We start from the raw sequence: 63,649 nt of genomic DNA on the forward strand, positions 1-63,649 counted from the left end.
CTTTAGAAATTACAAGAAAATTCTAGAAACTCTAGAAACAACCTATAATAAATCAAATTTATTATTTCAACACCCCCCCTTAAACTTGATTTGTGACTCCAAGAATACCTTGTAACTTGGTAAAAACTTCTCTCTTGAGTGGCTTGATAAAGATGTTGTTACTTGATCTTGAGATTTCACGAACTCCAACCTTACTTCCTTTCTTCCAATATATTCTCGTATGTAATGATAACGAGTGTCTATATGCTTACTTCTTTCATGAAAGACGGGATTCTTTGCTAGTGCGAGTGTTGACTTGTTGTCAACACGAATCTCGACAGGCTTTTCTTGTGGTAAATTCAATTCTTTCAACAAGTTTCTTAGCCAGATAGTATGACAAACACATGATGTTGGAGTAACATATTCGGCTTCACAAGTTGATAGTGTGACGATTGGTTGCTTCTTTGACATCCAAGTGAAAGCAGTGTTTCCCATAAAGATCATAAATCCGGTGGTGCTCTTTCTATCATCCAAGTCTCCACCCCAATCGCTATCACTATATCCAACTATCTCATAATTGTTAGAAGATGAATAAAACAAGCCATAGTTGGTTGTACCTTTGATGTACCGAAGTATTCTCTTTGCAGTCTTGCTTCCAAGTAGCAACTAATGATTCCAACGGCATAGAGAATATCCGGCCTAGTACAAGTTAGGTAGCGCAAACTTCCAATAAGGCTTTTATAGAGAGTTGGGTCCACCTTTTCTCCTTCATCATGCTTTGACAACTTGATTCCACATTCTATCGGCGTGCCAACTGGATTAGAGTCATTCATCTTGAACTTCTTAAGCACTTCTTTATCATAGCCTTCTTGAGTAATGAAGATGCCTTTGTTTTTTTGCTTTACTTCAATGCCGAGGTAGTAAGACATGAGCCCAAGGTCTGTCATCTCGAACTCTTTTGCCATTTCTTTCTTAAACTCCTCAAACATACTCGGGTTGCTACCTGTGAAGATCAAGTAATCTACATACAAGTATACAATCAAAATATCTCCATTTTTAACTTTGATATATAGTGCATGCTCATATGGACACTTGGTGAAATTCTTATTTTGAAAGTACTTGTCAATTTGAGTATTCCAAGCTCTCGACGCTTGCTTTAGGCCATATAAAGTCTTTTTCAACCTCAAAACTTTATCTTCATGTCCTTTTACTTCATAGCCCAATGGTTGCTCGATGTAGACTTCTTCTTCAAGGAAATCATTTAAGAAGGCGGACTTTACATCCATTTGGTAGATCTTCCATCTATTTTGGGCTGCCAAAGAAATTATTAATCTAACGGTTTCAAGACGAGCAACAGGAGCAAATACCTCATCATAGTCAATGCCTTCTCTTTGACTATAGCCTTTAGCCACCAATCTTGCTTTGTATCTCTCCACGTCTCCTTTAACATTCTTTTTTGTCTTGTACACCCATTTTACTCCGATCGCTTTGTGTCCTTGTGGAAGTATAGCTAACTCCCATGTGTTGTTCTTTGTGATTGAATTGATTTCTCATCCATAGCGTCTCTCCATTTCTTGTTTTCTACCGCTTCTTAGTAGCTTAGAGGTTCACAATCACCAAAGAGACACAAAAGAGTGATATTATTTTGATTTTCGGTTACGTCATAAAGTTCTTGTAAGCTTCTTAAGCATGGCGTCTTTTCATTAGAACTTTCACTTGATGACGAATCTTCATGCAGGTTTCCGGTTGGTGAGATTGGTAGAGTAGTAGGCTCTTGAAGTTCTTGTCTTGTCTCTTCCATCCTTGGTTGCTCCATTTCTTCTTCTTCTTCAAAGTAAGGAAGAAAATCATACTCGTCTTCTTGTGTGTTCCAATCCCAAGAATCTTCTTCATTGAACTCTACATCACGACTAATGAGAATTTTATCGGTAATTGGGTTGTACAACTTGTAGCCTTTGGATCTTGAGTCATAGCCAATGAATACGTACTTTTCACTTTTGTCGTCGAGCTTGGTTATCTTTTCATCAGGCACATGAACATAAGCAACGCTTCCAAAGACTTTGAGGTGAGAAATTCCGGGCTTTCTTCCACTCCATACTTCTTGTGGTATCTTCTCATACACACTTCTTGTTGGAGAGCGATTTGCCAAGTAGACTGTACAAGCCACCGCTTCGGCCCAAAACTCCTTGGACATTCTTTTGCTCTTCAACATGCTGCGAGCCATGTTGAGTATGGTTCGATTATTCCTATCCGCCACTCCATTTTGTTGGGGGGATCTCGGCACCGTTAAGGGACGACGAATTCCATGATCTTCGCAGTACTTTTGGAACTCGTTTGATGTGAATTCTCCTCCTCGGTCAGATCTCATTGCCTTAATAGCAAGACTACTTTCTTTTTCAACAAGGGCTTTGAACTTCTTGAAATTCTCGAACGCCTCCGACTTCTCCTTTAGGAAATAGCCCACGTTTTCCTTGAAAAATCATCAATGAAAAGGATAAAGTATTTGCTCTTACCAAAAGAGTTTGGTTTAATTGGTCCACAAACATCGGTGTGTACGAGCTCGAGCGACTTTGTAGCTCTTGATGATGATTCCTTCGGAAAGCTTCTCCGGGATTGCTTCCCAAGCAAACATCCTTCGCAAAGTTGATCAGGTTGGTTGATGCATGGTAGACCTCTCACCATCTCCTTCTTTTCCAAAAGTTCGAGCCCGTCAAAATTGAGGTGTCCAAAGCGTAAATGCCATAGCCATGATGAATCATTATAGCAAGCCTTTAGACACATTGGAACATCGTATTGGATGCTCAAGAGGAACATTCTATTTTTTGACATGGGCACCTTGGCAATCAAATTACTTTTATTGTCTCTTAAGAAAAGGTTTTTTTTTAAGTGAATATCGTACCCTTTCTCTAGCAATTGACCCAAACTCAAAATATTATTCTTCATGTTGGGTACAAAATAGACATTTGAGATGAATTGATGGCCTCCATTTTTTAAGCGTATGAGAATTTTACCTTTGCCTTCCACGGGTATTTTTGATTCATCTCCAAAGGAGACATTTCCTCTTACCACATCATTGAGCTCCACGAACATTTTTCTTTGTCCACACATGTGATTGCTAGCGCCGGTGTCAAGATACCATCTATTTTCTTGGCCTTCATCTTTGTTTTTGCAAGCTAGCAGCAACATACCTTCTTCTTTACCTTTATCTTCGATGAAATTGACATTTTCTTCGACCTTGCTTGGCGATCTACACTCAGAGGCATACTGACCGAACGTATTGTAATTATAGCTTTTGATGTGAGATTTATCGTTCCTTGACCATGAGTTGCTTCTTCTATGCCCTCTTGTTGCTTGTGGATTTCGACTTCTTTCTCCGTTGTTGAAGTTATTAGAGTTGTTGGAATTGTTGAAGTTATTGTTGAAGCAGCCCCTTCCTTCTCTTCCTCGTCCACGTCCATGTCCTTGGCCACGTCCTCTTCTTCTTTGATTTCTATTATTTCCAAAAAAAATTTCCTTCAAGTTGAGTTGTAGTAGTTGTTCTATAGTCTCTTTTTGCTTCTTTTTCCTCTTTTGTTTTTCCTCATAGGCTTGTAAAGAACCCATAAGTTGTTCAACGATCATGGTTTCTAAATTTTTATTTTCTTCAATGTTCATAGTAATGAATTCAAAATTTGGATTCAGAGTACGAAGAATTTTCTCCTTAACTTTCACTTCACTAATATCTTCACCATTTCTTCTTAATTGATTAACAATGGCCAATACTCTAACAAAATAATTAGAAATTAATTCAGATTCCTCCATGAATAAAAGTTCAAAGTCACCTCTAAGAGTTTGAAGACTAATCTTTTTAACTTGTTCGACTCCTTTGTTGCAAGTTTGAAGCTTCTCCCACGCTTCTTTGGTCGTAGTTGCATTTGAGATCTTCTCGAATGTATCTTCATCTACTACTTGATAGATGAGATAGAGAGCTTTCTTGTCTTTCTTTCTTGAATCCCTTAAGGCTTCCCGCTGGATTTGGGAAAGAGCAACATCGTCTTGCTCCTTATGGCCTTTCTCAACAACTTCCCACACATCTTGAGCTCCTAGTAACGCCTTCATCTTAATACTCCAATTGTCATAGTTGCTCTTGGTGAGCATTGGAACTTTGAAGGGGACCATTCCTCCACTTGCTATTTTTCTTCTCGAACCTGGTTGCTCTGATACTACTTTGTTGAGAATTAAAGAGAAGATTGGAGAGAATATTTTTGGATGGAAGAGGTTTTTATTATTGAACTCAACTTGATTTTTTTTTTTTGATACCAAATGATGGGAGAACATCTCTATTTATAGGACTTTATAGACAATTCTAGATACACCATTAAATGACTTAGATTATTCTAGATACTTCCTATATACCAATTAATAAATGAGTGTTCTAGAAAATACAAGAGTATTTCTAGAGACTCTAGTAAATAAATGAAAATTCTAGAAACTTTAGCAATTACAAGAAAATTCTAGAAACTTTAGAGACAACCTATAATAAATCAAGTTTATTATTTCAACAATATATAATTAGCTTTAGGAAGTTTAAGCAATGTTATGAAATAAACCAATTATTAAGGAAAACTCCCCTATTGAGTGAGTTAATTCGATTTAGTTGCCGATTATTTTTTTTTTCATTTTTATAGGTGAAGAAGTATAGGTTCAAGTGGGTTTGAACCAAGGATGTTGGAACAACTTTCCACATATCTTACCACTTAGCTAAGTGACACTTCTTTTATTTGCCGATTTGATTTTTGTCCCTATCAATATTACTTTGTTTCAGTGATTTCCATGCTCTCAAACAACCTTGTAATTGATCAGCTAGTAGAATTACTGATTCATTTAGTGGGTAACTTGGATTATGGTTGAATACAAAATTTCTTATTTCTATTGACTTTCTATTAATCAGCCATTCATCAATAATTCACATCACAAGATCAAGGATTAATATTACATTTAAACAATTGTATTTTCCTTTTTTCAAAGGTCCATTCAATTGTGGGATGGTAATGAGTATATATAGGATGCAATATAATATGAAAGATGAGATACACTGAATCATATTTGGTGTATATCTCATCTCATTTATGGTTCAAATCATCAGAATGTGAAAGATTGAATGTTTGGTGAATGTATAAGATTGTAAAGGAATGTTTTGGAATGTAATAGCTGATAGGGTATCAATTTTTTCCTTAACCAAAACATTACCATGATCTCATCACAAGTGGCAAGTGTGATGCATGAGAGGTTGTGGTATATATTAGGAAATGTATTTATAAAGTTAGGATTATCTTGTCTAAATTAGGAAAATTAAGGTTAGGTATGGTTTTCTTTTATTTTCTACTATTGTAATTTTCTATATAAACTCACCAAAGATTCTTGTAATGACATTTCTTCAGCATAACTTCTATTAGATTAGTTGATCATTACATGAGCCCTAATGGGATTTTTATAGTGGGTTACATCAACCCGAAATACAGAAAGGTTCTTTAATTAGAAAGATTCTAAGTACCTAGTTAATTAATATTTCTAGTTATAAGATAATCTTAAATAGTCTCATAGACCATAAGATACAATTTTCCTATTTCGATTATATACAATAAAATTGATTTGGTGTATCTCATGCACATTTTTTTAATAGACCGCTTTAATATAATAGACAACAGAGTATGAGTTATAATTAGGCAAAACAATCTAAAATATCCAGCACAAAGCTAAATTAGATTGATGCATGTTAAATGTACTTTCCATGTTTTTAAGTTTGTCATTCCTCTTAACACTTACTAATGTAATAGACTAAATGATTGTAATCAATCCAAACTCCTCTTGAGCTGTTCTTAGAATTGGTTCTATAGTTACATATCTTCCCTTCTCTTATGAAGGATTTACACTTTGAATTTTATTTCCTGATTGTTAATTTATTGATGGGTGAATGCCTAGAAGTAGCTGGAGCCGAAGAGCATGTTCACTAATTGACTTGCCATTTACATGAGTAGTAAAAAATTCATATATACTTAGAAATATTAAAAATTGGTCAACTTTCTAATTTCAATAGAAGTATCACTTGTTAGAAATGAACTGCAGAATTTGGATTTTTTATTTATTTTTTACTGAATAAGCAAGGATTGTATTACTATTATGCAGAGTGTACAGGAAGAGGAAATACCATTAGATTACATCTCAAATTAACAGAAGAGCGAGTCTATCCCCCTTAACACAACTCTTTGCTATCAAAGAGAGTTACAAACTATACAAAGCTATCAAAATTACATGATTAGAGTAACGAATTATTAAGATAGTTCAAGTCTAATGGAGTGCTTGAGTTACCCATGAAATAGTAAGTTCTATTGAGTCTTAATTGAGTTAGATTTAGGTTTGAATCATTTTTCAAGGTGTATGGAGCCAATGGTTTGAAGAGGATTTGATGTGGTAAAGAAGGTGGGATTCAATATTGTAATAAAGTCTCATCTTTTACTCTTATTTTGGTCTCCATGTGCTTCTTTTTCTACTTGATCTTTTTTGATGATTTTATATAGTTCTTAGTTTTATCACATGGTATAAGTGCATGTCTCATTATTTGGTTAAGTAAAAGAATCAACACCTCTTTGTGAAGGATTACAGTCCTTGTGAGAGAGAAATTTTCACATTGAAAGGTTCCCACACATGCATGAATATTGTTTATCAGAACTTCCTATTTTTATCAGTTGGGATAGTTCATTTGTTGTAAGTTTCACATTATTGCACCCCTCAATGCACCTGTACACCCCTTATATCCATATAATGCTGGATATTGTGGACAAAGCTTTGAATGTGTAATTTTTTTCTTTTTAGTGTATATTTATTTGATAATGACATTTTGCAAGTAGTAGTTAAAGCTAACATGAACACAATTGAGGTAACATAAAAGATGGCTTTAGACAAAATTGAATGCTCGGAACAGGATTCATTCAGCCAATCAACCATATTTTTGGATCAAGGGTTTAGCGTTGATGAACAACTGCAAGCTAAGATATTACTTCTGTAATTGTTGGACTCATGGATTTTCTTATTGCAAGATGATTTTGGCAGTTATGATTCAGTATGAAATTTACTAAGTTTCTTGTGATTGATAAATTGCTTAAGCTAAGGAGACTAGTAACCTTGTGGGCCTGGTGAGCACCCAAGTGTACTGTATTACTAGCAAACCTCATCCCCTCTTAGGCAACCTACATGTTTGAAGTGAATACTCCCCACTTCTCCTCTTGCAGAAGACTTGTTCTAGGGTTTAGTTCTAGATCTAAAGATTATAGTGTATGATGGCTTTCGAAAACGTCATGAAATGATGACTTGTACAGAATCTTAACTGTCCAATTTAAACTATTACTTCATCTAAACTTTTCAAGAGATCACTTAAATAAAGTTGCTTCTGGTGATGACGAGCAATGTAGTTGTCATGCTTGCTTTTGTTGTTCTGCTTTTCCTTTGTTTTATGTTGCTTGTTAGGTAGGTTCCTTGTCCTCCATTTGATTTTTTTTCTCCCTCTTTTTGTTAAGAGTCATGATAATATGATTTGCCAGGTGGCATACTCAATCGACTCCCTAACGTGACAAGTTTGGGAACCATAGATCTGTACGCCTCAGGATACATGATTTCACATCACCATAAAAAAGTGTATCCTGAGGGAACTGTGTATCTCATGGCATACAGATCTACGGTTCCTGAACTTGTCCACGTCAGAGAGTCAATTGAGTATGCCACCTGACTGAGTCATATTATCAGGACTCTTTTGTTAATTTATGTATACTGATAAAGAAAAATTAGAACTCGTTATTTACTACATTATCATTGTCTAGTGTATTTATTGGTCCTAGCTACATACGTACTATTGTGTGCGTGTCTGTGTGTTTTGTGTGTATGTTTTGGAAAGTCCAATGCCACATTATACCTTCATAGTATTAAACCGTTTTACTTCTTAAAATTATTTGGATCCTTGTGGATGGTTTTGATTTGTTATTTTCATCCATTATGGGATTGTATGTTTTGTGATATAGTTATTCAATTTGAATATGTCTAGCTATCAAAAATATGTAGTTATACTTATGATATTGGTAAAAACTACGAGTTCCTGGCCCCTAGAGGTATGACCTTCAATCAACCTCATTCTATTGCTAGTTATTCCATTAATTAATTACAGGAGGTGGAAAAGCCAGTAGGACATATAGAGCTATTACATTAATTTTGATCTAACCTGAAACTAAGAATGACATTCTAGAGCTTGTTGGTACCTCTGATAACATTAATTAAGGACAATAAGAGTCTCCTGATGGTTGTACCAAGAAACATCTTTGAAAGACGTATGTGTTGGGAATTAAAGAGAAAATTGGAGAGAATAATTTTGGATGGAAGAGGTTTTTTATTATTGAACTCAACTTGATCTTTTTTGGATGATACAAAATGGTGGGAGAACATCTCTATTTATAGGACTCTATGGACAATTCTAGATACACCATAAAATAACTTAGATTATTCTAGATACTTCCTATATACCAATTAATAAATGAGTGTTTCTAGAAAATACAAGAGTATTTCTAGTGACTCTAGTAAATAAAAGAAAATTCTAGAAACTCTAGCAATTACAAGATAATTCTAGAAACTCTAGCAATTACAAGAAAATTCTAGAAACTCTAGAGACAAACTATGATAAATCAAGTTTATTATTTCAACACCCCCCCTTAAACTTGATTTGTGACTCCAAGAATACCTTGTAATTTGGTAAAAGCTTCTCTCTTGAGTGGCTTGGTAAATATGTCTGCTACTTGATCTTGAGATTTTACGAATTCCAACCTTACTTCCTTTCTTCCAATGCATTCTCGTATATAATGATAACGAGTGTCGATATGCTTACTTCTTTCATGAAAGACAGGATTCTTTGCTAGTGCGAGTGCTGACTTGTTGTCAACACGAATCTCGACAGGCTTTTCTTGTGGTAAATTCAATTCTTTCAACAAGTTTCTTAGCCAGATAGCATGACAAACACATGATGTTGCAGCAACATATTCGGCTTCACAAGTTGATAGTGTGACGATTGGTTGCTTCTTTGACATCCAAGTGAAAGCAGTGTTTCCCATAAAGAACACAAATCCGGTGGTGCTCTTTCTATCATCCAAGTCTCCACCCCAATCGCTATCACTATATCCAACTATCTCATAATTGTTAGAAGATGAATAAAACAAGCCATAGTTGGTTGTACCTTTGATGTACCGAAGTATTCTCTTTGCAGTCTTGAAATGGGTTGTTGTTGGAGCTTCCAGGTAGCGACTAACGATTCCAACGGCATAGAGAATATCCGGCCTAGTACAAGTTAGGTAGCGCAAACTTCCAATAAGACTTTTATAGAGAGTTGGGTCCACCTTTTCTCCTTCATCATGCTTTGACAACTTGATTCCACATTCCATCGGCGTGCCAACTGGATTAGAGTCATTCATCTTGAACTTCTTAAGCACTTCCTTAGCATAGCCTTCTTGAGTAATGAAGATGCCTTTGTCCTTTTGCTTTACTTCAATGCCGAGGTAGTAAGACATGAGCCCAAGGTCTGTCATCTCGAACTCTTTCGCCATTTCTTTCTTGAACTCCTCAAACATACTCGGGTTGCTACCTGTGAAGATCAAGTCATCCACATACAAGCATACAATCAAAATATCTCCATTTTTAACTTTGATATAGAGTGCATGCTCATATGGACACTTGGTGAAATTCTTATCTTGAAAGTACTTGTCAATTCGAGTATTCCAAGCTCTCGGCGCTTGCTTTAGGCCATATAAAGCCTTCTTCAACCTCAAAACTTTATCTTCATGTCCTTTTACTTCATAGCCCAATGGTTGCTCGATGTAGACTTCTTCTTCAAGGAAACCATTTAAGAAGGCGGACTTTACATCCATTTGGTAGATCTTCCATCTATTTTGGGCTGCCAAAGAAATTATTAATCTAACGGTTTCAAGACGAGCAACAGGAGCAAATACCTCATCATAGTCAATGCCTTCTCTTTGACTATAGCCTTTAGCCACTAATCTTGCTTTGTATCTCTCCACGTCTCCTTTAGCATTCTTCTTCGTCTTGTACACCCATTTTACTCCGATCGCTTTGTGTCCTTGTGGAAGTGTAGCTAGCTCCCATGTGTTGTTCTTTGTGATTGAATTGATTTCTTCATCCATAGCGTCTTTCCATTTCTTGTTTTCTACCGCTTCTTGGTAGCTTAGAGGTTCACAATCACCAAAGAGACACAAAAGAGTGATATCATTTTGATTTTCGGTTACCTCATAAAGTTCTTGTAAGCTTCTTAAGCGTGGCGTCTTCTCATTAGAACTTTCACTTGATGACGAATCTTCATGCAGGTTTCCGGTTGGTGAGATCGGTGGAGTAGTAGGCTCTCGAAGTTCTTGTCTTGTCTCTTCCATCCTTGGTTGCTCCATTTCTTCTTCTTCTTCAAAGTAAGGAAGAAAATCATACTCGTCTTCTTGTGTGTTCCAATCCCAAGAATCTTCTTCATTGAACTCTACATCACGACTAATGAGAATTTTGCCGGTAATTGGGTTGTACAACTTGTAGCCTTTGGATCTTGAGTCATAGCCAATGAATACGTACTTCTCACTTTTGTCGTCGAGCTTGGTTCTCTTTTCATCAGGCACATGAACATAAGCAACACTTCCAAAGACTTTGAGGTGAGAAATTCCGGGCTTTCTTCCACTCCATGCTTCTTGTGGTGTCTTCTCATACACACTTCTTGTTGGAGAGCGATTTGCCAAGTAGACTGCACAAGCCACCGCTTCGGCCCAAAACTCCTTGGGCATTCTTTTGCTTTTGAGCATGCTACGAGCCATGTTGAGTATGGTTCGATTCTTCCTCTCCGCCACTCCATTTTGTTGGGGGGATCTCGGCACCGTTAAGGGACGACGAATTCCATGATCTTCGCAGTACTTTTGAAACTCGTTTGATGTGAATTCTCCTCCTCGATCAGATCTCATGGCCTTAATCGCAAGACCGCTTTCTTTCTCAACAAGGGCTTTGAACTTCTTGAAATTCTCGAACACCTCCGACTTCTCCTTTAGGAAATAAGCCCACGTTTTCCTTGAAAAATCATCAATGAAAAGGAGAAAGTATTTGCTCTTACCAAAAGAGTTTGGTTTAATTGGTCCACAAACATCGGTGTGTACGAGCTCGAGCGGCTTTGTAGCTCTTGATGATGACTCCTTCGGAAAGCTTCTCCGGGATTGCTTCCCAAGCAAACATCCTTCGCAAAGCTGATCGGGTTGGTTGATGCATGGTAGACCTCTCACCATCTCCTTCTTTTCCAAAAGTTCGAGCCCGCCAAAATTGAGGTGTCCAAAGCGTAAATGCCATAGCCATGATGAGTCATTATAGCAAGCTTTTAGACACATTGGAACATCGTATTGAATGTTCAAGAGGAACATTCTATTTTTTGACATGGGCACCTTGGCAATCAAATTACTTTTACTGTCTCTTAAGAAAAGGTTATTTTCTTTTAAGTGAATATCATACCCTTTCTCTAGCAATTGACCCAAACTCAAAATATTATTCTTCATGTTGGGCACAAAATAAACATTTGAGATGAATTGATGGCCTCCATTTTTTAAGCGTATGAGAATTTTACCTTTGCCTTCCACGGGTATTTTTGATTCATCTCCAAAGGAGACATTCCCTCTTACCGCTTCATTGAGCTCCACGAACATTTTTCTTTGTCCACACATGTGATTGCTAGCGCCGGTGTCAAGATACCATCTATTTTCTTGGCCTTCATCTTTGTCTTTGCAAGCTAGCAGCAACGTACCTTCTTCTCTACCTTTATCTTCGATGAAATTGGCCTTTTCTTCGACCTTGCTTGGCAATCTACACTCGGAGGCATAGTGACCGAACTTATTGCAATTATAGCATTTGATGTGAGATTTGTCGTTCCTTGACCATGAGTTGTTTCTTCTTCCGTGCCCTCTTGTTGCTTGTGGATTTCGACTTCTTTCTCCGTTGTTGAAGTAATTAGAGTTGTTGGAATTGTTGAAGTTGTTGTTGAAGCCGCCCCTTCCTTCTCTTCCTCGTCCACGTCCACGTCCTTGGCCACGTCCTCTTCCTCTTTGATTTCTATTATTTCCAAAATTTTCTTCCTTCAAGTTGAGTTGTAGTAGTTGCTCTATAGTCTCCTTTTGCTTCTTTTTTCTTTTTTGTTTTTCCTCATAGGCTTGTAAAGAACCCATGAGTTGCTCAACGGTCATGGTTTCTAAATTTTTATTTTCTTCAATGTTCGTAGCAATGAATTCAAAATTTGGATTCAAAGTACGAAGAATTTTCTCCATAACTTTCACTTCACTAATATCTTCACCATTTCTTCTTAGTTGATTAACAATGGCCAATACTCTAGCAAAATAATCAGAAATTAATTCAGATTCCTCCATGAATAAAAGTTCAAACTCACCTCTAAGAGTTTGAAGACGAATCTTTTTAACTTGCTCGACTCCTTTGTTGCAAGTTTGAAGCTTCTCCCACGCTTCTTTGGCCGTAGTTGCATTTGAGATCTTCTCGAATGCATCTTCATCTACTGCTTGATAGATGAGATAGAGAGCTTTCTTGTCTCTCTTTCTTGAATCCCTCAAGGCTTCCCGTTGGGTTTGGGAAAGAGCAACATCGTCTTGCTCCTTATGGCCTTTCTCGACAACTTCCCACACATCTTGAGCTCCTAGTAGCGCCTTCATCTTGATACTCCAATTGTCATAGTTGCTCTTGGTGAGCATTGGAACTTGGAAGGGGACCATTCCTCCACTTGCCATTTTTCTTCACGAACCTGGCTGCTCTGATACCACTTTGTTGGGAATTAAAGAGAAAATTGGAGAGAATAATTTTGGATGGAAGAGGTTTTTTTATTATTGAACTCAACTTGATCTTTTTGGATTATACAAAATGGTGGGAGAACATCTCTATTTATAGGACTCTATGGACAATTCTAGATACACCATAAAATAACTTAGATTATTCTAGATACTTCCTATATACCAATTAATAAATGAGTGTTTCTAGAAAATACAAGAGTATTTCTAGTGACTCTAGTAAATAAAAGAAAATTCTAGAAACTCTAGCAATTACAAGATAATTCTAGAAACTCTAGCAATTACAAGAAAATTCTAGAAACTCTAGAGACAAACTATGATAAATCAAGTTTATTATTTCAACAGTATGCTGTAAAAGAAAATTTGTAAGATTGCTAATTATACCTAAAGATATGTGCCTGATCACTATTACAAGTCGAAATACTTGAAAGAAAGATAGTCCAAAATTGATTTGAAGTTACAAAAGAAGAAAAAAAATGACATAGACTCTTCAGTTATCTTTGTGAGAAAATTAACAATTATGTACCCACTAACATATATGATGGGTTAATCTCCAAAAGGGCATATAATCAGAAAATTCAATTGGAAAGGTCTAGTGGGTCTTAGCATTATCAAGCTTAATATAAGAGAATTTGATAAACTTGGGGGTTTGGGGGTTCAACTCAAAACTAATTAGCCATGAGTGGAGAGGCCCATGAGCTTATAAAAGGAGAGACGAGGCAATGAGTGTCCAAAGTGGGACTAAACTCGACAGAATTATTATAACTACTAAACACTTCATGTTATTCTAAGGAATTTCGGGAACTATGCAATCGGTTATTCAGGTTGAGATTAGATGGATTATCAGGTCAACCGAATAACTGGTTTAGTATACTGGTGCCATTTCTTGAAAAATCTTGAAGCGGTCATGGAGATCATGATCTACTATGGAAGCAGAATATATAATTTGTTTTGAAGTTGCTAAACAAACTATGTTGCTAAGCAGATGCTCATACTTTTCTAAAAGGCTGTGAAAATTGATTCAGTGTCTAATGTCCATACATAGAAGCTGAGGATCAGACAAGCCCTCGTCTGGCATCATAGACATTCATTTTGTTTGCTCTCGAAATAAAATGGCAAGTATACGCTTTTTTTTTTATCGGTAAGCTGGGGTTAGAGGGGTCCTCCCTTTTTATTAATTCTTCTCTTTCTTACATAATTACAAGTCAAGTCTTCGAGAAGAATTTTCTCAAGTTTACGCAATTTATACGTGTGAACTTCTATTTTACATATTCTATTAAATTTTTAACTGACTAAAATATTATTACGAAATTAATTCATTTCCAAAACTATCTGAAATAAGCATTAAAGTCAAAATTTGATAACTTGCGTTGGACTGGGACATATATTAATTTGTTACAGTATTCTCCCTCTAAGAAGACATGGTCTTAGTAACCAGAGCAGTTGGGGGAATGGGACCATGGGTGCACCAAGTTCAAAATATTATAGGGCTTGGAGTGTCTTTGGAGCATTGTCTACATGTTTATTGTGCATCAACTTTATACAATCCTTCTAATCCATTTCAAATATGAACTTGATTATTTTATAGATGGCCTCAGCAATTATTCAAAAAATGAGCTACACACGAGTGTAATTACAAGAAACATATCAAATATAATACATGCAAGCTCATGAGAGATATATCATGCCTCAACAATAATTAAAAAATTTCCAGTAGAAGAAAATTCTTTTGCCCTACATTATAAACAATACAGTTTTATCTTTCACAATTGATTTTCTTATATTAGTTCTTGAAAAGGACAATTATGATTCCATTTTTTTTCAATGGCTGAGTTACATTTCTACTCATCCCCTCTCCAATATTGCTTGGTTGCAATTCTTTTATAATTGCTGTGGTTTGACTAGTATCACCAATGTTGCTCTTCTAATGATATTTTACAACCCACAATTAGCTAGCACCAAACAGCCCTTCATAGATATCTTTAAATGGATATCTAATGTGTTTTTAACCTTTTTTTTTTTTTTTTTTGGTATTTTTAATGTTTCAGATAGATTTTGTAATTTTGTCTTATAACAATATTGCCTGTCCTGTAAATAATAATACACAATATTTAATTATATTAATTGCCTATGAATACATAAGAGAAATAAGATTTTTATGTAATTTGTTAACATAATCTCAAACATCATAATATGGAGACTTGGTGGGTAAAGAAATGATTATTAAAATGTGAATGCTTGCAATCATGCAATGAGGTCAAATGATGGTCTACTAAGTGTGAACGCAGTTCAAGTTCCCATCTTGTATAAAATGTACAGTATTAGAAAAAGTGCAGATCCTGCACTCCAGGGAGTTGGAAGCCACCAACCTCCAGGTCACCTCTAATTTCTACGTGGCACAGTCTCTTGATCTTACATTCTTACTCATCAATGAATTTTTCTAATCTCTTGTTCGATCTAAACACCAAAAATTAGCCTGATTGAAGAATTCAATCATATACAAGCATTTTTTATCACATGTTTGAAAGCCACTTAATAGGTATATATATGTTCATAAAACCCATGAGAATAAGAAGATTCAACATACAGAAATAGAGTGGCAAAGAAGACAATAAATGGCTACCCTTTACTCCTCACTTCGATCTATCCTCCCTCTTGAATATCGTAAGGTTTACACCATCTTTTATGCACTTTTTGATGTTTTAATCAACTGAATTTTGTTAGATCTGTAAGTTTAGGCTTATCTTATGAACGGTTTGATCATATAGACGAAGCGCTTACTTATATAAGGTTCTTACAGAAGAATATCAGAGTTGGATAACAAAAGAGATCAGATGAAGAGATTGTCAAATTCCAGCATTTCTGATCTTGTTTATGTTCTTCTGACTTTGTGATGGTTCAGCCATGCCGGTCCAATGTAAAGGTTGTGATAAGTAGCAGCTTCATGAGGGATGGGGTGGTGGTGCCTCTCTCAAGATTGCTGGAAGTATTGGTAGAAGGAGGACTTGGTGTAGTCAACTGTGTTTCAACTAAAGTCAATACAAGGTCATTTTACACTATTCAGTCTGATGTTACTATAATTCTATCAATGGGCTCTTCCCTGTTTTCTAGGGTTAGGGTTTCATGTAACTTCTACAGCTAATAATAGCTCCTAATTTTTGCAAGATTACATACAGTTCAGCAATTTGGCAAGCATCATGCATCTGCACTACAACACAAATTGATGGATTTAGTCCAAGCAACGAGTCAGATTCTGTTAATAAGAATTAATTAGTTCCTTTCTATAAAATAAGAAGGAAGTGCAAATTTCTTCATAATTTCTAATCCTTTTCCTCATCAATTGTTGAGTTAGCACCTCTACTCATTACGGATCAACTTTACCAAATTTTTTTCTTTTTTGCTAAGCAAGCAAGGTATTGTATTAAGAACAGAAAGAAGAGAAACTTACAAACGCCTGGGGTTCGGGAGACCCAATTGATCACCAGCAAACGCCTTTCAGGCTAACAAAGGGAAATCAAGAACATTATGAAAAATAAAAGTGGAAAACGTTGAAGAGGTGAAGGTGGCTAGAGCATCAGCTGTGTTATTAGCTTCTCTGAAGACATGTCTGATGTCCCACCCTATTTGATTCAAAATAGTCAAGGTCTTGTTAAAAAGAAACTCAAGGTTTCATGGCAACCCTTGCGCTTACTGTTTGCTTTACTAAGATGGCGATGACACCCGAAAAAAATCTCATCTAATTTGATTGTCTGTTTAGACTGGAACATGATAAGCTTATGATGTTTTGAGCTTATAATGACAGTGCCCCTTCATGGATCATGATTTTCCTTTGTTTGTCTCTACAGTCTTGTTGTACTGTATATTAATTTGTTTTAGTGATTTCCATTCTCCAATTGTTCCTTAATTTCTACACTCTCAAACTAAATTGATGAGAAATAGATGCACCAGTGCTCAAACAAGAGATAGCCTCCTTGTAATTCGGCTAGTAAACCTTGCTTTGGTGATTCACTTAATGGGTAAGTTTGATTGTTGTTGAGTATAGTTTCTGTTTGTGTGAGTTTGCTAAGTAATTAAAACGAAAAAGCTTCTGAAAATTACGTTCCTTGTGAGAGAACTTTCTACATTGAGAGTGGGAAATTACCGTACAACTTTGGGCCTCAGCCCTTCAAGTCGAGCCCCATCTGCTTGGGAAAAGGTCCCCTTTGGTTTTACTTTTTGAAGCCCAAGCCCAAGTAAGATAAATAGAAATATCCTACAAAAACAGGTACATATTTTAGAGACAACCTAAGCCACGATTCGCTTGTTTGTAGGATGCCAAGTAATTGAGTGGTGGTCGTGCTTACAATTGTTTTGCTCATCCTTTGTCTTTTGTTTTCATTTAGGTAGGTGGCCTCCACCTCATTTTTCTGGCCCTTTTGTTATTATATATGCAAACACCGAAGTTCGCTTGGTAATTTGATCAAACACCTTTTTAATATTCTATCAAATATCTCTTATGCCAATGAAGGATAAATTTCAAAAAGAAAAAAAATCCAAGAAGTCACCTATATCACTTTCTTCTTCTAGATCTCAATTTTCCCAACATTTCAAACTCTCCTCTAGAGTTTTCTCTTTTTGGTTTAGCTCTCTTTTTAATGGGGACGGATCATGAGACATATGTAAAAACAATGTAATACTAATAAATTTTCAAAATATGGGTCAGAGGTTTTGGATTCAGCTGATTTTTGTGAGGATGATCTCTATGATAAGTAGACCACCCTAAAATAAAATCAGTCTAATCTGAAACTTCTAACCCCATAAAAAGTGATTTAAAATGTGGATTGTCGATTTTTTACCAATAATTTATAAATCACTTTTGATGGATTTACAAGTTTCAGATTGAGCTGATTTTTTGTGAGGACGATCTTCTCATCATAGAGACAATCCTCACAAAAAATCAGCTCAATCCAAAATCTCTAACCCATATTTTGAAAAACCATTGTTTTTACATATGTCGCATGATCCGCCTCCCTTCTTAATAAGAATATAACCAAAAAAAAAACAAATTCCTTTTGAAAATAATACAAAATGGGTCACTTACATTAGATACAAGCCCAAGTCCAAAAGTAAAACACACTAAGACCGGGCCTAAAAAAAAATTTGAGCCATATCTTCAACGTTTGTTCCCTCTTTTCAGTTAATGAAATTTACATGAAAGAAAATAAAAAGCTTAACTCTTTATCTACTAACTATTTACTTTGTTTAGCATATTTATTTGGAGATCTGTTTATATGCTAGTATGCATGTTTTGGAAAATTTAGTGTGACTTCTTCAGAATATTAAATCTTGTTATATCTTAAAATTACTTGGATCATCTTCGATGGTTTGCCAAATGATTATGCCGAGCAACATCTTAGGAATGCTCAAAGAAAGGCTGGCCAAATATATTTAAAGTAAAATAATAAATAAATAATATGTAGTCTTCAGTTATTATTTGAGAGAACTTTAAGCAATGGAACGCACTAACACCTAATGGGCTAAGCACACAAGGCTTGTAATGAAAAATAAAAAATAAAAAATTATATGTGCTAATTAAAATTTTCATTTTAATCTATGGGTATTAAGAAACTCTGGAAGGTATTTAGTATTCAAGTCTAGATTGTATGGATTATCAGATCACTCGGAGAACTGGTTCAGAAGATGGTGCTATTTCTTGAAAATGCTTAAAATGGTTTTGTACATCACAATCTACTACGAAAGGAGAAGCAGAATACCTACACTTTTTTTTTAAGTTGTTAAATGCATTTTTTAGTTACTAGTGTGGATTAAAGTGATTTATCGCGCTGTCCTTGTTGCTTTAGCTTTATCATCAAGGGGTTCGCTGCCCCTATGCCCCTGGCATGTCATCAATTAAAAAACATAGTGGGTATAATAGATGAACCGGATGTCTAAGTCACCCTATATTCTATTTTTATAGATTCCCCTTGTGTGAAAATAGGTGATCACATATAAATATGTAATAGTGTATATTGTTCTGTTCAAGAGTAGTTTGAAAACTTAGAATAAATGTCCAATGGAATATAGATCTTTTTAACATTTTTTCATAATTTATTATTTTAATTTTACTCATGTTTTCATGTTTTTCCAAAAAATTTCCTTGCCATTTTACACTCTTACACCGCATTAGGCCTAGAAGGCTAGAGAAAAGCACAAAAGCGGAACATGGTTGAGTTTTTAGGAATCAATTTAGAATTTAATATGTCAACTTTTTCTTTCTCTTCTGTTTTTTTTTTTCTTTTTAGTGGATCCAATTATTTTCTTTCCAAACCTTTGTTAGTTTAATTAGTAATTCTAAACAAGTACATCTAAATGGATACTCAGGGCATTGGAGATCAGATATTACATAATTCTTTCTATAAACTGGGCCTATCATCTGATATTTATTAGTACTAAAGCATGAATGGATTGATTTTCCTGATTTTCTCTACTCATTTGTCTTGATTATATTTTTTCCATGGTTTGATATCCTCATCACCATATCTAATTTAATAAGGTACTAATAGATACCATAGATTCAACCTTACTCAATTAAGGTTATTTTATAATTATTTTTCGGTTAATCATTAAGTTTGAAAATAATTTAATGCTACTAATTTAATTGAAGCTCTAATTCAATGTATCACTTTACTTAAGAAGGACAACAATCCCAATAAAATATAAAATAATAGATATTCTTCAGTAGAATGTCTCTAAAAGCCTTAGCCAAAGCAATTCATTAATATAAACTAAGGCAGATGCTCATACTATTATATAATGTTGTGAGAACAGATCCAATGTGATGTAACAGACATTTTCATTGATGTCGAATTAAGTAATTATCAAATAATTTATGCGAAACAACTTTTTCCCCAGAAGAATGAGTAGGGATGTAAATTCAGGTTGCCCCAGACAAACTCCAAAGGAAAATTTGTGTATTTTTTTGGGTTTCGATAAAATCAAAACCGACTAAAAGCTGAACACTTTAGTCCCCAACCTAAAGCCAAACCAAAACCAAAATTTTTGGCTCGATTCAAATTTGATTTTGAATTTATCTAAAGTTTAATTAACCATCTTCTTTTCTTTTTTCTTTTTTTTAAAAAATTTAATTCTTAAATGATATTAAACATTTGGTGGATTGGTACCATGGGGGTAGGGAATTAATTTTTTTAAGAAGGAAAAGCACAGTTGGATTACGGTTGGGATTAATTCGTTCCGGTTATATTTTGGTCTTGGTTCAAGTTCCATTTGGTTTCTACTAGGTGAAACCAAAATAGGTCTAGGCTCACTTTGGGTTGGTATCAGGCTTGGGTTGGATTTTGGTTTTGGTTCAGGGTTTGGATATGGATTCAAATGTAAATCACTCATAATACCACTATAACAATTATAAAATGCAAGTCCAGCTTACCCAGCAAAAAAATAAAAAACAATTATAAAAAAACTTATTTTCTACAATACTGTATTTATAGAGAACCATGGATTCTCCTCGATTGTGTAAGACTTGTCTCTCGAGGAAAAACATCTATAATTTTGTGCACACCACGTTAGCGAAGTATTGAAGGTAGTGCTGTAGGAATTCAGTTTAGCATTTTTTTCTTAAATAAAAAAAGAATTGTGATAATCTTAACCCACCACCACCACCACGACGATGTGGCAAACTCAATTGATTACCTGATGTGATAAGTTCAGGAAATGTAGATCTGTGCCCCGGGATACAAGACTACACTTCCCCATAAAAAAGTGCATCTCAAGGAACTGTGTATCTCGAAGAGGGCAGATCTACGATTCTCAAACTTGTCACATCAGATAGTCGATCGAGTATGCCAAAAAAAAAAAAAAAACCAACAACTCCTCTTCACTCGGAGATCTTTTCCTTGATACGGTTGATAATCTTTTGAGGTCAATGGCCACATGGCCGTGATTTTATTCTGCCTCTCTAGAAGATGGACAACCAGAGAGCGGCAAGAATGGAAATGCATTACGTTGAAAATATCATAGGGTGCAGATTGCCCATGAAGTGTTATGTCTGGGTAATTTACATTTCATGCACTGAATATGCCAAAGTTCTAGCTCCAGTGCACTACTCATTTTAATACCCAAAACTTGTTTTCCAGCCTGTTCGTCACTTTTATAATTAGTGATCTCACTGATAAATTATTAATGATCTCACTGTTAAAAATATCTAGGGTATACTACAAAATTTTAGGTTTTTAACAAAGTTTAAAAACCGCCGCTATTATTAATAGCAACGGCCTAGCGAAACACCACTATTAATGGCGTAGCTAAAAGTCATATGGACCCTTATAGTGATGGTCAAAAACCACCGCTAATTGAGTATATTACCATCGCTATAGATAAAAATGAAACCTGTTATAAAACCATCAAATTAGTGATGACAGAAATTCGACGGCTTTAAACTGTCGAATTTAGGGAACATCAAGAATTTTGATGGCCCTAAACCATCAAAATTCAGATTTTAAATTTTGCCGGCGTTGGTTTGTCAAAATTTTCTATTGAATTTTTCAATTTTCACGTGGTGACGTGACCACTGATGCATGTGAAAAGTGGGCCTAACAGACATGTATAGACTATAAAATATTAAGACTTAGGGTAATCCATTCGACAGATGGGTAATTTCAGCCGAGACCTACATGTGTCAGCTCCCTTGAGTCTTGAATAAGACACAACTGGAGTGACATGTGGCACCATCAAATCACTCAGCAAATTATGGTCTAGTGATCTTTACATTGTAGAAATGGCAAGGGATTAATATAAATCTGAGTAGAAGAATCTTTAGGTCAATTAGGATTCTAATTATGATTGTATTCCCAGATTAAGATTAGAAGTATAAGGGATAAGAAAAGGTTACGATTACATATGGAATTAAGAGGATACAACTAGAAAGATTCTAATTCTACAAGAATAAGGATCAATCACAAGATTTTTGATAGAAGTTACTTAAAGAGATTAAAACTCTATTTAGCTACACAGAAAGGAGGACAAGGATAAAAAGGACTTTTCAACTTTTTATTAATTCAAAATCTTTATTAATGTGTTTATTCTTGCTAACTAGGGGTGGCAATGGGTCGGATAATACTCGTTTACCCGACTCATCTAACCCGAATAAATCGGATATGGGCAAGGTTTTTCTACCCGATCAAGAATCCGAGTAATATTACTCAATACCCATTTGCCCAAAAGTTTTGTAAGGTCAGGTATAAATATACGTCATATCCTACTTGATTACTTGTTTACCCGATAACAAAAGTATAATTTCATATTCTATATATAAATATATGTAAATAATTAATTGTTTTATTATATAATTTTTGTTATTAAAGTAAAAAAAAAATTCAGACAAGAGGCTAAAATTTTGGGTGACCCAAGAATCAGTTAAGAAATTGACCATGGTTACCCACCTAAAACTTGGGTAAAATTTTGAATTTGGGTATTATCCTAAAATTCGGGTAAGAAATCAGGTATGGATGTGTATATTTCAATTCGGGTATGGAGTCGGTAGAAATCTTACTCGACCCACACCTGACTTGTTGCCAGCCTTATTTGCTAACTTGATTATCAAAAGATTTTTATCTGGAAAAATCTCATAGATTTAAGACTTTTTGGAGGAATCAAAGGGAGATCATCATCGAGATTCAAGTTCGGGGGTGAAGGAATCTTTTTTACCTACATGGATTTTTCATTCTTACTAGTGATTTTTCCCATCTTTGATTTGACCAACACACCAAAAGACATCCTGATTTGAAGAATTTAGGCCACTAGATTCAAGACCGTTTATTCACAAAAAGCTTGTGATCATGAAAGAGACCTAGAGTTATGTAGCTACTCAACATCCTGGGGTACATGATCTGAATTATGCCACAAACGAGCTTTAAAACAAATAAAAGGAGGTGGTGAGATCGTTCTATGTCACACACCTTGTTTCAGAGGTGATCAAAGAGAATCTTTGGGCCTTAGACCCATCAAAGATCTGCTGCTCTAACTAACGTATCTCTCTCTCCCTACCTACTGAGAGAGAGAGAGAGAGAGAATGAATTATACTTTTCCTTTACACCCGTTACACTCAAGTGATGAGCCGTTGTATCAGATCTCACAAGATATGCTCCAAGTAATTCCTCCTCCATTGGGTACCCTTGATCTTCCCATAAATCAGGATAACAGCCGAAGGGAAAACAATAATGGATGGTGCATTAATGAGAATAAGAAGATTATACATAGAGAAATGGAGTGGCAAAGGAGACGAGAAATGGCTACCCTTTACTCCTCACTTCGATCTGTCCTCCCACTCGAATTTCTTAAGGTTTACAACATCTTCTATGCACTTTTTGATATTTGGATCAATGAAAATTTTGTTGGGTCTGTGTGTCTAGGCTTATTTGATCATGTTTTCAGGGAAAGCGATCGATACCAGATCAGATAGACGAAGCGGCTAATTATATAAAGTTCTTAACGAAGAAGATCAAAGAGTTGGATGACAAAAGAGATCAGCTGAAGAGAATGTCAAATTCTAACACTTCTGATATTGTTACAGAAAGCTTGTGTTCTAATGATTTTGTGATGGTTCGGCCTTGTCAGCTCGGCGTAGAGGTTGTTATAAGTAGGAGCTTGAGGGATGGGGTGGTGGTGCCTCTTTCAAGAGTACTGGAAGTAATGGTTGAAGGAGGACTTGGTGTAGTCAACTGTGTTTCAACTAAAGGCAATGCTTGCTCATTTTACAATATTCAGTCTGAGGTAGTATAATTCTATCAATGGGTTTATTTTCTAGGTTTAGTTCATGTATGTTCTTCAACAATAGCTTCCTCTCATTTGTGTACGTTTACATACAGGTCAACAATTCGGCAAGCCTGGATGCATCTGCTCTGAAACAGAAACTCTTGGATTTAGTCCTGTCTTACAAATCAGATTCCATTGTAACAAGTTCTTCCGATGGACTACTTGGTACACTGCACTGATCTGTTTTTGTTTCTACAAATTAAACAAGAAGGGTTTGGAAGTTTGCTCATAATTTCTAATCCTTTTCCACATTAGTTGTTGTGTTAGCTCCACTATTTATTATGGATCAACTTTACCATTAAGTTTAGCATATATGTTTAATCGATGCTTGAGATTACTTATTGGTTCATTAAGATAAATTTCATTGAGTGTCGTTATCACATGTGATTTATGTAGTTTTTATCTGATAATTGTATGGTTTGTTTACACTAGAAGGCAATGAGCATATTCTGCTTTTAGCTATTATAATGATAGTCTGCCTCTTCATGGATCATGATTTATCATTGATTTTCATGCTCTCATTGTTCCTTTTCTACACATTTAAACTCCATTGATAAGGAACAATTGCAGCGGTATACTCAAACAAGAAATGGCCTCCTTGTAACTCACCTAGTAGACATTGCTTTGATGATTCAATTAATAGGTAAGTTTGATTATAGAATTTTTTATGTTTCTCGTTGGTAAATTCAATTTAGTGACTATCAAAAACTATTAATAAAAGTAAGGGGAACAATATAAAATTTCATTACATGAACCTCAAATTGTATGCTTGTTAAATGTGTTTATCTTATTTTAAGATATTAATGAATCCTCTGAGTGAATCACTAACACTTCAAATTTTGGGTATTGTTTGTAGAACAGTAAAGGCCTAGAAATTGTTGGAACCAAAGCAGATGTTCACTCTACCTCAGTTAAGTCCTATGTGCAACTTTATTATTTACATGCTTTGTGCTTAAAAACTTTCCAAGATTGGTAATTTTATTTTTGCAATAGATGATTGGTAATTAATACTTGGAAATATTAAAAAAGGGTTACAGAACTTCCTTATTTCAAATAGAAGTTGCTCTTGTTGGAGGTATTTATGATTAATGTCGAATAGATTAGGAATATGGTATAATTAGTGGAATAAATCATGAGAAAGGTTGAGGGCTGGAAGTCAGAATTTTAAATGATCAGAGTGGAGATGGAAGGGCAATTTGCGAAGTTCTTTTGTGGTGCATGACGGAAAATAACATGGAAGAAATTAAAAGCGCGTATTGTAGCTTGGGAAGAAAAACCTAATCCAACTACTGAAGGAGGTTTTGATTAAGCAGAGTATTTGGAGAGAGATGTTGGGTATGCTCCAATTCACAATTAGAAGAAGATTAAGCCTTCTAATTTTTTCTTGATAAAAGATTACTGGACAGGTGCTGGTCCCATTAAGATGTATTTTTTCCCCCAATTCGGGTTGGAATGAACACATTGCGATCAGTGGTGTTTCTCACAAAAATGTGACTATATGGAGCCCGTAAGTCCCTACAAAAATCATTTTTTTTGTTGGAAGTTCATAAAGCTGTCCAAGTTGATGAGGCTCATGACTAGATGCCTGATATGCCTAAGGGAGGAGGATTCATTTGAACCATATATTGTTTAATTGCAAGGTAGCGAGACACTTATGCAACAAATTTAGATTGATGTTTGGTATAAGTCGTTGAAAGTAGAAATCAGAGTCTAACATTCGATTCCTTGCAACCACAAAAGGAAATCTCAAGCAGCTATTCTTTCTTTATCTACTCTAGTTTATTATTTTGGAGGACTTTGTTGTGTATGTGAACACTTTTGTGAAGCAGACTTAGTAATCTGATCAAACACATATTGAGTATTTCACCAAACACCTTATATGCTACACCTTCCAAGACTTTGTTTGATAATGTCATAATGGCAATGAAGGATAAACCCAACTAATATTAGCAAATACAAAGAAGATAAACAATTACACAAAGAAAGAGTAAGAACACAACACCCACAACACAAGATTTTACATGGTTCACCAAAAGACTATATCTACAAAGGTATGAGCACTGGAGTTCGATTTCATTATGAAGAAAACGTGGCAAATCGATACAAGGAGTCACCTCTATCACTTAGCTTCAGCTTCTTCTAAATGTCAATCTTTCTAAACCTCTTAACCTTTCCTCTCTTGGATTTTCTCTCTTTCTCTACTCTCTTATCTAGAAAAGACTTAAGACTTAAAGTTAGAGTTCTTACAACAAAAGAAAATACAACCTCTTTTAGAAACACCAAATAAGTGAGCCACGTACATAAGTTATAAGCCTAACCAAAAATTACTTTTGTCCGACCCAAAAATATACACATTTGGACCAGGCTTAATTGATTTTTAGGCCATACTTCAACAATCTCCACCTTGATGAAAAGACTTTTCAATGTTTGAAAACGTAGGAACCTCGACAAATTTATAACACCTTCACCTTGATGAGAAACATCTCATCTCCATGCACCTTAAGTGGGGAAGTGCCCTCTAATCTCAACTAGTAATCAAATTAAGCAAGTTCAAGAAATACTCGAACATGTCCCTTATAATCAGTTTAATAAGATCTCCCTCACTTGTCACTAATACGAAGTGCAATTCATTTTTCCATTCATCCCTTTGAGGTGGTATGATGGTTCTTCTTGGCCTTTCATGTGCTTTGTTAGAAGGCTCATCATGAACTCTCTTTTATTATTGTTCTTCATCAACGGATGTACTACCAACCTCAAATTAAATTTGAGGTTCTTTCCTTGTAGTCTTCTTCGTATTAATAAGAATTTTGGTAACAACTACCTTATCTCCAACAACTGACTTTTCACCATCATTTTTTTTTTATTCTCCATTTGCCATAGAACATTTATCAAAGTTCACATCTCTACTAAGGATTTTCTTCTTACTTATCGGATCCCAAAGCTTGAATCATTTCACTCCCTTCTTGAATTCGAGGAAATGCACTCGAGTGACTTTAATTGCATCTTGTTTCTTTCATCACTAAGAATGAGAAAATATGATTTGCATCCAAACTCCTTCAATATAGAGTGTCTACTTTTTTTCTCGTCCATACCTCTTCGGCACACTTAAATTCAAGTAACTTAGATGGTAATCGATTAACCAAATAACAAGTATGATTAATCGATTCCACCCAAAATGGTTTGGGCAACCCCATATGTAACCTCATGCATCTCTCACTTTCTATGAGAGTTCTATTCATCCTCTTGGTCGTTTCATTTTATTGAGGCTTTTTCTTCATGGTGAAGTACCTTGTGATGCATTCTTCTTTGTAAAACTTCGAGAATTTGCCATCTATGTACTCACCCCCATGTGGCTTCTCAAGGATTTGATTTTTCTCCATGTTTGATTTTCTACATCTATTTTTCATTCCACAAATTTAGCAAAGACATCGAATTTCTCCTTCATAAAGTAGATCTAAATCTTTCTTGAAAAATCATCCATAAAAGTGACAAAGTAGCAAGCTCTACCTTTTGATTTAGTAGATGTAGGCCCCCACACATTGGAATAAATGTAATCTAGCAATCCCTTACTCTTGATTTTTTTTATTTACAATCTTGAACGACACCTTACTTTGTTTTTTCATCACACAAAATTTGTAAAATTCTAACTTGCATACTCCAATACCCTTTAATAAATGTCGTCGGTGTAACTCTTGCATTGCTCTCACTCATATGGCCAAGCCTTTAGTATCAAAGTTGAGTTTTATCTTTTTTAGAATTTTCCTCCGTGGATATTGTAACTCTGCTTAGAATTGTATTCCCCGAAAGCTTGTAGAGGTTATTTGCAAGCTTTACACCTCTTACTATTACCATAGCTCTCTAAGACACTTTTAGTACTCCATCCTTTGTCGAGAATGAACACCTATTTGAGTCGAATGTGTTTAAAGATATCAAATTCTTTTTAAGTGCTGACACGTGTTTCATGCTACCCAACATTCTAACCACCCCATCATATATTCTTATCTTCACGATACTCGTTTCAATGATTTTGCATATCGCATTATTACTCATTAGAACATCTCCACCGTCATGGGGTTCATAGGAATCAAACCAATCACAATTGGAACACATATAAAAAGTACACCCAAAATCTAAAATCCAAGAGTTGGAGGTGAAATTACCCGAAGATGTAGCTAAATACTCTTTATCGCTTCCGATGTTATGTTTACCGAGGAGCTTGACTCAGTTTTCTTCCCTTCTTTTACCTCCGCTTTGTATTTTTTACAATCTCTTTTGTAATGTCCCTTATTCCCGCAACAGTAGCACTCCACTTTTTTTTTTACTTCTAGATTTAGATCTAGAAATTTTCCCTTCAAATTTTTCTTTCTTTTTTGTTTAGCCTCGTTCACTTGATCCTTTAGCCATGATTCATTCTCCTTGAGCATCATTCTCATTTGACTTGTTAATGATCACATGAGAAATAAGGTCTTGAACCACCTTCCTCAAATTTAAGAGTCTCCTTACCAAACATAAGTGTAGTCCAAAAATGTTTGAAGAAATTAGGAAGTAATCTCAACAAAAGCAATAATTTGTCTTCTTCGTCATACTTTACTTCTACCATCAACAAATCACTAACACCAGTTGAACATGGTCAAGTGATCCATGAAATCTTATCTCTCTTCCATCCTTAAGTCATGAAGTTGGTTCTTAAAGAATAATTTGTTGGACAAAATCTTTCCTATGTAAAGCTTCTCAAGTTAATTTCATGTCCCATTTGCGGTCTTTTCTTCCATGACGTTGTATATGACTTCATCAGAAACATGCAACTCAATGGAACTAATAATCTTCAAATCCAACTCCTTTCATGTCTCATTGGATATGCTCTCCGATTGTATTTCAATGCATCGAATGCAATTATGAAATCCTTGTTGGTTAAGAATATTCTTCATCTTCCTTTGCTACAATATAAAATTTTATTTTTCATCAAATGACTTCACCTCAAACTTCATCCCACTGGAAGTTTTGATCATCATTGTATCATTTTTCACCATTGCAAACACCTTAGATAACCTAGGTTCTAATATAACTTGTTGTATATGTGAACATCTTTGTGAAGCTCACTTAGTAATTTGATCAAACACCTATTGATTATTTCACCAAACACCTTATATGTTACACCTTCCAAGACCTTGTTTGATAATGTCATAATGGAAATGAAGTATAAACCCAACTAATAGTAACAAATACAAAGAAGATAAATAATTATACAAAGAAAGAGTAAGAACAAAGTACTCACAACACGAGATTTTATGTGAACCACCCAAAGGTTACGTTCACGGAGGTATGAGTATTGGAACTCAATTTCACTATGAAGAAAATGGGGTAAATCGATACAATGAGTCATATCTATCACTTAGTTTCACCGTCTTCTAAATTTCAATCTTCTCAAACATCTCAACCTCTCCTCTCTTGATTTTTCTTTCTTTCTTTACTCTCTTCTTTAGAAAAGACTTAGACTTAAAGTTAGACTTTTTACAATAATAAAAAAAAAAAAATCCCCTTTTAAAAGCACCACTTAAGTGGGCCATTTACATAACTTACAAGCACAACCCAAAATTACCTTAGATTGACCAAAAAATACACACATTTTGATCGGGCCTAATTGGTTTTTAAGTCATACTTCAATAGACTAGACTAGCTCGAAATGCTGCAATTCTTGAAGATGTAAAGTGATCCTACAAATCGATAGAGATTAATATCAATCACTGATTTGAACATCCAACCAAACCCCCAAGGGATTGGCCTAGTGGCAAGTCGAGCCTTGATAAACTCCTCAAGAAAGGTAGGTCAAGTATTCAAAACCCACAAAGCAATGAAATCCTTGGGGCCACCATCCAAGGTCCAGTTGACCCTCGACTCAACCAGTTGCATGTAGAACTTTTGAAGGGGATTGTGCATGTGACTAGGATTAGTCTCACCGAAAGGGTTGGTATACCCACAATAAGAAATATATATATATATATATATAGGGGGCGGTTCATGGGACATATGTAAAAACAATGCTTTTTCAAAATATGGGTTAGAGGTTTTGGATTGAGTTGATTTTTTTTTTTTTTTTTTTTTTTTGAGGATGATCACTATGATGAGAATATCATCCTCACAAAAAATCAGCTCAATCTGAAACTTCTAAATCCATCAAAAGTGATTTACAAATTATTAACAAAAATTGACAAAAAATCGATGGTCCACATTCTAATTCACTTTCAATGGGGTTAGAAGTTTCAGATTGGACTGATTTTTTTTCGGATGATCTTCCCATCATAGAGATAATCCTCACAAAAAATCAGCTCAATCCGAAACTTCTAACCCATATTTTAAAATTTTGTTAATGTTACATTGTTTTTACATATGTTTTTAATTTCATATGTCATTTGATATATATATATATATGTGTGTGTGTGTGTGTGTGTGTGTGTGTGTGTGTGAGCGGCACTTATTCCAATTTTTTTTTATGGGTAAGCTGGGGCAAAGGAGCCCCTGCCATTATATTAATTAAGAAAAAGGATTACATCCGCTAAATACTAAGTATTCAAATCTTTTGCAAGGATTAGCATCATCTTGTGAAGGACATTACAAACATCATTTAATGAAAAAATCTATCTCGTCTAAAAATTCTACACCCTTAGCTAGGAAGTCAGCAACTTAGCTAGTTTCTCTCCAATATATAGTACTCAAAAGAACAATAGGTGAATTTCTTCATGAATTCTTCAATCCATTGATGGTTCTTTTTCAAGTTTTGATCTCCATATGTTTCTTTTTCGATGAAATACATCTTAGGTTTCACTTGGTAAACGTGCAAGTTATGTGAGAGTATGTTTTGTGAATATGGTTATTATTCAATTTGAATGTGTAGTTATACTTATGATATATTGGTAAAAAGAACAATTTCCTCTAGACCTGTTGCTAATCCATTCTTTTTTCCAGTTATTCCATTAATTACATAAGGTAGAAAAGCCATTAGAACATTTATCCGGGCCATTACAATTGTGATCAAACCTGAGACAGCTAAGAGTAGAATTCTAGAGCTCGTTAGTGCCCTTGTTCATGATTCTCATTATTTTAGAGTGAACTATAGACCAAATGTGATATTGTTCAGAGTATATATATAAGGGTGCGGTTCGAGGGACGTCTCACAAACCGGTTGGGAAACATACGTTTTTGATTCGTTGGATTTGGGACATTAAACGGTCTGATTTCGTTTTAAAACAGAACGTGCAGCCAGCTGGAAAACATCTTTTGTTTTAAAAAAATAGATGTATTTACAGAAAACTCCCTCAAATAAATAAAATATAAAACTTATTTTCGAAAAAAGAAAATTACGTTCAATAAAGAAGACTACAAACCAAATTCCCCAACTAAAGACCAATCGCCCGCAGATCATAACCAATACAAAGAGCTCCCATTTCCATAGAGGGAGGTCCCATAAAGTCCTCTTAGTGAAGTAAGATGGGTTCCAAAAATCGCAAACGCAGTCAAAATTACTGTGAAAGTCACCCACTGAAAGATTGTTAACGGGGGGAAATTCGGCTTCATGAATTCTTCTGGGAGGTCTCTTCAGTGAAAGGGTCAGCTTCATCGTCTACGTTCGGAGTCGCCAATAACCCATATTTCAATTGAGTCTCTTCTTCGTTTGGTGGGGGATCCATCAGCCTCGACTTGATGGTCTTGATCCTCCAAAAACTAGAATTCTTTCGTGATGAAGCATTTGAATAACGTCTAGAGACCGCTCCTTTCTCACCTCTACTATAACTCAAACGTGAAGAACCCCAACTTTGATTTTGATGGAGATGGCAGTCATCCTCCTCATCCAACGATTCCTTGGATTGTCTTCTAATGGGTTCATTGGCAATCTCATAATGACTGTGGTGAACATATTCTTGGAACGAGACTTTGAACTCCTTTTGTGAAACTTGTTGATTGTTTGGGCTCTCTTCGATTGGACAACAATCTTTGCAATTTTTTAAAAAAAAAAAAAAAAAACTTAAATTATAGAGAAACAATAATGGGTGGTGAATAGAGGAAGTTTTTAAAAAATATATCAATTCTTTTTTAAAGATAGAGGGAGTTTTCTATAAATACATTAATTTTAAAAATAAAAAAAGATGTTTTCCAACTATCTGCACGTTCTGTTTTAAAATGAAATCAGACCATTTAATGTCCCAAATCCTACGAATCGAAAACGTCTGTTTCTCAGTCGGTTTGTGAGACGTCCCTCGAACCGCCCCCTATATATAAAAGGTTGAGTTCCGTAGACACATAAAGCTACTCATAAAGCTACAATGTTTTTGTCTTATATAATTAAAAAGATTCGGAATGGGCTGATTTTTTGTGAGAATAATCTCTATGGTGAGGGGATCATCCTTGCAAAAAATCATTTCATTCTAAAACTTCTAACCCCATCAAAAGTTATTTACAAAAATTGGACGGCTTAAAATTTTTCAACGTGTAAACATGGGGCTAGAAGTTTCATAATGGGCTGATTTTTGACAAGGATGATCTCCTCAACATAGAGATCATCCTCACAAAAATTCAGCCCATTCTAAATATTTTTTATCATATAAGACAAAACACGTTGTAACTTTATAAGTAGTTTTATGTGTATACGGATCCTAATCCATATATATATATATATATATATATATGGGCAGCGTTCAATGGCAAACTTTTTGGCAAAACATTTTTCAAAACATGAGTTAGAAATTTTGGAATGGGCTGATTTTTGGTGAGGATGATCTCTACGGTGAGGAGATCATCCTCACAAAAAATCAGCTCATTCCAAAACTTCTAACCCCATCAAAAATAGTTTATAAAAAATGGACGGTCCACGATTTTTCAACTTGTAAACATGGGTTAGAAGTTTTGGAATGGGCTGATTTTTGGTGAGGATGATCTCCTCACCGTAGAGATCATCCTCACCAAAAATCAGCCCATTCCAAAACTTCTAACTCATGTTTTGAAAAATGTTTTGCCAAAAAGTTGGCCCTTGAACGTGACCCATATATATATATATATACACGTTCAAGGGCAAACTTTTTAGCAAACTTTTGGCAAAACATTTTTCAAAACATAGGTTAGAGGTTTTGGAATGGGTTGATTTTTTGTGAGGATGATCTCTACGGTGAGGAGATCATCCTCACCAAAAATCAGCCCATTCCAAAACTTCTAACTCATGTTTTGAAAAATGTTTTGCCAAAAAGTTGGCCATTGATCGCCACCCATATATATACATAAAGCTACAATGTGTTTTGTCTTATATGGGCAAAAATGTTTGGAATGGGCTGATTTTTTGTGAGGATGATCTCTTTGTTGAGGAGATCATCCTTGCCACAAATCAGCCCATTATGAAACTTCTAGCCCCATGTTTACAAGTTGAAAAATTTTAGACCGTCTTATTTTTGTAAATCACTTTTGATGGGGTTAAAAGTTTTGTAATGGAATGATTTTTTGCAAAGATGATCCCCTCACCATAGAGATCATCCTCACAAAAAATCAACTCATTCCGAATCTTTTTAATCATATAAGACAAAAACGTTGTAGCTTTATGTGTTTACGGAACCTGACCCTATATATATATATATATATATATATATATATATATATATATATATAGGGGACGGTTCAGCAGCCCTAAAGTTTGACAAGTTTGGTGCCAAACATTTTTCAAAATATGGGTTAGAAGCTTTGGACTAAGCTGATTTTTTGTGAGGATGATCTTTATGATGAGGAGATCATCCTCACCAAAAATCAGCATATTCCAAAACTTCTAACCCATCAAAAGTGATTTACAAAAATTGGACGGTCCACGATTCTTCAACTTGTAAACTAGGGTTAGAAGTTTCAAAATGAGCTGATTTTTTGTGAGGATAATCTCTTCACCGTAGAGATCATCCTCACAAAAAATCAGCATATTCCAAAACTTCTAACCCCATCAAAAATAATTTACAAAAATGTTTGGCACCAAACTTGGCAAACTTTAGGGCTGCCGAACTGCTCCCATACATATATATATAGGGTGGGGTTCCTACGACCCCCATTACGACTCACATTGCGATACACTGTTTGTCTTATATGGGCAAAAATGTTTGGAATGGGCTGATTTTTTGTGAGGATGATCCCTGTGAGGGGATCATCCTGGCAAAAAATCATCCCATTCCAAAACTTCTAACCCCATCAAAATTGATTTACAAAAATTGGACGGTCTAAAATTTTCCAACTTGTAAACATGGGGCTAGAAGTTTCATAATGAGCTGATTTTTGGTAAGGATGATCTCCTCACCATAGAGATCATCCTCACAAAAAATCAGCCCGTCCCAAACATTTTTGCCCATATAAGACAAAACGGTGTGTCGCAATGTGAGTCGTAATGGGAGTCTACGGAACCCGACCCATATATATATACATATATATAGGGGCGGTTCAAGGGCCATATGAGAAAACATATGAAAAAACTTTCGTTTTTCAAAATAAGAGTTAGAGGTTTTGGATTGAGCTGATTTTTTGCAAGGATGGTCACTATGATGAAAAGATCATCCTCGCAAAAAATCAGCTCAATTAGAAACTTCTAAATCTATCAAAAGTGATTTACAAATTAGTGATAAAAATTGGTAAAAAATCGACGGTCCACATTCTAAATCACTTTTAATGGGGTTAGAAGTTTCAAATTGGGCTGATTTTTTTTTTTTTTTTGGATGATCTTCCCATCATAGAGATCATCCTCACAAAAAATCAGTTCAATCCAAAATTTCTAACCCATATTTTTACTTGACTTTATTTGATGAATGATGACAATTTGCAATTGCAAGCTAAGATCAATGGTTCATATTAATCAGTGTTTATAACCAATGTCCCAAATAACTTATGGGTTTACTGATTCTAGATGATTAAAGAGGAGTTATGTCCCTAGTTAACCTCATCAATGGTGTTAGTGATCCTTATTGGCCATCTATTATCCCTCAAAACAATCAGAAATTCTTGATCAGATCCAATGGCCAACCAACCTAGTACAGAGAAGCCAATCGAAAAGCACTAAATCACACGACCAGCTTGGTTTATTTTGGCGTTGGATCTTACTTTTGATGTTCACTTGTTTCCTGGTTATGTAATGTCCCGGTGTTGCACATGCCCTGAGATTAGTTCTTGGACAAGACCATGGTCTATAGACTGGGAAAAGCCCAGAAAATGTCCCAGTCCATTAAAAAAAAGAAAGGATGCTAGCATGATCCAGGATCACTAAATAATTTTTCTCATACTAGTTCTGTGATATCCTTTTTGTAATTCTCTCTAAAATAAAACTATTAAGGCCTATTTGGATTGTAGAGTTGGATTAGCAATTTCCATGAATAAACTCTAATTCGTGGATTAAGTAGGCAAGTTCCAAGAGTTATAAATCCCCAAATCAAAGAGGACTACAGGCCCTCTAGCCCAAATCTCTTGAGCTGGAATTTTGTGTTGGAAAACCATTTTCTGAGTTGCTAAGCAAGCAAGGGATTAGCAGTTAACGGAATCTTAGCTAAGTGGCAACTCCAATTTGTGAGTTGCTAGCTACTTACTATCAATACCTTCTCCAACTCCATTCTATCAACCAAACAGATCTTTAATTTCCTAATCTAATCCAGTGTGTGTTTGAAAAGCAAAAGTTGAAAGTGATGGTAATTAAAACAAGGATTTAAGATAATATGGAAGTCTTGGACTAGGGCATTTGAAGGGATGTAAATCCTCTTGTGCTGTATGAATGGTGCAAGATCACTATCATCTTCATGGCCAAAGGATTGGAGGGAGAATGAGTTCCAAAGTTTCTTTTTAAACTAACATAACAAGAATTAAAAGAATTTATCTTCCAAAATCTATTTTCCTCTTTTTCTTTGGATACAAACTTTAACAACTTGAAAAAATAAGATAAAGAACAAAAATAATAATAATAATTGTAATGATTTCTTAACGCACCCCTCTAACATACTCCCCCTTACCATCTTATTATAAAATCGTGAATCATTGGCCTCAGGATACGCATAATCATAAATCTTTTTCTTATGTATCCTGAAGCAAATGATCTACTATTCTTTGATGGTGGCGTACAGGGAGTCATATTATCATGACTCTAATAATAATTGATTACCTCCATCTCTTAGCACTTTATTTAATTGAAAAAAAAAAAATTGGTGCTTTATAAGTAAAAGTTGCTATGACAATAGAAATTCTTTAAGGAATAATTTTTGTTGGTGGTCTGAACGTGAGCTTTATTAAAAAAAAACAACAGCTCTCTCACAACAAGCAGATTTATTTGGATCGGTTTCTTACAAAACTATCAAACCCGGTCGGACCACCGGTTCTATCTTGTTTTGACTATTTAAAACACTTTTGGAAAAAAGAAAAAAACACCTTAACAACCATAGAATCGTCAACGAGGCTAATAAAAAAGAAAAACCCATCGTTCCATCTCCACCAGTCACAAACATGGCAGGTCCTCAAGTTCCCCTCCAAACCACCAACGATGTCTACAAATTCCTTCGCCTCGTTCCCAACTCAGACGGCTCATTCACTCGACTCACCAAAATGCCCAATTTACCACCCGATTCAAATCATCAACTCGTCATCTCCGAAGACATCCCTCTCAACACCACCACCAACACTTGGTTCCGAATCTTTCGTCCTCGCATACATCAACCTTCAAACACAAAGCTTCCTCTTATATTTTACTTCCATGGAGGAGGGTTTGTAATCTTCAGCTCTGCATCTCTCCCTTTCCATGAATCTTGTGTTCGAATGGCGAGTGAAATCCCAGCTTTGATTCTCTCAATCGATTATCGACTCGCCCCAGAAAATCGACTCCCTTCAGCTTACGATGACGCCCTAGATGCGATTAATTGGGTCCACAGACAAGCATCGAATGGTGATCATTGGTTATGCGAGATAGTCGATTTCTCCAAGTGTTTCTTAATGGGTACTAGTTCTGGTGGAAACATAGCTTATCAAGCTGGTTTGCGTTCTTTGAGTTTAGATCTGAAACCAATGAAGATCGCTGGACTAATCTTGAACCAACCATTTTTTGGTGGGGTCAAGAGAACTGGATCAGAGCTTAGATTGGTGAATGATCGAATCTTGCCATTAATAGCTGGAGATCTGATGTGGGATTTAGCTTTACCAATTGGATCTGATCGAGATCACGAGTATTGTAACCCAATGATTAATGAAGAGTCGACTCAGCGAGTTGAGATTGGTTTGTTACCAAAGTGTTGGGTTAGAGGGTATGGTGGGGATCCATTAATTGATCGACAGATGGAATTTGTGAAGTTGTTGGAAGATCATGGTGTGTGTGTTGTCGCACACTTTATAGATGATGGTTATCATGCTGTGGAGCTTTTTGATTCGAAGGCGGCCAAGGCCTTTTTTATGGATTTGAAAGATTTTATTGACTCTTTTCAAACTCAAGGTAATGGTGTTGATGTTGGCAGTGTTGCTGTAAGATCAAGTTAGTAAAACAAGATATTTCTAATATTTTATATGATTGTAATAAGGAAAATAATAGGATAAGTCCAAATAGATTGGTAGGGATGTTGTCGACAGTAGTCTTATATGTGATAATTATAAAAATTGTTCATCAATAAAGGGGCATACCTTCTGGAAATGTTTACAATATTTGTGCTTTTTTTATTTTTTGAAAAGTTTGTAAAATTCTCTGAATAAGGGATCAATCAATTAAATCTGTGAATCTATAAATTAAGAAGTGATTTACTGATTAGTCGTCGAATAGTATAATATTTTTACTATTCAATCTCAAAATTTTATGTTCTTCTCTAGTATCTAGACAGGATATTTTTGGGTGATTAAAGACGATGGAGTTTGGGGAAAAAAATCAAATAATATTATTTATACCATACCTGGATAATTTCCAAATCTGAACTTAGTGAACTCACTTTTGAAAAGAGGTATGATAGAAAAATAGGGATGAAAAGTTAGAAAAAGATTGTTAATGAATTGACAATTTAGTTGAACAATAAATTAGCTTTAATGAGGATGGTTGTACCTCTCTTTTGCTAAGATGGTGGTTAAGCAATAAATTGGCTGTACAGACCATAGAGGTAAGTCATCCTAAGAGCATTTTCAATAGGAATGCTAAAAATCAGATGGTAGCACATACTTTAACTAGTTCATTGGAGCACTTAAGCACGTAAAATTGGTTGATCATGACTCAACCAGTTGCGTGTAGGACTTTTGAAGGGGGCTGTGCGTGTGACTAGGATTAGTCTCATCCGAAGGGTGGATAAGCAAATATATATATACAGCTAAACTCTATTGAAATTGATTTATTGGAAGAAGGGTGCAGCAGCCAGTTGGATTAAAATAAATGTTGATGGTTCTTATATTTGATGAGGTGGAGATATATTGTGAGACATTCAATTTTTTTTTTTTTTCTTTTTTTTTTGAGATTCTACCAATAATGTAGTGGAGTTCAAGGAGTTAGCCAATGGGACGAATGCGGCACCTATTCCAGAATTTTTTTTTTTTTATCAGTAAGCTGAGGCAAAGGGGCCCCTCCCATTATATTAATTAAGAGAAAGGATTACATCCGCTAAATACTAAGTATTCAAATCCTTTGCAAGGATTAGCAACATCTCATGAGGAACATTACAAACATCATTTAATTAAAAAATCTATCTCATCTAAAAATGCTAAACCCTTAGCTAGGAAATCAGCAACTTAGCTAGTTTCTCTCCAATATATAGTACTCAAAAGAACAATAGGTGAATTTCTTCAATTAATTGATGGTTCTTTTTCAAGTTTTGATCTCTCTATGTTTCTTTTTTATGGTAAAAGTGCAAGTAGTGTGAGAATATGTTTTGTGAATATGGTTATTATTCAATTTGGCTGTGTAGTTATACTTAAGATATATCGGTAAAAACAACAATTTCCTCTATACCTGTTGCTAATCCATTCTTTTTTCCAGTTATTCCATTAATTACATAAGGTAGAAAAGCCATTAGAACATTTATCCGGCCATTACAATTGTGATCAAACCTGAGACAGCTAAGAATAGAATTCTAGAGCTCCTTAGTGCCCTTGTTCATGATTCTCATTATTTTAGAGTGAACTATAGACCAAATTTTATATTGTCCAAAGTGTATATATATATATATATATATATATATATATATATATATATATATATATATATATATATAGGGTCCCGTTCAATGGCAAACTTTTTGTAAAACATTTTTCAAAACATGAATTAAAAGGTTTGGAATTGGCTGATTTTTGGTGAGGATGATCTTTACGGTGAGGAGATCATCATCACCAAAAATCAGCCCATTCCAAAACTTCTAACCCCATCAAAAATAGTTTACAAAAAAATTGACGGTCCACGATTTTTCAATTTGTAAACATGAGTTAGAAGTTTTGGAATGAGCTGAGGAGATCATCCTCACCAAAAATCAGCCCATTCCAAAACTTCTAACTCATGTTTTGAAAAATGTTTTGCCAAAAAGTTAGCCATTGAACGCTACCCATATATATATATATATATATGGGTCGGGTTCCGTATACCCCTATTACGACTCACATTGTGACACACCGTTTTGTCTTATATGGTAAAAATGTTTGGAATGGGCTGAATTTTTGTGAGGATGATCTCTATGATGAGGAGATCATCTTTGCCAAAAATCAGCTCATTATGAAACCTCTAACCCCATGTTTACAAGTTGAAAAATTTTAGACCGTCCAATTTTTGTAAATCAATTTTGATGGGGTTAGAAGTTTCATAATGAACTGATTTTTGGCAAGGATGATCTCCTCACCATAGAGATCATCCTCACATAAAATCAGCCCATTCCAAACATTTTTGCCCATATAAGACAAAACGGTGTGTCGCAATGTAAGTCGTAATAGGGGTCGTAAGAACCCGACCTATATATATATGTGTGTGGTCTAACTATCGATAAATGTTAATGATTTTTTTTTCTTTTTTTTACTTGACTTTATCTGATGAATGATGACAATTTGCAATTGCAAGCTAAGAACAATGGTTCATATTAAACAGTGTTTATAACTAAAGTCCCAAATAACTTATGGGTTTACTGATTCTAGATGATTAAAGAGGAGTTATGTCCCTAGCCAACCTCATCAATGGTGTTAGTTGATAAGTGGGTTTTATACCTACGAATAAACCACTTTTAAATATAATATTTTGTTAATTTTAGAGTATTTTAGTTGTTTTTATTTAAGTTTAGTTTGTTTTATACTTACGAAATAATCACTTTTAAATATAATATTTTGTTAATTTCAGAGTATTTTAATTGTTTTTATTTAAGTTTAGTTTGTTTTATATATATTTTTTTTATTCTGTGTTTTTATTTGATTTTTATACTTATTTTGCAATTTAGGAACAATATGAAACATTGGGATATTTACCAACATTTATGAGAAATTCTAACTCCAAATTGATTCACTCTCGGAATACGGAAGCTAAGCGTACAAGTTAAAAAATCCTCAAGCCACAGCTTAATAGACAACGAGGTCGTAGCGTGAATTCAAGAATTGCACAACAGAAATATAAAAATACAAGTCGTAGTATGACATGTTTTGAGGTCATGGCCCGCTTACGTTTCCAGCATTATTCGTTAATTTTTTTGAGCCGAATTAGAGGCGGATTTTGGACTCTTAAATTTTAATGACTCCATACCTATAAATAGAAAAGATTAAGTCTTTTTAGAGGGATAGAAGTTTTGGGTTTTTCTTGGAGGCACAAGATTGAGAATGAGGACGAGAGTTGGAGATTCGACTTTTAAGTTTTTTTTTCCTGAACTTTATCTCTTCTCTTGATCTTTGTAATATCTAAAAATAGCTGAATACTTTTGTGATTTTTTTTTTTTTTTCAATGATAAACTAATTTTTATTATAGGGTTATAATGGAACTCATTCATGATGCTTGATTAATTTTCTGCCTTTCTTTTTTAATTACTTTCATATGTGATGGTTTATTATATCTTATGTTTACTACGATTTAATTAATTGGCCATTGATTGAATTGATTTGATAAACATTAATAATATCGGCAGAGTTATTTTGTGTTCATGACCTAGATAGAATAACATATGCTAATTTGAGATAAGCATATATTCACGTTGCGTGTGCATCTCTTATAAGAACTTATTCTTAATGAATTCTTCTTGATTTAATTCTCATAGGCATATAAAAAGTTTGTCTAGAAGGGTATTTTTACATGACCATCGAAAGAGGCTTGTTGAGAATTTAATGTTCTTAGATGACAATCATAGTGGATTAATTTATTATAGAAGGAAGGAGAATTTAATCAAGGGGATTGTTTAGGAGAAATTATAAATCTAGAATTTATCACTCATTAATCTTAAATCTGCAAATTTATTCTTTGCATTATTTCCTTGTTTATTATTAAATCTTCCTTTTAGTTTTGTTTGGATAAAATTAGAGTGAAGTAGATTGGTAATTAGCAATAGATTGGTATTTAGTCTCCGTGAGAACGATACTTTTTCATCACTTTATTATTTGTTTCGATACATATACTTGCGTGCGTAAATTTAGACAACATTAGTGATCCTTATTGGACATCTATTATCCTTCAAAACAATCAGAAATTCTTGATCAAATCCAATGGCCTACCAACCTAGTACAGAGAAGCCAATCAAAAAGCACTAGATCACATGACCAGCTTTGTTTATTTTGGCGTGGGATCTTACTTTTGAGGTTCACTTGTTTCCTGGTTATCAAAAAAAAAAGAAGGGGTGATTCTTTCTATATTTTTCTAAGGGGGGCCAACCGGATGACAGCAATAAGCCAGTAAGGATGCTGCCATGTCAACCCCGAGGAGTTGGCACAATGGCAATTTTAGATTGATAAGGAGTTAATGCCCGTAGGTCGTCAGTTTGATACCTAGTATAAGCATTATTCCTTGGTGGCCACCACCCGTAAGTGTGCACTCTCACTTACCTGGTGCATGTAATGTGCAAGCGTTGCACATTCCCCAAGATTAGTTCTTGGACAAGACCATGGCCATGGACTAGGCAAAGCCCAGAAAAGGGCCCAGTCCACTAAAAAAAAAATGATGCTGTTATGATCCAAGATCACTGAATAATTTTTCTCATACTAGTTTTGTGATATCTTTTTGTAATTCTCTCTAAAATAAAACTGTTAAGGCCTGTTTGGATTGTAGAGTTGGATTTGCAATTTCCATGAATCAACTCAAATTCGTGGATTAAGTAGGCAAGTTCCAAGAGTTATAAATCCTCAAATCCAAAAGGACAACATGCCCTCTAGGCCAACCTAGCCATGCCACCCAAATCTCTTGAGCTGGAATTCTGTGTCGGAAAACCAATTGATAAAGTTGGTTTTCTGAGTTGCTAAGCAAGCAAGGGATTAGCAGTTAACGGAATCTTAGTTAAGTGGCAACTTCAATTTGTGAGTTGCTAGCTACTTACTATCAATACTTTCTCCACTGTCTACGAAATAGGTCTTTAATTTCCTAATCTAATCCAGTGTGTGTTTGAAAAGCAAAAGTTGAAAGTGATAGTAATTAAAACAAGGAATTAAGATAATATGGAATTCTTGGACTAGGGCATTTGAAGGGATGTAAATCGTCTTGTGATGTATGAATGGTGCAAGATCACCATCATCTTCATGGCCAAAGGATTAATGGAGGGAGAATGAGTTCCAAAGTTTCTTTTTAAACTAACATAACAAGAATCAAAAAATTGGAATCACCCATTCAAATCAAACAAACATAACAAGAATCAAAAGAACTTATCTTCCAAAATCTATTTTCCTCTTTTTCTTTGGATACAAACTTTAACAACTTGAAAAAATAAGATAAAGTGGGTGATTGAACAAAAAAATTAATAATAATAATAATAATAATAAGAATAATTGTAACGATTTCTTAATGCACCCCTTTCACATACTCCCCCTACCCTCTTATCATAAATTCGTGAATCATTTGCCTCGGGATACACATAATCATAAATCTTTTTCTTATGTATCCCAAAGCAAATGATCTATGGTTCATTGATGGTGGAGTACGGGGTGTCATATTATCATGACTCTAATAATAATTGATTACCTCCATCTCTAAGCCCCTTATTTAATTTTAATTTTTTTTTTAAAGTGGTGTTTTATAAGTAAAAGTTGCTATGACAATAGAAATTCTTTAAGGAATAGTTTTTGACCGTGAGCTTTATTAAAAAACAACAGCTCTCTCACAACATGCCGATTTATTTGGATCGGTTCGACTTTACAAAACTATCAAACCCGGTCGGACCACCGGTTCGATCTTGTTTTGACTTTTAAAACACTTTTGGAAAGAAAGGAAAAAAACTAGGGGTGCAACTTAATTCGGTTCAAACCGAGAACCGAACCAAACCGTGAGATTTGGATTGGTTTGGTTCGATTTAAATTAGTTTCGGTTCGATTTCGGATTTAAAAAATAAAGAACCGATGAATTCGGTTCGGTTCTCGGTTCAGGTAATATAAAAAATCGAACCAACCCGAAAACCGAATTAATAATATTTAAAATAAAATATTAAATTTAAATTTAATTTTTAATTATTTTATAAAACTTAATTTCTCTCTCTCTCTCTCACGCTCGATCGTCTCTCTCGTCTCGCTCTGCCACTCGCTGCCACCGCCACCATCTGCCACCGCCACCGTCTGTTAGTACCACCGTGTCTCTCACTCACTCTCTCTCTCTCTACTCTCTCGCTCTTGCTCGCTCGTCTCTCTCTCGCTCACCCGCTCGTCTCTCTCGCTCGCTCGTCTCGTCTCTGCGATCCGCTACCAGTGCCACCGGCTGCCAGTGACTGCCAGCGACTCGCCTCTGCGACCTGCTGCCAGATCCTGCCGCCTGCTCGTTTCTGCCACCTGCTGCTAGATCCTGCCACCGGCTGGTCTCTACGACCTCTCTCTGCGACTGAGACTTGCGACAGCGTCCTGAGGCTGCAACCGACGACAGGTTTTCCTCCATCTCTATCTCTCTCTCGGCTGCGATTGACGACCAACCCATAAAACCGAACCGAACCAAACCGAATTAAGATCGGTTTGGATTGGTTCGATTCTGAAAGAATTCGGTTCGATTTTGGTTCTTATATAATGGAACCGATCTTGATCGGTTCGGTTCTAATTTTGTTCTAACCCGAAGCAACACGAACCGAGTTGCACCCCTAAAAAAAACACCTTAACAACCATAGGATCGTCAACGAGACTTATAAAAAAGAAAAACCCATCGTTCCAACTCCACCAGTCACAAACAAACATGGCAGGTCCTCAAGTTCCCCTCCAAACCACCAGCGATGTCTACAAATTCCTTAGCCTCGTTCCCAACTCAGACGGCTCACTCACTCGACTCACCAAAATACCCACTTTACCACCCGATTCCAATCATCAACTCGTCATCTCGGAAGACATCCCTCTCAACACCACCACCAATACTTGGTTCCGAATCTTTCGTCCTCGCATACATCAACCTTCAAACAAAAAGCTTCCTCTTATAATTTACTTTCATGGAGGAGGGTTTGTAATCCTCAGCTCTGCATCTCTCCCTTTCCATGAATCTTGTGTTCGAATGGCGAGTGAAATCCCAGCTTTGATTCTCTCAATCGATCATCGACTCGCCCCAGAAAATCGACTCCCTTCAGCTTACGATGACGCCCTAGATGCGATTAATTGGGTCCACAAACAAGCATCGAATGGTGATCATTGGTTATGCGAGATAGTCGATTTCTCCAAGTGTTTCTTAATGGGTACTAGTTCTGGTGGAAACATAGCTTATCAAGCTGGTTTGCGTTCTCTGAGTTTAGATCTGAAACCAATGAAGATAGCTGGACTAATCTTGAACCAACCATTCTTTGGTGGGGTCAAGAGAACTGGATCAGAGCTTAGATTGGTGAATGATCGAATCTTGCCATTAATAGCTGGAGATCTGATGTGGGAATTAGCTTTACCAATTGGATCTGATCGAGATCACGAGTATTGTAACCCAATGATTAATGAAAAGTCGACTCAGCGAGTTGAGATTGGTTTGTTACCAAAGTGTTGGGTTAGAGGGTATGGTGGGGATCCATTAATTGATCGACAGATGGAATTTGTGAAGATGTTGGAAGCTCATGGTGTGTGTGTTGTGGCACAGTTAATTGATGATGGTTATCATGCTGTGGAGCTTTTTGATTCGAAGGCGGCCAAGGCCTTTTTTATGGATTTGAAAGATTTTATTGACTCTTTTCAAACTCAAGGTAGTGGTATTGATGTTGGCAGTGTTGCTCCAAGATCAAGTTATTAAAACAAGATATTTCTAATTAATTGTATTTTATATGATTGTAGTAAGGAAAATAATAGAATAAGTAAAAATAGATTGGATATGGATGTTGTTGACGGTAGTCTTATATGTGATAATTATAAAAATTGTTGATCAATAAAGGGGCATATCTTCTGGAAATCATTACAAGTTTCATGTTTTTTTTTTGTTTTTTGAAAAGTTTGTAAAATTCTCTGAATAAGGGATCAATCGATAAAATTTGTGAATCTATAAATTAATAAGTGATTTATTGATTAGTCGTTGAATAGTATAATATTTTTACTATTCAATCTCAAAATTTTATGTTGTTCTAATATCTAGATAGGATGCTTTTGGGTGATTGAAGATGATGGATTTTGGGGGAAAAAAATCAAATAATATTATTTATATCATATCTGGATGATTGTCAAATCTGAACTTAGTGAACTCACTTTTGAAAAGAGTCCCAATAGAAAAAAGGGATGAAAGGTTGAGAAAAAGATTGTTAATGAGTTGACAATTTAGTTGAACAATAAATTAGCTTTAATGAGGACGGTTGTACCTCTCTTTCGCTAAGATGGTGGTTAAGCAATAAATTGGCTGTACAGACAATAGAGGTAAGTCATCCTTAGAGCATTTTCAATAGGGATGTTAAAAATCAGATAGTAGCACATATTTTAACTAGTTCATTGGAGCATTTAAGCACGTAAAATTGGTTGATCACCACTCAATCAGTTGCGTGTAGGACTTTTGAAGGGGGCTTGTACGTGTGACTAGGATTAGTCTCACCAGAAGGGTGGGCATAACCACGATAAACTCTATTTCTTCTCATAGTGAGAAATTGATTTATTGGAACAAGCATGCAGCAGCCGGTTGGATTAAAATAAATGTTGATGGTTCTTATATTGACGACGTGGAGATATATTGTGAGACATTCAAATTTTTTTTTTTTTTTTTTTTTGAGATTCTACCAATAATGTAGTGGAGTTCAAGGAGTTAGCCGATGGGATGAATGCGGCACCTATACCAGAATTTTTTTTTTTTTATATTAATAAGCTGAGGCAAAGGCCCCTCCCATTATATTAATTAAGAGAAAGGATTACATCCGCTAAATACTTAGTATTCAAATCCTTTGCAAGGATTAGCAACATCTCGTGAGGGACATTACAAACATCATTTAATTAAAAAATCTGTCTCATCTAAAACTGCTAAACCCTTAGCTAGGAAATCAGCAACTTAGCTAGTTTCTCTCCAATATATAGTACTCAAAAGAACAATAGGTGAATTTCTTCCCGAATTCTTCAATTCATTGATGGTTCTTTTTCTAGTTTTGATCTCTATATGTTTTTTTTTATATGGTAAAAGTGTAAGTTGTGTGAAAGTATGTTTTGTGAATATGGTTATTACTCAATTTGAATGTGTACTTATACTTACTAGGGGTGAAACTTGGTTCGATTTAGAGTAAAATCATAATCGAATCGACCAAGGTCAATTTCATTATATAGGAATCAAAATCAAACTGATTTGATCTAGAACCGAACTAACCCAAATCGACCTTAATTCGGTTTGATTCTGTTCAATTCCATGGGTTGAAAAAAAAATACACAAATTAATCAATAAAATGATGGGAAATTGGAAACACATACCTTCTCTAGCAATTGCAAATGGAGATAGCAATTTCGATCAAAAATCACCATTACCGTTACTATTATTGTTACCACTACCACCACCATTCCAATCGTCGCCTCCGCCATTACTAATGGAAAAGATCAGAGGAAGGAGAGAAGAAGGATGAAAAAAGAGACCCCCTACCCAATGTGTGTGTGTGTGTGAGAGAGAGAGAGAGGCGACCCGTCGATTGTCGGAGTTGAGATAGCCCTCAGTCGTAAACAAGAGAGAGAAAGAGACTGACTGACCAACCGCCCGAGATTAGTTCTTAGACTGGGCAAAGCCCAGCAAAGAGCCCGGTCCACTAGAAAAAAAAAAAAAAAAAGAAAGGATGTTGCTATGATCCAAGATCACTGAATAATTTTTCTCATACCAGTTATGTGATATCATTTTGTAATTCTCTCTAAAATAAATCTATTAAGGCCTGTTTGGATTGTAGAGTTGGATTTGCAATTTTCATGAATCAATTCTAATTTGTGGGTTAAGTAAGCAAGTTCCAAGAGTTATAAATCCCCAAATCCAAGAGGACCACATGCTCTCTAGGTCAACCGAGCCATGCCACCTAGATCTCTTGAGCTGGAATTATGTGTTGGAAAACCAATTGATAGGGTTGGTTTTCTGAGTTGCTAAGCAAGCAAGCGATTATTAGTTAACGAATAATCTTAGCTATGTGGCACCTTCAATTTGTGAGTTGCTAGCTACTTACTATCAATACTTTCTCCAACTCCATTCTATCTACCAAATAGGTCTTTAATTTCCTAATCTAATCCTGTGTGTGTTTGAAAATGATACTAATTAAAACAAGGAATTAAGATAATATGGAAGTCTTAGACTAGGGCATTTGAAGGGATGTAAATCCTTTTGTGATGTATGAATGGTGCAAGATCACTATCATCTTCATGGCCAAAGGATTAATGGAGGGAGAATGAGTTCCAAAGTTTCTTTTTAAACTAACATAACAAGAATCAAAAAATTGGAATCACCCATTCAGATCAAACAAACATTACAAGAATCAACAGAATTTATCTTCCAAAATCTATTTTCCTCTTTTTCTTTGGATACAAACTTTTAACAACTTGAAAAAATAAGATAAAGTGGCTGATTGAACAAAAATAATAATAACTATAATGATTTCTTAACACAACCATATGACATACTCCCCCCTACCCTCTTATCATAAAATCGTGAATCATTTGCCTCGAGATACACATAATCATAAATCTTTTTCTTATGTATCCCGAAGCATATGATTCTTTGATGGTGGCATATGGGGAGTCATATTATCATGACTCTAATAATAATTGATTACCTCCATCTCCTAGACCCTTATTTAATTTTAATTTTTTTTTTAAACTGGTGTTTTATAAGTAAAAGTTGCTATGACAATAGGAATTCTTTAAGGAATAGTTTTTGACCGTGAGCTTTATTAAAAACAACAGCTCTCTCACAACAAGCCGATTTATTTGGATCGGTTTGACTTGACAAAACTATCAAACCCGGTCGGACCCCACCGGTTCGATCTTGTTGTAACTTTTTAAAACACTTTTGGAAGAAAGAAACAAACACCTTAACAACCATAGGATCGTCAACGAGACTTATAAAAAAGAAAAACCCATCGTTCCAACTCCACCACAGTCACAAACAACCATGGCAGATCCTCAAGTTCCCCTCCAAACCACCAAAGATGTCTACAAATTCCTTAACCTCGTTCCCAACTCAGACGGCTCAGTCACTCGACTCACCAAAATGCCCACTTTACCACCCGATTCCAATCATCAACTCGTCATCTCCGAAGACATCCCTCTCAACACCACCACCAACACTTGGTTCCGAATCTTTCGTCCTCGCATACATCAACCTTCAAACACAAAGCTTCCTCTTATAATTTACTTTCATGGAGGAGGGTTTGTAATCTACAGCTCTGCATCTCTCTCTTTCCATGAATCTTGTGTTCGAATGGCGAGCGAAATCCCAACTTTGATTCTCTCAATCGAGTATCGACTCGCCCCAGAAAATCGACTCCCTTCAGCTTACGATGACGCCCTAGATGCGATTAATTGGGTCCACAAACAAGCATCAAATGGTGATCATTGGTTATGCGAGATAGTCGATTTCTCCAAGTGTTTCTTAATGGGTAGTAGTTCTGGAGGAAACATAGCTTATCAAGTTGGTTTGCGTTCTCTGAGTTTAGATCTGAAACCAATGAAAATCGCTGGACTAATCATGAACCAACCATTTTTTGGTGGGGTCAAGAGAACTGAATCAGAGCTTAGATTAATGAATGATCGAATCTTGCCATTACCAGCTGGAGATCTGATGTGGGAATTAGCTTTACCAATTGGATCTGATCGAGATCACGAGTATTGTAACCCAATGGTTGTTAATAAAGAGTCGAGTCAGCGAGTTGAGATTGGTTTATTACCAAAGTGTTTGGTTAGAGGGTATGGTGGGGATCCATTAATTGATCGACAGATGGAATTTGTGAAGATGTTGGAACATCATGGTGTGTATGTTGTGGCACAGTTAATTGATGATGGTTATCATGCTGTGGAGCTTTTTGATTCGAAGAAAGCCAACGCCTTTTATATGGATGTGAAAGATTTTATTGACTCTTTTCAAACTCAAGGTAATGGTGTTGATGCTGGCAGTGTTGTTGTATCATCAACTTATTAAAAGAAGATATTTCTAATTTTATTTGGTTGTAATAAGGAAAATAATAGAATAAGTCCAAATAAATAGATTGGATAGGGATGTTGTAGTCTTATGTGTGATAATTATAAAAATTGTTGATTTATAAAGGGGCATATCTTGGGAAAATGGTTACAAGATTTGCTTCCTTTTTTCTTTTTTTCTTATTATTTTTTGTTGAAAATTTTGTAAAATTCTCTGAATAAGGGATCAATCGATTAAATTTGTGAATCTATGAATTAAGAAGTGATTTATTGATTAGTCGTCAAATAGTATAATATTTTTACTATTCAACCTCAAAATTTTATTTTTTTCTAATATCTTGTTGTTCTACGTACGACAATTATGATGAATAATACGAAAAAAAGAAAAATAATAAAGAAAATAGAAACACACAAATTTAATGTGATTCGAAAGTGTGCCTATATCCACAAAAACAAGAAGTTGAATTTTTACTATATGTCAAATTAGGATCATATTAGAAGAATTTATGGTAAATCCTAGTCGTACAATAGGTATTAGAAAATTCTAATAATACCCCTATACCGTACTGTCTATATAATTGTTTACAACTTATTAACTTATTAATTATCCTCAACAATCCCAAAAACAGATGCCATCATTTGCTCCAACATCTACTTACTTTCTCTATGTACGTGTTCCACTCAATATAAATCACATACTACAACATATCTACACATGATTTTTTTAGGTGATTGAAGATGATGGATTTTGAGAAAAAAAAAAATCAAATAATATAATTTATACCATACCTAGATAATTATCAAATTTGAACTTGCATAACGCGCTTTCGAATGAGGTATAATAGAAAAATAGGGACAAAAAGTTGAGAAAAAGATTGTTAATGAGTTGGCAATTGGTTGAGCATTAAATTAATGAGGATGTTTGTACCTCTCTTTGGCCTAAGTTGGTAGTTGAGCAATAAACTGGCTCCACAGACCATAGAGGTAAGTCGTCCTAAGAGCATTTTCAATAGAGATGTTAAAAATCAGATGGTACCACACACTTTAACTAGTTCATTGGAGCACTTAAAGCACTTAAAATTGGTGCATCCGACATAAATTGACCTATTAACACATTTATTGTGGATGCTCTAAATTGGTTAAGTCCAAACCTGGCATACTGAGTTTAAGCTAACAATTAAAGCCTAGTGCGCACAAAGATATGAAGATCTATCTTAAAATGCTAGCACTCTCTTATGTGATAAACCACAGAACCTTGAACATATAGTTTGGTGTTTCATTAGTTCTAAATCTAAATTTAATTATATATATATATATATATATATATATAGGGAAATGTTCAGCACCCTAAGTTTTACCACACACTTTAACAAACGTTTTTTGTCCTACATGGGTTAGAAGTTTTGGAATGGGCTGATTTTTGGTGAGGATGATCTTTATGATTAGAAGATCATCCTCTCCAAAAATCAGCTCATTCCAAAATGTTTATCCCCATGTTTACACGTTGAAAAATCGTGGACTGTCCATTTTTTATAAACCATTTTTGATGGGGTTAGAAGTTTTGGAATGAGCTGATTTTTGGTGAGGATGATCTCTATGATGAGGAGATCATCCTCACCAAAAATCAGCTCATTCCAAAACTTCTAACCCATGTAAGACAAAACACGTTTGTTAAAGTGTGTGGTAAAGCTTAGGGTGCTGAACGGGACCCATATATATATATATATATATATATATATATATGGGTCACGTTATTACGACCCCTTTTGCGACACACCTTTTTGTCTTATATGGGTAAAAATGTTTGGAATGGGCTGATTTTTTGTGAGGATGATCTCTATGGTGAGGGGATCATCCTGGCAAAAAATCATCCCATTCCAAAACTTCTAGACCGTCCGATTTTTGTTGAAAAATTCTAGACCGTCCATTTTTTGTAAATCAATTTTGATGGGGTTAGAAGTTTTGGAATGGGATGATTTTTTGCCAGGATGATCCCCTCATCACAGAGATCATCCTCACAAAAAATCAACCCATTCCAAACATTTTTTCCCATATAAGATAAAAAGGTGTGTCGCAAAGGGGGTCGTAATAACGCGACCCTATATATATATATATACATGTGTGTGTGTGTGTGTAATTGACAATGGGAATCCCAAACAATCATGGATATCTCTAAGATCTTGCGAGAGATTAATAGACAAAAGTATAAAGCTGAGTATAATTTAATGAAGGTAGACCTATGACCAAAAGAGAAATATCATAGATTAAGGACTTTTGGTTGCTTTTCATTAAATCTAACTAAATCTATAAAGCTTAATATACGAAATTAACCCTTTGCGACTTTCTATTTACAAATTCTCAATACTTAATTTTAAGCAATTTTTCTTATAAAATAGTTTTTTAAAAAAATGGCTTTGACTTCTTTAAGGTATTGACTTTTAATGTTTATCTATAAATTAATATAAACATGTATATTTCAAGGGAATGTAACTTTTTGAACTTGATTTCAAAACAGAAAAGTACTTCTGCAAAATTTACTAAAGCAACAATAATTTTTATGGGAAAAGTTGAGGAAGAATAAATTAAAAAAAAAAAAAAAAAAAACATAGAAGTGCAACAGTTTTTTTTATTTTTTTTTATTTTTTTTTAGTATAACCCTCCAAAGGAGAATTTTTAAGTAATGGGGTGCAATTGGTAATGGATGGTGTGCAACTAGTCAGTCTCATATATAATATGCATGGTTTTAAAACTCATTTTGACGTCTCATCTCGTCTGTGAACAAGATCGATTCGTCTCGGATGAGTTTTTAGATATATTTGAGAAGCCTCATTCAACAATGAAAAAAATGAACATGGGGTATTAAATCTCATTTGATATATTGGCTTGTCTATCTGTCTTGTCCGTGCCTAATACCGAGACGACTCGAGCGATGCGTCTCAATCTCGAACAAGTTTTGAAATCATGGTAAATCAAACTATTTGCTTTTAACCCCCTCTACAATAAATTTAAAAAAAAAATTTATGGTGTCAAACTTAGAACCTCAAACATATCTTTGATTTTGTGCATCAAAAATGTCTCAAAAATATATACGTGGTATTTAATAAAGAAAAAGTCCACTAATCTGACGATTGTGATGATCCGTTACAATCTCCACTTCAATAGAAATGACCTCCATGTGTAAGGTGTTCCTAATTTCAAGCTGACCCTTGTTGCCTCCTTTAAAATCACTAGAACTTATATTTTATCATTCAAAACTTACAAACATTTCAAGCCATGTCGATCAAATTTTCAAGCGACTGCGACGTCGATCCATACGAACATTTCGAGATCACTTTGAACCCGGATGGCACACTCACTCGACAGCGCCAAATCCTATTAGCCCCAGCCGCAGACGAGGACAAATTGGTTCCGGGTCAACCCGTTGTCAGCAAAGACATTATCATCAATGCGGATAGAAAAACTTGGGTTCGGATCTTCCGACCCACCAAAATTCCTTCCAACGATAAAAATGTAGTTAAGCTCCCTATAATTCTTTATTTCCATGCAGGAGGTTTTATTATGTATCATGTTGACACTGTATTTATTAGTGAACCGTGTGGGAGGTATGCTAGTGAAACACCTTGTATATTAATTTCGGCCGAATACCGACTCACTCCGGAAAACCGATTACCCGCGGCCTATGAGGATGCCGAAGATGCGGTTCAATGGATCAAAACCCAGGCCATAGATCCGAATGGTGATCCATGGTTGAAAGATTTTGCTGATTTTTCTAGGTGTTTTCTTATGGGGTGCAGTTCTGGTGCCAATATTGCGTACAATACGGCCTTAAAGGCCCCAGAAATGGACCTTGGGCCCGTTAAGATTAATGGGCTTATATTAAATCAGCCTTTATTTGGTGGGGTCAAACGTACCCAAACAGAACTACGATTGGCTAATGATAGTGTGATGCCTTTATCAGCACTTGATCTGATATGGCAATTATCTTTGCCAAAGGGAGAGGGAGTTGACCGTGATCATGAGTATGCAAATCCAACGGTTGAGGGGAAGTATACTAAGAATATTAGATTATTGCCTAGGGTTTTGGTTAGGGGGTTTGAGGGGGACCCATTGTTGGACCGTCAGATGGAGTTTGTGAGGATGTTGATCAAGCAAGGGGTACAAGTCACGGCTCATTTCGGTGAATTTGGTTTCCATTGTATCGATTTCATCGAGCCCAAGAGGCATTTTAACATGATAAATTACATTAGAGATTTCATATGATTATCGACAATTACCACACCAAGATAGATCAATTACTTTGTTTGGTAAGGATCCATTTGTGTTCTTCGAAGAAGTCATTTTGGGAGAAATGCTATTAAACAGAAAAGTTGTATATCTTTTATTTTTCATGTTGAATTTTTCTTATTTTCTTTTACTATTTCAACTTTAAATAGAAATTAGTTTACAATTTAAATTTATTTATTTATTTATTATCAGGGCCTCTTAGAGCACCCAAAGAATCAAGGTATACATCTTGGGGTGCCGTTAGTAAATTGATCAACAATCATAAACATTGTACCAATGTAGTTTTAACATCTAATTAGGTCAACTTATCATTTCACTTAAGAACAGAATCTGCATTATTTAGAGGCAGCATTGAACTCTTAAGAGCTTCTATTGCCACACCAACTCTTAATAACGACACCCCAAAAATCTTGAGTGGATACACTTTTATTTAATGGAAGATATGTCATCAACCTAAGCCACACATATTGTATGGTCTTGAATTCATGAGTGGGTGGGTATATTCATTGCAGTCATGTCTAATGCTCTTTAAATTGATGTAACCAAAGACTCTTAATTTATCTTCTTCAATGAGTCACTATCAATCTATCACTTTTGAACCACACATTATACCTGAGTCGTGCTGGAATGACCTTAAGTTGTAACCTCATATCTCACTTCTTGACGTGGAAGTGGATAGAAGCCATGGATGCTTTTTCACTCGTATCTCAATGAAATGTATTTATGGTTCCCAAACATTTTCACGTCAAGAAATGTGATATGAGACTTCAACCTAAGGTCACTTTAGGATTATTCTTAATACGTTGTAGAAAATTCTAGAATTTTCCATCAGATTATCTCATCATCTTCCACTTCAAAAATATTCAATCTTGTTAGTTAGATTTGAAGGTGAAAGTAAATTAATCTTAAAATTGAATACTAAGTTAAAATAAATTTACCCCAAGATATTAGCGGTTAAAACAGGCTGAATATGAATGTGTCCATATTTAAATCCTTTTTTTTTTTTTTTTCCGAATCCGAATTCGATTCGGATCATACTAGTTAAGACCATATCCGAACTACTTTACTTTTATTAAAAGTCATGTCTGGATTTAATTGGATTGAATTTATTGATTCAGGTCGGGGGTTGGATAATGTCTTTGATCACTACATCCAACTATTGTTGATTGATGAATGATGATTTAAAAAAATATAAGAATACAACTTGCAAAGTAATATATCATTCGGATCTTGACAGATATAAGAATGGAACCACAGCAGACCCGGATTTAACTTAGGTTAAGGAACATCAAGTCATATCTAAATCATATTTTAATTTGGATATACTTGATGAAACCAAACCCATTAAATTCATATTCAAATCACTCAAATTTCGGATAAAATACATACCATTTTAAACGCTACAAGCTATTGAAGATAACTAATTTTGAGAAGAGAAATAAAAGAGTTATTGATTTCAAGTTTAAGACAAGAGTATTATGATCATTTTACATCAGTCCACTAGAGAAGATCAAGATCAAAAGGCCATGTACACGGTTGGGTGAATATTTGAAAATTTCTGCATTGCTCCTCAACTTAGGTCTTCGATCATAAATTAATGAGAAATAACATAAATACTCTTTTTTTCAACCTCCAACCAAAAGCCCTTGAGTTTTCCCCACAAAATGGGTCCGAGCCCACGTGATCATTTGTTTATCATATTTGAATGAATAACTAGAACAAAAGGATAGAGGAAGTAAACCTTAGTCAAATGGATCTCATTTTATTTCATGGATATCATATTTTTATTTATTTGTAAACATTTGACTTAAGTAAAGATAATTGTTTATTAATGAGATTTTGACTAATCTTTTTTCTAATATATGTTTATGAGTGTAGTCCATATCGTGGAAAATATCTCCATTTTTTTTTTCAACGATTGTATTTAGATCATGATGTAAGTAAACTAGACTTTAATAATCTAATTAATTTATTCCATTAATGACCATATTGATCAATCTTTTCCATCTTTTCTAGTCATGTGGTGGCTAATGAAATATTGGAAAAAGTCTGCAAAATAAAATCTAGAAAGAATTATTAAAAGGGGTGGTTCACGGGCCATATGTAAAAACAATGGTTTTTCAAAATATGGGTTAGAGGTTTGGATTGAGCTGATTTTTAGTGAGAATGGTCACTATGATGAGAAGATCATCCTCACAAAAAATCAGCTCAATCTGAAACTTCTAAATCCATTAAAAGTGATTTACAAATTATTAGCAAAAAGTCGACGGTCCACATTCTAAATCACTTTTAATGGGGTTAGAAGTTTCAGATAGGACTGATTTTTTTTTTTTTTTTTTCGGATGATCTTCCCATTATAGAGATCATCCTCACAAAAAATCAGCTCAATCCCAAACTTTTAACCCATATTTTGAAATTTATTAATGTTACATTGTTTTTACATAGGATCCTTCCCTTATTAAAATATATAATGATGTTTTGAGAACTTGAGTAAATCAAATGTCATCACAATGTAGGCTTGTTGTTTTTAACAATTATTAATAAAAAAAATCATCTATACATATTTAACATTTAGTGATGATTTCATGTTTAACGATGAATATTGTGAGTACAAAAATATGATTTCATCTTTAACGCATGCATATTGCCTCGAGATTTATAGTAAATACATACATTCGCCAACAAAATTCATAGGAAAGATTGAAATAAACCCAACACTGGACTAAATATTTGGATCTTAATTTTGTTGGTAATTAGAGTCATGATATTGCTAAGTTTGGTCTCACATCGGACATAAATTATTTTGTCTCTTTTCTTATAAGATTTTGAGCCTCTCCTCTCATAGTTAATTGGTTGAATTAGACTTGAAATTTATCATGGTATCAGAGCGAATCTTTTTTTTTTTTTTCCATATCATCCAATTCATATCTCCACGTGCTTTGATCCAGTTCGACCCATACGTGCGAGAGCGTGTTGAGTTTAGTCCCACATCAAACACAAGATCTTGGGCCTTTCCATTCATAGCCAATTGATTTTTAGTTGACCTCAGATATAATAAAAAACTAATCCAACATCTAAGTCGGGATCATTTCTTAGTAAATATAATTGAAAATGATTGCTAGCACCCAATTGAAAAAATAATCAACTATGATCCCATGTATCATGGATAATACCGTGATCACAATCATACCTAACAAAAAAGTATTAGAAGAAAAGTATTAGTATTTAAATTTTTTTAATATAATAATAAATTGGAAAAGGAAACAAAAAGTTTCCTCATTTCTTTTACCCTTATTTTGTCTCTTTATGGATCCATTCTGTTAGCAGTAAGCCATCACTTCTTCTCTCCCCATTTGGAGTGTAAGAGAAATAAGTGAATAGAGATGGAGTATGAGAACATGGCTCTCTTCACTCTCTTTTCTTAAGCACCACATTGGTGTTAGAGAAGTGTTTTTTATTTTTTTTAAAATCTTTTTGAAAAAGTGGTGATCACTAGGGGGGCACTCACCTTTGTCTTCATGGAGACTTTTTCCTAAGTGCAATTTTGAAAATACACGTTCTAGAGATACTTCTATACACGTGGACTAATGAAAATGTAAGAAGTCCTCTCATCTTACAGATGTGGGCCTCCAAAATTCCAATCCGGCACCCAAGCCAAAAACATATACCAGACTAGGAGGTGGACATGTAACATTATATCATCTTCTTCATAATTATTCTCAATTCACAAATCACAACAAAATTTGTTATTTGTTTCATTGAATTTGGTATAAATCATTGACGGAAAGAAGGTGGTGTTTATGACACTCTGTCTTAGTGTAAAAGACAAAAAAATGGCAATTATGTTATCAATTGGGTTGTTATATGATGTCGAGTAGATCATTTTAGCTTATAATTTATTTGATCCCTTAGAGGTGTAAAATGTCTTAAAAGATAGAAATGTAGTCCGTTCTCATCCCGATTTATTCTTTTCTTCAAAATACTTCCAACAAGATGATTGCTTCATGTATGTTTGGGAAATTAAAAGGTGATTTTTACTCATTTATCTATTAAATTTAATTCGATAACTAAATACCTTATGAACAACAAAAGTTCTTAGAAAAGGAGGATGGGGAGACTCAATTTATTTTATAATATAGAAGATTAATTTCACTTATTTGATTTCATTTATTTGATTTCACTTATTTGATTTCGTTTAGTCCCACATTGAACATTCATTGTCTTGTCTCTCTCCTTAAAAGCTCCAAGATCTTTTCATTCATTGTCAATTAATTTTGAGTTGGACCACCAAACTTATCATGATATCATAGCAGGTTTTTCTTTTCTGCACGTCACCCAATTTATATGCAGGGCGTGTTGAGTTTAGTCCCACGTCAGACACTCATTTCTTGTCTCTCTTCTTATAAACTCTTGGGCCTCTCCACGAATTGTCAATTGATTTTGAGTTGGACCTCCAAAATTATTATATATAAGACTTCCAAAGAGTCAAAATGACTTGAAGAGGTAATTCCAAGGAATCAAAGACTATAATCAGGATTATGTTATAGAGTATCTCAGTCATGATTGGAGTACATGGTTTCTACTGTAGAAACAAGACTAGAGTGCATAGACATCAGCAATTGGGACTAAACCCATATGATAAATCGTAGACTTCGATTGACTAATATTCTTGAGAAAGAGAACACATATTTAGACCAATTTTTGAAATTGTAGACTTCGATTGACTAATATTCTTGAGAAAGAGAACACATTTTTTGACCAATTTTTGAAACTGGGATCTAGAAACAAAATCTTGGAGGAAAATAGTAACTTAATTTGCTATTGTAAGAAAATAAAGAAAGAAACATTCGTTGAGAGAATATCAAGATAGCACACTCATCCATCTATCTCTTGTGAGTGCAACCTTGTCACATCCAATCGGAAGGTGTGGTCCAATAAGATGAGTTTTTGGATAAAGACGCCCAAGAGCATTGGATTGGATCGGCTTTTTTAATTATCTCTAAATGGAGATTATAAAATGAGGAATGAGAAATTGAGATCTTTAGTGAGATTATATTAAATAAAAAATAGACTAAACCACCCCCCTAATCATATTTCTCGGGATACATAGAATCAAAAATATTTTCTTATCTATCCCGAGGCAAGTGATCTACGATTATGTGATTGGGGCGTAAGTGGACGTATGTCAAAAGGGGCATCACGACTCTAAAAAATATTAGCCTAAGCCCGATTACAAGTTAATGATTTGATGGATCTCAATAGAATCTATTAAATTGTATCAAAATCTAATAATCTAATATGTGGCTTGGAGATATTGTTGCAACCCTCTTTAAGTTTGATCAAATAAATATAAAATTATAAAGCATTTTTAATGCAATTTGGAATATAGGCCAACCATCCATAGGCCAAATTTTGACTTTTAAAATTGGCTCACATGGATCAAACCATTTTCCTTTTACAAAATAGCCCCCGTTTCTTTGTTTCTTATCGGTTAGAAAAAATATCATTAAAAAAAAAAAAAAAAGATACTAATCTCTAGAAAGATATTACTAATCTCTAGGAATTCTTGATTTTTTTCTCTTATCCTAACCGTCAGGTTGACAGAAAGCCTCTATTTCGCATACGTAGACAAAGGTGGTCAAAGTCAATCAAAAACTATTGACAGCTGAGATTGACTAACTAATCTAATCCCTTGGAAAAAGTGCTAATCCCTCAGAATACTGCATTTCTCTTCCCATTTCAGTCCTTCGTTGGACGTTAATCATAGTCCAACATAGTTGGACCCTATAAAAGTCCTACTTCGGTTGGTGTAAAGCGAGATATTTACCTGTGATTTCCCCCCTCAAGTCTCAACACACACGTCTTACCTAATTCAATCTCCACACCTTCATCTTCTGCAATAAACCCTCTAAACATGGCAGATCAATCTTCTTCCCTTAACTCCATCATCAATCCTTACGAAGTACTCAACATAATCCACAATCCAGACGACTCGCTCAGTCGATACAGCACCATCCCCACCACAACTGCCACAGGTGATAATAACCCAATCCCGAGTCAACCCGTTCTCACCAAAGACCTCCCCCTCAACCCGACCCACAATACCTGGATCCGAATCTTCCGACCCGTTAAACTACCCTCTATTCATAACCTTCTCCCTCTCATAATTTACTTCCATGGTGGTGGTTTCATCATCTGCAGTGCATCCAATACTATCTTCCACGACTTTTGTGTGTCCGCCGTAACAGAATTACCTGCCGTTATCGTCTCCGTTGACTACCGTCTCGCTCCCGAAAGCCGACTCCCCGCGGCTTACGATGATGCTGTCGATGCCATGAATTGGGTTCGAACCCAAGCTTTGAACATCAATGGTGAGAATTGGTTGAGAGACTTTGTTGATTTCTCAAAGTGTTATCTTATGGGATGTAGTGCAGGAGGAAACATTGCCTACCATGCAGGCTTACGTGCGTTGACGTTGGATCTTGAGCCGTTGAAGATCATTGGGCTTATATTAAATCAGCCCTTTTTTGGTGGGACCAACAGGACTGGGTCAGAGTTGAGATTGATCGACGATACGACCTTACCTTTGTCTGTTGCTGATTTGATGTGGGAATTGTCTTTGCCAAAAGGAGCTGATCGTGATCATGAGTATTGTAATCCCACGGTTGATGGAGCTCATGATCATGTAGGAAAGATTGGGAGGTGTTTTGTTAGTGTGCGTGGTGGGGATCCTTTGATGGACCATCAGTTGAAGTTTGTGAAGATGTTGAAAGGGAAAGGTGTGAAAGTGGTGTATTGGTTTGATGAGAATGGTTCCCATGGAGTGGAGTTATTTGATCCTACAGAGGCTAACGCTCTATTGGTGGTCTTGAAAGATTTTATTATTGATTCTGGTGCGGTTGAGTAGTGTTGTTTGCTGATGGAAAGTCAATGGTCTAAACGTCAACGATATGAGTGGTTCACCACTTCACCTTGTTTAGAGTGTTTTAAGTCGTACGCTGATGGCTCTCTTTGGTTTACCCTCTTTGAAGTTTCTATCCATAAATAATTTATGCGTTTTGTAAGTCCATAACACTCACTCTCTCTCTCTCTCTCTCTCTCTCACACACACACACACACTGTGTTTGTTGGGGATCAGGAGCACGATTTCAAAATTCGTTCGAGACGAAATGTATTGTTCAAGTCATCTCAATATTAGATGAGATTTAAAATTTCACGTTCATTTTTCGTAATTTTTAATGAGACTTCTCAAACACATTGGAAAACTCGTTCGAGACATCTCATTATCTAACATAGACGAGACGATATACAAAACCGAGTTTTAAAACCACAATCAAAAGGCTATGTGCTTAGATTCCAACATCTTAAGATTTCACCACATGCACACTCTTTCCATGACTACAAAGACTTAGTTTTTTTTTTTTTTTTTTTGATAAGTAACAATATATTCATATGAAAAGAAAATAATATTAGGCCAGTCGAGGTGACCAACCTAGTAAGACCTTGCAAACAGACGCTACTCATCAGAAATACAAAGCATCCCATCCCAGCTATAAATAAAATCCTCGAAGAAGATCCCCCTAAATTCTCTAAAAACTTTAGATCGACAAAACAAAAGGCCCAAAATGGAAATAATTGTTTCTGTGCCATCTTTTTGAATCCCCTCAAAGATACGGCCATTTCTCTCCTGCCACACCCCCCAACATATTGCGAATGGTGTAATACTCCAAAGTAACCTCTTCATGCCACCAAACGAACATCCACTCGATGTCCAACTAGTGAAAAGGTCCTTTATTGTTTTCGGCAAGCAAGTTAATATATCAAATAACTTAAGGAAATGTGCAAAAATTCCCTACGTGAATTTGTAATGAAGGAGTAGGTGATCTGAAGATTCTCCATTATCCATACATAGAATGCAACAGCTTGCCCCATACCACCCACGTCGCATCAAAAAATCCATCGTTTGGATCGTTCCTAAAGAAGCTGTCCATGTGAAGAAGGCAACTCTACTTGGCACTTTCGGGTCCCAAATTGATGCATATAGGAAGGAGATATCACCAACATCATTACACAAGGAATGGTAAAAAAAACGTACTGAGAACCTACCATCCTTGCTTGCCATCCACACTCTCTCATCCTCCCGATCCCTGCGAAGCTCAAAGCATGAAGCAACATCAATTACTCTACCAACCTCTATCAATTCCAAGCCGTCAAGACCCCTTCTAAAACCAAAGTCCCAAACCCATTCGTCGCCTACCAATCTTCGGAAAGCTATGATAGGAAACCCTTATTTCGCGGATATGGAATACAAAGAAGGACACAACTCCATAAGGGACTGATTATTGCACCAAATATCCTTCCAAAATCTAATTTTGTTCCCTTGACGCACTTTGAATTTAAGCCTCAACTTGAATAGAGAAATAGTCTTCATAATACCTTTCCACATCCCATAACCATACGGGTGTCTAGTTGGGCCACTCTCCCACCCTATTCGCCTAGCCCCATATTTTCCTTCTATCACCTGTTTCCACAAGTTATTGCCATCAAAACCAAACTTCCATAACCACTTCCCTTTCAACGCTAGATTCATTGTTCCGAGTCTTCTAATCCCGAGGGCACCTTTTTTCTTGTCTAAGCAAACTTGTTTCCAATTAACTAAATGATGCTTTCTACCCCCACCTCTGTCATACCATAAGACTTAGTAAATCAACATACTCAAAAATCAGTTAGATTTATAATTTTTTATCTTTCTCATAATGAACTTTCTAAATGATCACAATCATCCTCAAAGACTAAATCCTAAAGATTTGAGATCAACAAAACAAATTATATTTTACTATTCCATTTTGTATATAACTATATATTTGCTTTCACCATCTCCATCTATTGAGGATATAAATCACGATCAAGATAGATTCAATGAATTTTGGGCAAAACAAAAGGGAATGTGGAGTTGGGGAGTACCCAAGTCTATGTTGTACTAGATATTCACTCAAGTTCCATTTTTTCTTACTTTTTGAAAAACGACAAGCGAACATGCAGCCCATGTGAGCTCAGTTATTTTATTTTATTTTTATTTTGGTTGCTTAGTCTTGTCAAGTAGTCGCACCAAGTTGTCTTTAATTCAAACCTGAACAAAATGCACGAAATTGTTTGTTCATTGATTTCTTAGCGAGGGAAACGAAAAGGCCAACTTTCTAAATACACCCTGAGTTATGGGGCAATATTTAACAACACATTTAGTGAGAAAATTTCCTCACCCTTTACAACGTTAAATTTAAATTCTGCATTTAAACCGACAATCTCAATAATTTGAATAGTTAGATCTCAAGATTCATGTTCTAATGTGGAGATAAATCTTTGATCTGGGCAATTATAGAAGATCAACATGAATAATCTGAATCATTGATATTAGTTATTTATTTTCAAACATTGTGATTGATGATTTATACTCGTTAATCTTGATGGTGGGAAAAGGTCCATGTCAACAATTGGATTAGAAGTTGATTTCAATGATTTAAATTGTCAATCTCACTAATTTAAATCACATGTTTACACTTGAAACAGGGTGAGGGAAATTAAGAAAGAAAATATTTGCTAATTGGATTAACAAGTTATCGTAAAAAAAAACCTTCTGGGTATTTAAAAGAAAATCCCTCAGTCAAGTTTACCAAATAATTTTTTCATGAGTCATGATAATATGATTCGCCAGGGGCATACCCAATTGACTCCTTGACGTGATAAGTTCAAGAATCGTAAATCTATATACCTTGGCATACACGATTGCACTTTTCCATTAAAAATAGTGTATCCCCTAGAGAGTTGTGCATCCCGAGGTATACAAATCATCTATGGATCCCAAACTTTTCACGGGAGTTGATTGAGTATGGAGTCATATTATCAGAACTCTTTTTCCAAACCAAAACCATAGATAACATCTCTTGTTCAAACCTCTAATTCTTAACTGTGGTTCTTCTATTTTTCTTTTCTTTTATTATTTTTTTTTTCCTTTTTTTATT

The 63,649-nt window shown here is 35.1% G+C and overlaps 4 protein-coding genes and 4 pseudogenes across 5 annotated transcripts; 7 read left to right on the forward strand and 1 right to left on the reverse strand.

The window, feature by feature from the left end:
• Positions 1–2,737: 2,737 nt before the first annotated feature.
• On the reverse strand, positions 2,738–4,137 carry LOC147389583 (uncharacterized). The gene is made up of 2 exons (XM_086419780.1): positions 2,991–4,137; positions 2,738–2,748 (listed from the first exon to the last, which is right to left on the reverse strand). Exons 1-2 carry the CDS (start codon positions 4,135–4,137, stop codon positions 2,738–2,740), a joined length of 1,158 nt encoding a protein of 385 aa, XP_086275906.1.
• A 9,410-nt stretch (positions 4,138–13,547) lies between these two features.
• LOC147389584 (transcription factor bHLH120-like) lies at positions 13,548–16,739 on the forward strand (annotated as a pseudogene).
• Positions 16,740–22,837: 6,098 nt separating this feature from the next.
• On the forward strand, positions 22,838–23,854 carry LOC147389585 (transcription factor bHLH118 pseudogene; annotated as a pseudogene). Its single transcript, XR_015171002.1, has 3 exons — positions 22,838–23,202; positions 23,295–23,633; positions 23,729–23,854. The product of XR_015171002.1 is annotated as a transcription factor bHLH118 pseudogene (transcript).
• Positions 23,855–36,094: 12,240 nt separating this feature from the next.
• On the forward strand, positions 36,095–37,347 carry LOC147389586 (putative carboxylesterase 8 pseudogene; annotated as a pseudogene).
• A 6,573-nt stretch (positions 37,348–43,920) lies between these two features.
• Positions 43,921–45,183, forward strand: LOC147389587 (putative carboxylesterase 8 pseudogene; annotated as a pseudogene).
• Positions 45,184–48,252: 3,069 nt separating this feature from the next.
• LOC147389588 (putative carboxylesterase 8) lies at positions 48,253–49,616 on the forward strand. The gene has a single exon (XM_086419932.1). The coding sequence runs from the start codon at positions 48,322–48,324 to the stop codon at positions 49,345–49,347; it is 1,026 nt and encodes a 341-aa protein (XP_086276058.1). The 5' UTR covers positions 48,253–48,321; the 3' UTR covers positions 49,348–49,616.
• Positions 49,617–52,610: 2,994 nt separating this feature from the next.
• On the forward strand, positions 52,611–53,735 carry LOC147389589 (putative carboxylesterase 9). The gene has a single exon (XM_086419022.1). The coding sequence runs from the start codon at positions 52,620–52,622 to the stop codon at positions 53,604–53,606; it is 987 nt and encodes a 328-aa protein (XP_086275148.1). The 5' UTR covers positions 52,611–52,619; the 3' UTR covers positions 53,607–53,735.
• A 5,705-nt stretch (positions 53,736–59,440) lies between these two features.
• LOC147389590 (3-O-acetylpapaveroxine carboxylesterase CXE2-like) lies at positions 59,441–60,671 on the forward strand. The gene has a single exon (XM_086417474.1). It carries the CDS (start codon positions 59,545–59,547, stop codon positions 60,535–60,537), a length of 993 nt encoding a protein of 330 aa, XP_086273600.1. The 5' UTR covers positions 59,441–59,544; the 3' UTR covers positions 60,538–60,671.
• The last annotated feature ends 2,978 nt before the right edge of the window (positions 60,672–63,649 follow it).

This window comes from Akebia trifoliata, chromosome 12 (assembly GCF_017979445.1).
Source record: "Akebia trifoliata isolate Shusen 1 chromosome 12, ASM1797944v1, whole genome shotgun sequence".
Classification (NCBI taxonomy): Eukaryota; Viridiplantae; Streptophyta; class Magnoliopsida; order Ranunculales; family Lardizabalaceae; genus Akebia; species Akebia trifoliata.

Bases quoted from the DNA above. Each gene is read 5' to 3' on its own strand.
- LOC147389590 (XM_086417474.1), top strand. From the start codon at position 59,545: ATGGCAGATCAATCTTCTTCCCTTAACTCCATCATCAATCCTTACGAA.
- LOC147389583 (XM_086419780.1), bottom strand. From the start codon at position 4,137: ATGGTCCCCTTCAAAGTTCCAATGCTCACCAAGAGCAACTATGACAAT.
- LOC147389588 (XM_086419932.1), top strand. From the start codon at position 48,322: ATGGCAGATCCTCAAGTTCCCCTCCAAACCACCAAAGATGTCTACAAA.
- LOC147389589 (XM_086419022.1), top strand. From the start codon at position 52,620: ATGTCGATCAAATTTTCAAGCGACTGCGACGTCGATCCATACGAACAT.